The sequence below is a fragment of the Notamacropus eugenii genome, chromosome 5, assembly GCF_028372415.1.
Source record: "Notamacropus eugenii isolate mMacEug1 chromosome 5, mMacEug1.pri_v2, whole genome shotgun sequence".
In the NCBI taxonomy this organism is placed as follows: domain Eukaryota; kingdom Metazoa; phylum Chordata; class Mammalia; order Diprotodontia; family Macropodidae; genus Notamacropus; species Notamacropus eugenii.
Genome location: NC_092876.1, coordinates 28,535,609 through 28,607,697, shown reverse-complemented (window position 1 = coordinate 28,607,697; position 72,089 = coordinate 28,535,609). Strand labels below are relative to the sequence as shown.

Genomic DNA, 72,089 nt, shown 5'->3' with positions numbered 1-72,089 from the left:
TCCATACCTTCCTTGGTCTACAAGCCATGTCTTTGGCTCATCTTTGGCCAAAAGGAGGAAATGATTATCATTTAATATCATCTGAACCCCAATAAAGGTCAAGACCTACATTAATCAACCAGAAAAAAACACCCTGACATAACAGACATGCTTTGCTCAGCTCTCTGAGTGAACCCAGAATGCCTCTTCCTGTGTTGACAGCTACAAGGCCAGATCAAGTGACTGGACGCATTCTTCTGTTTATGACCACTAAGGACCAGATGCATGGGACCAGACACTGTCTTGAAGAGTGGAACTTTTCTTATCTTGGTATATACTATGAACATATGCTATGTAGGGGAAACACAGATATCCTGGGATTGTAATTTCAGTTGGCACTTTGTCACTTCTCTCAGTGTATGTATAACCAATTCAACTAAGAAACTTCCTTTCTCATGCTATTGTTAAAACATATGGCGGCTATAATTTCTGAATGACACAGATATCCTAAGTCGGGATTGTGCTAACAATATTAAAGGTCTTCCACAACTTGCTTCTCTCAGTCAGAATTATTTTCTGGCTCCATGTACATGTACATTCTACTAGCTTAAGGGAGTAAACAATATGAAAATATGTGTGTGTATATATGTATGTGTATATATGTATATATATATGTGTGTGTGTATATATGTGTATATATATATATATACACACACACATATATCCTAACTTGTTTGCCTTTTTAAACCAACTTTAAGGTAGACAATGTCTATAAATGACTATAATTATAGATATCTAAGTATATATTGTAAGTGTATGTATGTATGTATGTATGTATATGTATTTGTAAGTGTATGTATGTATGTATATACATTTGCATGTATCAGTGTATATATGTGCATGTTTATGTATATATATGTATATATACAAATATATCCAAGTTTAATTGTAGCCTTCTTGGGGGTGGAGAGGAGGAGAGAGGAAGGGGAAAAAATAACAAAGTAAAAAGTACACAACAAAGAACAAAAGAAACCTTAAAAGGAAGCAAAAAAAAGGTGGACAGGTCAGAACACAATGTGTAGTATTTATTATAGAAGCTTTCTTGAATTGGAAAATTATAAAATCTGAATTTCCTCAAGTTCTGCTGTGCACATGGCAATGCTTTTTTTCTTTTCTTCTTTTCCATTTCATTTTATATTGTTTTTTCTTTTCTTATTGTGTATCTAAGTTTTTAAAAATTAATAATATAAAATACTATTAAAAAGGACCTCAGTGTCTGGCATCTCATCTTGCCAGATGATCTTCAGAATCTTCCCAAGATAATTCAAATGGAAATAATTCAGTGTCCTGGCCTGATGTTGGTATACTGTACTGGTTTCACAGGTATACAACAATGAGGTCAGTACAATGGCTCTGCATAACTTCAGTTTGGTAGTCAGTCTCATATCTTATCTCTCCCACATTTTCCTTTGGAGACACCCAAAAATTGAATTAGCTCTTGCAATGCATGTGTCAGCCTCATTATTAATGTGTACATCCCTGGAAAGTATACGGCCAAGAGAAAGCTACAATAAAAAAAAAAGAATCTTGACATAATACCATGATAAATAATGAAAGAAAATTGTCCTGAAGTATAGAGCAAGAGGGGAAAGTGGAAATAGGAAAAATCCACTGATCACCACATGAAAGAGATTCTACAAGGCAAACCTACAGGAATACTGTAGCTAGATTCTGGAAACCCCAACTCAAGGAGAAGATATTATGAGAAACAAGAAAGAAAACAATTCAAATATGGTGAAGCCACAAGTAGAATCATACAAGACTTAGCAGTGGCTACCCTAAAAGACTGCAGACCTTGTAACAACATATGTCAAAGAGCAAGAGAATTGGAGTTATGGCCAAAAATATTATATTCAGCAAAGTTAAGCACGATCCTGAATGAAAAAAATGGATATTCAAGGAATTGCCAGACTTTCAGGCTTTATTGCAAAAAAGACTTGAACTTAATAGAAAATTTGACATACGAGATCCAAGAGAAACATAAGGTAAACATCAGGGACTAATTATATGGGACAGATTGTTTTTTATGGAAGGAGATGTAAAGTGCATGTTTAAAATTGTTATTAGTAATTGAGTAGTTTGAAAGGAAGATTGAGGTAGAGTCAAATATGATGTGATACTAAAAAGCAAACTATCTATGAAAATATAAAAGGAGTGACTACTTTATACATATGAGGTGTGAGAGGAAGAACAGACACAGAGGAATTAGAAGGAAGAAGAGGACTGGAAGTTCTAGAACCTTACTCTCATTTAGAATGGGTTAAAGAAGGAACAATGCATATATCTATAAGGGTATAAAAGTCTTCTAAATTCAGAAAGAAATAAAAGGCTTAGGGGATGGGGGGAGAGGATAAGTGAAGAATTTTAGGATAGGAGGGAGAGGATAAAAGAGGGATCTTTGGTGGGGGGTAGGTAAAATAATAGGAAGGCAAGGTGGTAGACAGAAGTAAAGTAGAGGAGTCAGGAGGGATAGGAAATAAGAGCTACACACAAACATAAAATAGAAATCAGGAGTAGAAATTTTTAGGGGAAAATGCAGGATTAGTAATCATGATCTCAGACAAAGTTAAAGCTAAAATAGATTTAATAAGAAGAAAAAATAGGGAAATTTCACTGTGTCAGTCATATTAATCAGTATTGTTCTAGACAATTTAAAACCACTAGAGAGTATAAGATGGGAATATTACTGTGGTATAGGAAACGATGAGTTGGTGGACTTAAAAAATATTGAAGGGCTTGGACCTATACATACACACACACACATACACACAAATATATATATATCTGAACTTAATTGTAGCCTTCTTGGGAAAAGGGAGGAGGGAGGAGGAAGGAGGGGGGAAAGAATAAAGTAAAAAGTGCACAACAAAGAACAAAAAAACAACTTACAAGAAAGCAAAGAAAAGATACACAGCTCAGAACACAATGTGTAATATTTATCATATAGGCTTTCTTGAAATGGAAATTTATTGTTATATAATCTGAATCCTTTCTTATGTTCTGCTGTGCACATGGCAATACTTTTCTCTTTTTCTGCTTAAATTTAGTGTTTAAGTTTAAAATAAATTAATTAAAAATACTCTTGGAAAAAAAGAGAGAGAGAAGAAAGATCTCAATGTCTGTTATCTTATTCTGCCAGGATCTTCCAAACACAATTGAAATGAAAATGATTGAGTTTCCTGGCTTAGTGCTAGTATACTGTCCAGGTTTCACAGATATACAACAATAAGGGCTGCACAAGACTCTGTAGACCTTCAGTTTGGTGGTCAGTCTAATACCTCTTTTCTTTCATGCTTTCCTTCAGAGCCTCCCAAACATTGAGCTATGCATGTGTCAACCTTATCATCCATGTATATACATCCCTGGAAAGTATACTGCCAAGGTAAGTGAATGTATCCACCACATTCAAAACTTCTACATTTGCTGTAACCAATTGTTTCACATTTGGATGGTGTGGTGCTGGTTGACAGAACACCTGAGTTTTCTTGGTGTTAACTGTTAGGCCAAAATTGGCACAAACAGCAGAGAAACAATCCATACTTTGCTGCATCTCAACTTCAGAGGATGCATTGAGTGGATGACCATCTGCAAAAAGAAAATCATCAAATCATGAAAGAAAATTATTTTTGGTCTCACTCTCTTCCAGAGTCATCCCATTCCAGTGGCAGAACAGAGTCAAAACGCAGTGATGACACCAGATGCAATGGATGACCTTGGGATCTTTGGAGTCTAACCAAGTTCTAAGTGCTCCACAGCTCCTGCTTCAGCTGTGTATGGGATGGCAAGACCCCCCCTACTCAAATTGACTACTCAGAGGCGTCTCAAAGTGTTAACAGAAAGTTCCTTTATTCGATTCTCGGGAGAAGTGGGGCAACCCCTCCACCAGGTAGTCTGGAGCAGGGAAGCTGCTGCACAAAGGCAGAATAGTGGTTTATATAGACCCTAATGCAGAAGCCCCCTCCCACCACTGACCATTGTTCTCATTGGCTGAGAAACGTGGTCTTACATTCTGGGCGCGAAATCTAACCAATCCCATCTTAAGTTTGGTTCGAATTTCCCGCTCCCTGTCTGTTACAAAGCCCGCGAAAATACACGGCAGTATATGCAAATAAAGCATTGAGAGTATATGCAAATGAAGTATGTGCAAATGAATCATTGAAAGTGTATGCAAATGAGGCAGACCTGTGTGAGGACTGCCAGCTGCTCATGCACGTGCAAATTAGGTATTGAAGAGTTAGTGCGTTTTATCGGATCACTGATCCTAATACACTACATAGCTTATATCCTTCTATGGGAATCACCTGACTGAAGGCATTGTAACTTGAGTCTTTTGGTCTCCTTTACCCCTGGGAGAAGAATCCACATTCCTGAGAAGTCTTCATTGAATCTGTTACCATTCAGCTGCCTTCAAGGCCAATTGGAATCAATTGTTCTCATCTGCCCATTCCACCAGGGGAAGTCTTCACAGGCTTGAGGTAGACATACTCCTAACTTACTGACAGGTTTGACACACCTCAGTTACCTGATTTAGCCCATCTGCTGATATGTTTTCCTGGGGCGTGGCCTCTGTACATTCTACAGTTTCTTGGAGCCACAGGTGGCAGTTAAGTGGATCAGGTGGACACCAAAGGTGGAAAGAAGCCCAGGAAAGGACTTCCCAGCTCTCATACCAAAGGTGTTAGTCCTCCCAGAACACACCTTACACCCCAGTGTGAGAAGTAGTCCAGGGTGGAGTGAACTTTCAGTATGGAGAGATTTCTTTGGCGTGGTATGAAAGTTCTACAGAGAATCAGGAATGGAGGCTGAAGAGTGTGTGTGTGTGTGTGTGTGTGTGTGTGTGTGTGTGTGTGTGTGTGTACTTCTCTTAAAATTCCTCAGTGGTCTTTTGTTAATCATTAATTCTAAGTCTTAAGGGGCCTTCCCTGTCCACCAAAGTTATGACTCCAAAGATAGGTTGGCCCCTCTAAAAGATCCTCCCTGCTTTCTTGGGTTATTAGGTATATAAGAATATCTTCTCAAAGTCCTAGGGACAATTTCAATGAAAATAATGAGTATGAATGTAGCCTGAGTCCCCCACTGTACCTCTCACACAAGTGTGGAGCATTGCTGGTATTGAAAGTGGAGAGAACTAACAATAAGAGCTTAGCCCATATGAAGAGGCAAGTCCTAGTCTGGATATAAAGAAGGACCAGAAGCTTCCAACCTTAGGTTGCCTCTTTCCTCCTTTTGCTGACTTGATACTGTGTGGGATGGCTCAGGTCCCTACATAAATCAATTACTCAGAGGCCTCTCAAAGTGATGACAGAAAAGAGATTTATTCGATTCTCGAGAATCTGGACAATCCTACAGCAGTTCACCTGGAGTAGGAAAGCCGAAGACAAAGAAAAGGCAGTGATTTATATAGACTCTAACACAAGTCCCTCCCCCGCCACTGACCATTATTCTCATTAGCTGAGAATATGATCTTACATTCTAGACATGAAATCTAACCAATCCCTTTTGAAATGAAGACATTGAAGAATTAGGTAAACTTTATCCAATCACTGAGACCCTAATGTACTACACAGTTTTATATCCTTATATGGAATTATTCTGTTCTAAAAATATAGTAACCTTGAGCCTCTCAGTCTTACCTCACCCTTGGGAGAAGAATTACAATCTGAGAAGTCTTCACTAAACCTGTCCCACTCAATCCCTCCTCTTATTTATTAACCTGAAGACTTCTCACGGATATTTTAACCACAGTTCTGTAACATGATCTCACACTGTCTATTAATCTCCTCATCCCAATCAGGATCATTCCTGTCTTTTGCCTCCACAGGTGCCCATCCTTCCTTCTTTAGTATCATCAACCAAATGGCTCCTTCAGTCCTCTCTTCTACTCTAGCAAGTTTTAGTAGAGAATTTCTAACTATTTTAGTAATAAGTGAAATCAAACAAGGTAAACAGATAGGAAGTAATATGATACCACTAATTGCTACGATGCCAAACCACAGTAATCTCTTCCACCAGCTCCCTTCAAACCAGGACCACCAAGACGTATTGAAAAGGGAGTTCCAAGTTTGTTCAGGAACATGAGCAACCTTCCTAATATTTTTGGTGATCTCTTTCACTATTCTTCTATTATCATCAAGTTTTCAAGCAAGATGTGGATAAATTGACCTTTTCACAAACTCCCCCTTCTTCTGCAAGTAAATAATCTAAGATCAACCTATGTTGCAGTACTGCTTCCCTAGTTTGTGTGGCTTGATCGGCCAATAAGTCCAAATCTTCTGCTGTTTGATTGGTAATAATTTCAACTATTGCTTGGAGTCTGATTAGTCTATTTAATAGATATATAGGGGTTCTATAGCCCCAACTCCCATCTTGAGCCCAAGTTGCAGGCCCATACTCTCTAATTATCCTCTTAGGTGGCCAAGTGTCACCCCACCCATTTGCATTCCCAGTCTGAGTAAAGGAGGTGTTGATGTTCCTCTTCCTTTTGGCTAGATCATCATATAGAGGAACCCCCAGATGCCGTTTCCCTGATTCAGGCAAGAAAAAGAATTTAGGTCTCACCAATCCAATATAACAAACACCCCTCCAGTTTAACGGAAGGTGAGTATAAGCTGTCTGTCCACATATCCAATAATGTCCTCTCAAAGCAGGATGTTCCTCTAGAAACAGCCTTACCCTATAATCCACAGCCAGAAAGTACTTCACATCTTCCGGGCCTAATGGTCCTCCTTTCATGATCTCTGACTTACACCTCCATAGTTGTTGTTTCCTCTTCCATATACAATGTTGATAATTCTTGCCAGTTCTATTGATTACACTCCAGAAAGTATCAAACATCATCCTATGTGTCCCATTCTCCCACTTCCGTACCCATTCTTTATATTCTGTGTTATTCTTAGTACTATTCATATATATATGCAACTCTACAAATAGTCATAGTCATGACCCCTTCACATTCTTTCCCTTATGAATCTTTCCCTTCATACAGAGATTCAAAGGGAAAGGTAAATTAATGAATTGTCCATTTAGAGGTTCCATCTCATACAGCAGTCTGGGGAGAAGTATCATCTTATGCAGTTTTCTGATCTGGATGCTCCTTCAAACAGTCTTCAGCACAGCATCTCAGCATCTTCTTCTCTTCATCTTCTTGTAGAAATCCAGATGTCCACTCTCCTGCAAAACTGAACTTAATACCATCTTAGATTACCATTCCTATCACTCTTACAAAAATCAAAATTGAAAATTTGACAAATTGTCATTTTTTTTTAAAAGAAAAGAAAATTCACATTAAAATGCAGCTTCTACATTTCACAGTAAGTCATTATTCATTCCCTCATTAGGAAGATGAGATTTCACTAAGGAGTCAACACCAGGCTCCAGTACTTACATAAATACAATAAATAATCATTTTTAACACAGTGCATATCACATCATAAAACAATCCCAACTTCTGATCATGTGATGCTTCTTTTAAAGCATTTACAATATAGACCACAAACCATTTTTCATTTAGCATTAACCAACTAGGACAAAATAATAACTATGCATGCTAGCCTCACAAGCCCTTGACCTAATCATCTCCACACTATTACTAAGAATTAGAGGACCCTAACTTATTGTTGTTGGTCTAAAGTCCTAAACCTGTTAGCTCAATGTTAGACTTAACCTCAGATGTTCCCCTACCAACAATCTATTATTCAACAGATCTGGTATTATTACTTACAAAACTTCTGATTTTAGGAATTTGCCACTAAGAGTAGGGACATTGCAGGGAAACAACATCTCCCTTACTTCATGTCAGTTCCAGGCAGGAGTAGATTATCAACTGGCATTCAGCCAGGCTTAAAGTCTACCAGGTGTCAGTGGGGAAATTGAGTCAGGAGAATCCTACCTCAGCCCAGGCTGAACAGCCGCTCTCCTGACCTTCCCATGAGATCACCTTTTTGCAGTTCATACCAGCATCTCACAGGCTTACTGGCATCATGGATCAGTGGCTCAGACCACCTCTCTTGCTATCCATACCTGGAGTTAGACTCAGAAGAACAGTCAGTTAATAGTCCCACAAAAATCTTAAAATAGCAAGCTCCAATAATCAGTTTCAAACATGACTAATTTCACATAGGCCAAGGAACATCTTTTGAAGCAAGTCTTAAGTAGCTTACATGCCTTTCTATACATGTTCTAATTCCTGATTGAATAACAATCATAAGTCATTGCTCTAGTAGATTTATATCTGTTTCCCAAACTACTTTATCCCTTTCTAACCCTGCTCAATCTAAAAGAATGAGCTACACATGTGATAAGCTCAAACACTAACTTGAATTTTTATGTTCATGTAATGAATTCAAATCAAAACAATCATTTAACTTTCAATGCCAAATATTACCAGAGGCTACCTACCTCTAAGAAAATTAGACTGAAATTCTTTTCCCCAAACTGAGGATATCTCTGATTTAGTTTCAGTAGTTAATTTAGTTAATTGTTTTAATACTAATTGCTTTTACATCATTTTGTAACATGTAAAGATCTCATTCCAAGTTGGGACCTTTGTCCATTACCTCAAAAGAGTTTTAGTCCCATTTGTCTAAAAGCCCTGGAAAACCTAACCTTGAAAACTCCTTGATTTTTGTTTTTTTTTTTTTTCACATGAACCTGCTCTCCTAAGGTCCACTCTATCACTATGTCCAAGTCTATTCTACTTCCCACTCTTAATTCTATCAGCCCAAATCTCCAGTTTACTGGCCACTCCCATCAAGACCATTCCTGGAGCTCCCAGACCACCTGGGGCCACCCCATCTTTTTTTTTTTTTAAAGTGATTCCTTTCCCTGAATTCCCCTGTAAATAAAATACAATTACAATACAAACACAAATTACAATAAATTAAAATACAGTTAACTTTAAATCCCAGTCTTGTTCTATGTAACAATGATACAATATCTACTTATTCCCATTAGATTTAGAAAGAATGTCCCCAGGGATTTTACTTACTCCTTAGATCTTAAATTTGCCTAAAGAGCCAATCACTGAAGATCATTTCTTGTACATTTTCAAATTCTCACCAAAGCAAGTTCTATATACAATCTCCTCAGCTGCTGGGGCTGCACTTGTTACTAGCCTGAGGACTGCTTCTTTTCCCCACATATTCACACAGTGTACCAGCTTTAGGTTTTAGCATTAGAATTACAAATGGCAAACATAATTTTCGTAAGTGATAACAAATCGTTTTAGCTATGAACCCGAACAATAAATTTCAGATGACATCAATTACATTTTCATATCCTGTTAGAGAAACTAAATTCTTCCCACTTTTGTAACTTACAAATACAAATTGGATAGGTAGGCCTTCCAAAAAAAAAACATACAAAAGATTTTACAAAGTATTTCTTAATACAACAAATATTTCCTCGCTTATGAACAGTTTGCAATTTATCACAATCCCCTTGAAACTAATTGACAGAAATCACAAGAAAAGACCTAAACCCAAAGCCTTTTCACATTTGCCCATAAACTTTCTTTTACAAAAATAACTTTAGAGTAAATGCTTGATTCATGGCAAAAACAATTTTAGCTAAAATTTCCTTTTCAACAACAGAAATAAACTTTTAACATAATACATGCTCAGATGAAACAGGCTTGAAAATCACACCTATATATATATATATATATACATGTACATTTTTAAAGCGTTCTCATTTTCTTAATAGGAATGCTACAACAAGGAAACTTATAAAAAAATTCATAACAGCTCTTTTTAACCAATTCATTGATTAACTTAACAATGCAATTTCTAATACAATATTTAGATGGATTACCTAAAAATTTAAACTTATTTAAGTTTACTTAAAACTTAAAAGAAGCCATTAACCTATTCAGCTCTTTTTTTATAACCAAATGTAAGTTTCAAATTATCAAATTTCTATCACATCTTTTTAAAACCCCAATCTATATGTAATAAATTACAAAATTTAAAATCGTGTAACAGTTACATTAGATTAATGTTGCATCTAACAAATACCTATCCTTTTGTTACTGGATCTAACATTTTTGGCAGAAATGCTCCTGCGTGTCTCTGCCCTCCTCTTATTTGTGCCAGGATTCCCAAGGCCACCCCTTTCTGGCCCTCCCACTCTCCAAAGAAAAAGAAAAACCTAAACTTATTATCTTTTTACTTTAAATACATTGTCTGGCATCCAATATATATTGATCTAATTAAACCTAAATCCAAAACTCTCAGCTCTAAGTTGCTTCCTTGAGATTTTTTTACTTTCTAATCTTCTGCTTACTTCCACCAAACTTTAATAAATTCTAACCTATCTGAAACATTAAATTAAGAATGACACATTTCACCTATTCACAATTCCAAATACAACCAGAATGAATTCAATTAACTTTCTGTTATTTCCCATTACACTAAAATTTCTTCTTTTGGGTGAGGCAGGAAATGGTTAAATGGTTGCTAGCATGCCTCTTTGATCTGAGGGAAAAAGATAAATTCCCTCCCTCCCTTTTGTACTTCTTCCAAGCCTTCTGATTACACAGTACCCCCGCTCATCATCTCTACCTGCTTAAATTCTCCTGCCTTTCCCTCAAGCCACTTTGAAACTGCGCATAACTTATTTCTTTCTACTTCTCCTACATTCTTTTACTTGCTGTTACCAACTATATAAACTGAACAGTAAAATAATTTTTCTCTCCCTTTCTCTCCCTCCTTGATCCTCCACCCCTCTGAAACTAACATGGAAGGGTTGAAGAAGGGGAGTAACAGGAATTTCAAGGACAGTTCAGCTCAGCCTTTCTGCTCCTGCTGGCTGGCTGGCTAAATTTACAACCTTATCAGATAAAAACAGAGACACACAGACTTTCATTCACACAGAAATACCAACACAACATATACAGACAAAACATTTAACAGAATAGAATAGTACATATAGGTTTAAATTTTTGGCAAACCCAATCGTTGGAGGAACCATATTTGGGCCAGATTGTGCCTCCTCCTCTGATATCTTTTCACCCCATATGAAACAACAATACTTAATCATCTTCTTCTTGTCCTTTCCTCTATAATTTGGTAATTCGTGCCAATTTTGTAATTGATTTCCCAAAGGACTATTTACCGGTATTTCCTGACTCCATTCCGAAGCTCTGTGGGGTTTGGACTGCCCCTTCCCCATTCTTTTGGTCGAGGGTTGTTACCAACACCTCCGAGTCTATGACTCAACAAATTTTGCTAGCTCCCTCGCTAGCTCTCAGTGGGGGTCGCCCACCCACCCACAGTCACCCAGCAAACGTTTTTTGGGGGGCCCTTCACCCTGGGGTCCTGCAGTCCACCAATTTGGTTGGGAGCTGTCACCTTCTCCCTGAGTCTATCTAAGACTCAATGAATTGACCCCCAGGGCCCCCCCCCCCCCCCCGCGCTTACTGCTGGGTTGTACGCGTACAAGTTGCCTGGCTGCAACTTTCAACACCAACCAGTTGGCATTTTCACACACTTCACAGCTTCGTAGTCTTTGGAGTCCCTATCTCTATTCTTTTCTGTCTTCACTGAGTTCCTGTGCTTCGGGTCGTTACCTTGCAGAGAGGGAGGCCCAGCAGCCCTTTTCAAGGACTATGGGGAAACCTCCCCACGGGTGCCCAGTCTTTGAACTGAGCTGTCAGCCATCTCTCAGAAAGGTCACAGATCCCGGATGAGCCCCCAAACTGTGTGGGATGGCTCAGGTCCCTACATAAATCAATTACTCAGAGACCTCTCAAAGTGATGACAGAAAAGAGATTTATTCGATTCTCGAGAATCTGGACAATCCTACAGCAGTTCACCTGGAGTAGGAAAGCCGAAGACAAAGAAATGGCAGTGATTTATATAGACTCTAACGCAAGTCCCTCCCCCCACACTGACCATTATTCTCATTAGCTGAGAATATGATCTTACATTCTAGACACGAAATCTAACCAATCCCTTTTGAAATGAAGACATTGAAGAATTAGGTAAACTTTATCCAATCACTGAGACCCTAATGTACTACACAGTTTTATATCCTTATATGGAATTATTCTGTTCTAAAAATATAGTAACCTTGAGCCTCTCAGTCTTACCTCACTCCTGGGAGAAGAATTACAATCTGAGAAGTCTTCACTAAACCTATCCCATTCAATACTCACGAGGTACATGACCTTGGGCAAGTCACTTAACCCCAATTGCCTCATCCTGAGTCATCTCCAGTCCTCCTGATGAATAATATCTGGTCACTGGATTCAGATGGCTCTGGAGAAGTGAGACTGATGACTGCACAGCCCTCCCTCACTCAAAGCAAAGTCAAAGGCAAGTCATGTCATTATTTCTCTGATGGCATGATCTTCTTTGGCAACAAAGGACAAACACACACAGCCATCATAGGATAGAAATCTAGTCCACAAATCCCAAGATGTCACGAGAGTTTTCAGCGATCAAAAATTTACACTCCTTTGGAATGAGCCCCTGAAGGTAAGGGTATTGTACCCTATGTGGACAGAGTGTCAGGAAAGGCAAAGAAAGGCAAGGAGGAAGGAGCTGCATTGTACAACTGGAACTGATCAGTTGGTTTCCTAGTGGGGCAGCTCATACTATTCACAGGTTGTTTCTTGACCTTTGCTCTCCAAGAGGACCGTGACATCAGGATGGTGATGCCATGATTTGCCAATGAATTGGATTTAATTGAGGGAAGGCTGTGCAAAGTCCCCAGTCTCACTCCTCAGACTCTCTCCTCCAGAGTCAGTGTAGTCCAGTGGTAAGACATAGGTCAGTATGACTGGAGGTTGCCTGGATTGACCTTTTAAGGTAAGCTCTTTCCCAGGTCTCAGTCTGTGGCAACACTCACCCAGTGATTAAAGGCTTAGGTAAGAAGTGAGGCAAAAGATGGCCTTGTTTGCCTTCTCAAAACAATCGGTATCTTTCCTCTGTTGTCTCACATCTATTTTGTTTCTTTTTGTTTAGCGCAACATTGTTGCTTCCTCCTTTAAGTCATAAACTCTTGGCATAGTGCCTGGCACATGGTAGGCACTTATTTATTGACTTGACTTACTTGTTACTCTGTAACAAAGACTTCTGCTAACTCTTTCGGCTGATGACAGCCCAGTGATAGAGTTTAGAAGATAAGAAGGTTCTAGATAAAAGCCCAAACTGATCAAAAAAACCCCTCAGGGTTTCTAGCTGCAAAAGAAGCAATTGCTACGTATACTCACTCCAAGTCATCAAAACTGAAACAATGAGCAAGTGAGGTTTGGCCTGGAACCTAACATGGACCACTCAGTGAGAGCCTGAGTGATTTGGGTTTAAAGGCTTGGAGTCCAGTAGCTCCATTTGCATCCCAGTGGGCTTTATCAAAGCCTGATGTTTCAGAGCCATATTTCAAGAAATTGTAACTGAAAACTACACAAGATAAAAGAGTTAATTGTCCCAGGGTAAAAGAAATGATAAAATAAATAAGTAGGGAAGCAAAAAAAATCTAGCCTCCTAACACCAAGATATCTCGCAAAATATGCCATCCCAATACCAGGGAAATCGCAGGCCCAGTACTATCCATATATATGGATCATAGTTAAAGAGGTAACATTTGTAAAGTTTGCAAAGCCCTAAATACATACACACAGACACACACAGACATATTGCAAACTACATGTATAAAATGTGTGTGTATATACATACATATGTAGAAAAATCTCCTTTAATCCTCACAGAATCTCTGGGAGGTGGGTTCTATTACTGTTCCCATTTTACAGATGAGGAAACTGAGGCAGACAGGGTCACACAACTCGTAAGTATCTGAGGCAAGATACAAGCTTAGATCTTCTGCTTCAAGGCCTTTCTTGTATGTAATAGTGCATGTAATGCATGTAATAGTCTTGTTATGAACATTACAGAGGTTTCAGACTTTCTGGTTCTCAAGGTTTCTAAGGCTGAATAGGATGGGGAGAATGGGATGGGGAGAATGGGATGGGGAGATTTACTCTTCCATCTTGTGTCTGCTTAGGATAAAAAATATCCTATAAACAAACTAGGCTGCTACAAAGACTCTGTCACTTTAGGCTGAGTTGATGATTGTCATCATTTTGGAAAAAGGGAGAGAGATCCTCCCAACAGTTTCAGGATGTAAGGCCAAATAGTGAAATCACAAAGGAGAACTGAAACCAACTCCCCAGTTCCAATTTCCTGTCTCTAACCTGCTTGACCATTGTTAAAGGGAAAGACCCTGAAGCCTGCTTCTCTAAGGAAAACCATAGGATCCTTGGCTTAGGAGAGTAGGGAATAAGACTGTGGAACTACTCTGGAGAAGAAGAAAGCCTTCTCCTTATGCAAGCTGGCACCTTCTCTACAAGTTATAGCCAACTTGCTCTGACATAAAAGTCATCTAGAATTATAAGCTTGTCCTCTTTTGACACATGGATGATGAGGGTCTTCTGGTCTTCATAAAGTTTTACTTCGATCTCATCAGGGTTCATCACAGTGGGAACATAGGCACTGATGATGGTGGCATGACGTTTTCTTGCAAGTGGCAATCACATTGTTATGAACCTGTCATTCACTCTTTTTGGCAGACATATAATGAGTGGAATAGATTTAGTGAAGACTTCTCAGATTGTAATTCTTCTCCCAGGAGTAAAGGGGACTGAGAGGCTCAGGTTATAATACTTTTAGAGTGGAATAATTCCATATAAGGATATACACTATGTATAGACTACGTATACCCTATGTACATTAGGGTTTCAATGACTGGATAAAACTTACATAACTTTTTGATGTCTTCATTTCAAAGGGGATTGGCTAGATTTCATGTTTAGAATGTAAGATCATATTCTCAGCCAATGAGAATAATGGTCAGGGGTGGGAGGAGGGATTTGCATTAGGGTCTATATATATCACTGCTTTTCCTTTGTCTTCGGCTTTTCCTGCTCCAGACCACCTGGTGGAGGAATTGCCCCGCTTCTCGAGAATCGAATAAATAAACTTTCTGTCATCACTTTGAGAGGCCTTTGAGTAATTAATTTAAGTAGGGAATCTTGTCATCCCATACATATAAGCTAGCCAAATAAATTAGTTTTGATTGCAAAACCTATACCAGTTTCATGGTGCTCCCCTTCACTGCAGCTGCTCCAGAAAATTATGTATCCAGTTCCAGCTTCAGAAAGCTGGTGTATCAGTAAGCACCCTGACATACACAGTGGGGCCTGCTATCGCGGGTTCTTAGATCTGCATTCATGAAAGGAAAGGCCAGAGTAACACAGCAAGTGTCTGAGGCTAGATTTGAATTCAGGAAGATGAGTCTTCCTGACTCCAGACCAGGAAGTGCACTCCAGCACACTATCCTCTACACCTCCTACCTGCTCCATACTGTGAGCACAATCAGCTAGGAAATACATCTTCATTTTTAATTGCCATGAATGAGGCAGGTTTCTTAGTGGTCATCCAATCTTATCACAGTTCAAACAGTTCTAAGCCTGATTCAAGCAGGCAGAACAAGGAAACAAGGAAGTGTATGGTGTCTTGTGTGAGGACTGGCCGCCCCTCTGGTGTCAGGGCTGTTTTCTTCCTTGGATTTCCACTGGATCGATCTAACTCTCACTTGTGGCTCCAAGCAGCTGTAACATGCACTCTTACAAGGTCACACAGCATGCATGAGAGGCCAGGGCGTATGTGTCAGAGGTCAGATATGAACCCAGAGTAGTTACAGTGGATAGAGTGCCTGGCCTGGAGTCAGAAAGACTTTTCTTCTTGAATACAAATCTGGCTTCAGACACTTGCTATGTGACCCTGGCCAAGTCATTTAATGCTGTTTGCCTCAGTTTTCTCATCCTTAAAATTGATGGGGTACAAGCCCAAGACAAGACCTTCTCCCCTTGGGTCAGGAGGGCTTTTGTCACATTGGTCTGAAGGACCCTGGAAAGTCTGGCCTTGGGTGGGGGAGCTCCTTGGATTCCCCTTCCATTTCTCCCAGGTCAGATTCTCCCTATCTTCTCTTTAGCATTCTTTTAATATTCCTCCCTTTGATCCTATTACCAGCCACTCCCATCAGGATTCTCCCTGGGTTTGATCTATCAAGACCATCCCTGGGACCCAGACTACTTGATTGACACTTGGATTCTTCCCTCAGTCTTTTTCTGTATTTAAGTTCCATCTCGCCTCCTTGAAGGCACACAGATTCAATTCAGCTTAGACTCTGTCTAGCTGAAATTCTATCTGGCCCGCTTGTGAATACAAGCGTTACAAAAGCTTAGGCTCCTTAAGAGGCAACCCAATTAGGCGAATCCTTAATAAACTTTGTTTTCTTTGGTTTTAAGAAGGCTTGAGTCGAATTCATTCGAGCATGACCCGGACCGTCGGTATTTTGGGGTTCCCCTCACCATTAACCTCATCAATTGCCTTTTCCAGTGTATCCCCATTTTACAGATGAGAGAAAATTGAGGCAAAGAGGGGTTAAGTGACTTTCCCAAGGTCACACAGCTAGTAAGTGTCTGAGACCAGGATTTGAGCTCAGATCTTCTCAAGTCCAGGCCCAGTGTTCCATCCACCTCACCACCTAGCTGCCCCTGGACTCAGGAAGACCTGAGTTCAAATATGGTCACAGTCACTTACTAGCTGTATGACCCTGGGCAAGTCATAACTTCTGACTGCCTCAGTTTCCTCAACTGTGAAAGGTAGATAATAATAGCACCTACCTCTCAGGGTTGTTGTGAGGATTAAATGAGGATAATGGAACCTGGCACACAGTAGGACATTTTGTAAATGTTTGTTTCCTGCCATCCCAGACAGGAGCCATGTCTCCTCTGTAACCCTCTAAACCCTCTAATTGAACTCTTGCCCTTGTAACAGAGCCAAGAAATCTTAACAGTTGGAATGCTTTCCATCATATTTGCTCTCAGTGGTTCACCCCCTCCTTTTAAGCCACAGCTAGGTCCCAGCCACTGGAATTTGCACCCTGTATCTCCTTTGGGCTAGAGCAAATGACCACATTTTAAATAATCATCACTTCAAAGAGCGTGAGTTTGAATACAAACAATCACTTCAGGAAACTTGGTAATTAATCAGCCCTGGCTGTATATGAGTGTGCATTTGCTCTTCAGGATTTTTGTAACTGCAAGCACCTTCCTTCCCCTGTGAACATCACTGAACTGATGTGGTCTTTCAGTCTTGAGGTAGTATGGTCCTGGATTAGTGGGAAAGGATGCCAGCCCCAGTGTCAGAGAACTGGGGTTCAAATCCCTGTGATCTTGGAAAGATCACTTCCCTTGGCTTAGTTTCCTCACCTGTAAAATTGGGGGTTGAAATAGATGGCCTCTGAAGTCAATTCCATTTCTAAATCCATGACATTAAGATCCTTGTGAAAGTCTGTCCCAGACCAATCCAGGGCAGCATTCTTTTCTAGGGGGTGTAGTGAGATGTAGGTGGTACAGTGGATAGAGTGCCTGGCCTCAAGTCAGGAAGACTCATCTTCGTGGGTTCAAATTTGACCTCAGACACTGCCTAGCTGTGTGATCTTGGGCACATGACTTAGCCCTGTTTGCCTCAGTTTCCTCATCCATAAAATGAACTGAAGAAGTTCATGGTAAACCATGCCAGTATCTTTGCCAAGAAACCTTTAATTGGGATAGAGTCGGATATGACTAAACAACAACAAAGGGAGATGCAGCAGATTAAATTCTCAGCTCAAGCCTGGTCTCTGACTCATCCTGGCTGTGTGATCTTGGGCATGTCATTTAACTTTAGTTTTCTAGAACAGTGATATTAAATCCAAACAGAAGCAAGGTCCACTAACCACTCCCTAAACATACGGATCCTGGCAGGCCATATATTGACTGGTTTTGTTTGGTTGGTTATTTCCTGGTGTTTGACTCATTGTGACCTCATGGACTATGTTCACAGGGTTTTCTTGACAAAGATGCTGGAGTGGTTGGCCATTTCCTTCCCCAACATAATGACTTAGAAAACCATATTAAGATTACCTATATTTTATTGTATTATTAATTTATTTTATTAAATATTTCCCAATCATATTTTTGTCTGGTTTGGACAGCTCTCCAAAGTATTGGAGCCTCATGCAGTCTGCTGGTTGCATTCTGACACCTCTCTCCTAGGTCACTCCATGAAGACTGCAATTTGTTGAGCCAGTGCCAACTAGTGTGAGTAGAAGGCTTTTTCCTGCTCTGGAGTGGTTCCTTAGGCTTATTCCTTATTCCCCTAAGTCAAAGGTCTATAGTTTTCCTTAGAGAAGCAATCTTTAAGGTCTTTCCCTTGGGCAATGGTCAAGCAGGTTAGAAACAGGAAATTGGAATTGGGAAATTGTTTTCAACTTTCCTTTGTCATTTCACCACTTGGCCTCATATCCTGAAACTGTTTACCTCTCTTCCTGTTTCTAAAATGGATAATCATCAGCTCAGCCTAAAGTGACAGAGTCTTTGTAGCAGCCTAGTATGTCTAAATAGGATATTTCGTATCCTAAGCAGACACAAGATGGATGAGTGAATCTCCCTCCTCCCATCCCATCCTCCCCATCCCATTCAGCCTTAGAATCCCTGGGAACTAGAAAGCCTGACATCTCTCTAATGTACGTAACAAGACTACTATATGCATTATGGACACAAGGGGGCTTCCCCTCCCACATGTAAGGAAAGTCCAGGAAGGTTTCCATTGTTGGCTTGTAGAGTCCTGATGTCTTCTCATAATAGCTGGCTTTTATGTCATTGTAAAAAGTTTACAAAGCATCTTACATATGGTATCTCATGTAACTCTCATTTTTACAAGGCTCTTTGCAGGGACAAAAGGAAGTCACCCAGGTGTAGACCTCATATGTCCTTGTTCATCTTTCATTTTTGGAGGATCAGTGTCGTCATTGGGTGATGTCTTGCCTTGCACTTGAATTGGATTTAAGTGAGACAGAGCTGGGCAAAGTCACCAGCCTCACTGTCTCTACTGGAGTCATCAAAGTCCAGTGGCAGGACAAAAGTCAAGATGACTGGTGATGGCTGGGGTTGCAGACATCGTCGATGCGCTTGATAAATCTTACTGCTTACATCTTACGTCTTACTACTCCACAGCACCAGCTTCAGCCCCCTTTGTGGCCATTGGAACAAATTGTTCTCACCTGCCCATTCCACTGGGGAAGTTTTCCCATGCTTGGGAAAGACATCCTTCTAATTCACCAATGGGTCTGAGCCCTGCCAGTTATCCTCAACCTGGGTTAGCCTGAGTGAGAAGAGGGTTTACCAGGATGGAGCTGCTGCACAAGGGACAGCTTCCTGGAGCCACCGGGGAGAGTTGGGTGCCAAGTGCACACCAAACGTGGATGAATAGCTCTGAAAGGGGTTTGGCAAGTCCCACATCAGAGGTGCTTGTGCTCTGAACACCCCATCACCCTACACATCATATAGAAGCCCATCAAAGCTTCTCTTGTACAAGATACATTCTTTGTTTATTAGACTGGGGATCATTTTGATGCTTGTCATATGGTTCCTAGTTCCTCTTGGCTCATTATCTGCTTATCTCCAATGTCTATTACTGGGCTGTCATCAGACATGAGACAAGGACTAGAAGCTGCTGATTCTTTGTTATAGAGGGAAACAGATAAGTCAATAAGCATTTATTGAGTGCCTACTGTATGCCAGGCATTCTTCCAAGCCTTTGAGATTGCCCTAGAAGAGCTCTCCTCCCCTCTTTTCCCCTCCCCTCCGCTCTCTTCTCCTCTCCTCTTCTCTCCTCTCTTCTCCTTCCCTTATTTCTACTCTCTTTTTCTTCTTCTTCTCTTTTTCTCCATCTCTCTCTCTCTTTCTCTCTGTCTCTTTGTCTGCAGGGTCTCCATCTTCACAATTCAATTTGCTACCCCTCTCCCAAACTCAGATCTTGGCATTTGCCAAGCTGTGAACCAGGGCCCAAAGAGATAGAGAAACCAAAAAAATCTGCAGGTGAATGTGGGTGCTTGTGTTTCTATATCTGCATGTGCGCTGAGGAGCCTATACATAGGGAGGTTTGGGTTGCAATCCCAGTCTTGACGCACTGTGTGACCTTGGGCAAGTCCTGATCCCTTTCTGGACCTCAGCTTCCCCATCTGCAAAAAGGGGGCAACACTGTACTATCTCCTCCATAAGAATATTTGTAACAGGCTCCAGTGAAAGTGTAAAGGGAATGAGTGAAATGGCTTTACATAAGGTGATTATTATTATCTATTAATGAGATATAATTATTATTATATAATATAACATTGTCAATTATATTATATTATAATTATTATATATTATTATTAATATAATAAGAAGAGGGAGCCCAGCACCCAGTGGATTGTGTGTGACTGATACTGGCCTTCCCAACCTAAATAGAAATGAGACAGAAAGTGATTATCCCGGAAGACACACTTATCCCACCCCTCAAGTCTCTATACCCATGTCCAGCAAAGGCATACAAATGACTCCCTATAGGGAAATTCACAATAGAGGAGAAGAACGGTGCAGTCAAGAGTCCCTGCCCAAAAGGCTTCTCCTTCCTCTCTCTCTCCCCTCACCCCCCAAGCCCCATCCACTGAAGAAACCCCAGGCTTTGGGTCAACATCAAGTCCTTTGATCTCGAGGTCTGGGGACTGCCTTTGGAGATAGGAGAAGTCTTTTTTTCCTTCTTTTTCTACCCTAATTTTTTAACATTTTTTATTTAAATTTTTTAATTTCAGGTTCTTTCTCTTTCTCCCTCCCCTTCCCCCTTCCTGACATAGTCCACAATCAGATATAGGTTATGTGTGTGTAGTTATGGAAGACATTTTCATATTAGTCATTTTGTACTAGATGACTTGAATAAAAGGAAAACGAAAGGAAGAAAGCGACAAGTTGCCTGCTTCAGTCTGTATTTAATCAATATCCGTTCTTTCTCTGGGGGTGGGTAGTCTGCTTCATCATGAGTCCTTTGGGATTGTCTTGGGTCATTGCATCGCTGAGAATAGTTAATCATTCACAATTCTTCATTGCCCAATGTTGCTGTTACTGTATACAGTGTTTTCCTCATTCTGTTCACTTCACTCTGTATCAGTTCATGTAAGTCTTTCCAGGTTTTTTTTTTGAAATCATCCTATTTGTCAGTTCTAGCACAACAATATTCCATTACAATCTCATTATTTGATAAAAGACTCAAGGGATGAGAGATAATCCTTATCTGATGTCAGCTCTTAGTCGGAGTTCACCATTTTACAGTCACTTCTCTTATTAACCACAATGAACTCCTTCTTGAAAGAGTTGGGGCAGCAACGCTGAGAGCAGGGGTCAAACTTGAGTGTAGGACCACAGTGCAGGGGCAAGGATTGGACACTGCCATCCTCACAGCATTGATTCTCCTGGGGGTTGTAGGCCACCATACCACACAGCAGCCAGGGCTGGCACATGATCACCTGGGAGTCTGGGGTCACTGCATTCAGGTGAATGATACAGACCATTAGCTCCCCAGGCTCAGAAAGAAAGGCTCCCAGAAGTTCCCCAATGGCTGCTCCCCCATCTTTCCCTCCCCCCTCCCCCATAGCTCTTGCCCTCTCCTCTACAACCTTCCTCCCTGCTTTGCCTCCCCTTCCTTACCTGGAGCACCTGAGGAGGATGGGATAATCATGATGGAGATGGAGACAACGATTGCTGAGGAGAAATAGAGAGAGGTGAGGTGAGCTTGGGCCTTTGGGTGGTGCTGGTTTGGGCCCCAGGGTGAAGATAGGATTGGGGCTGAACTTTGCACTTCTAGCTTCTTTTGGAGGGTTAGGGTTCCCTCGGGTTAGGTCTGAGGTCAGGAGGTAGAAGGTGTAGGCAATTGTGGAGACCTGTGGCCATCAGGGTTGGTTACATCAGGAGGCTGAGAGGGGATAGTAGGGTTTAGGAGAAAGAGCCCTACACTGGGGAAATGGAGCCAAAGGTTTGGGAAGCTGACTCTTCCCTAGGAAAGTCTTTGCCTGTCTCTGAACCTCAGTTACCCCAGCTGTAAAATGACAAAAGTAAGGAAGGTTGCACTTGGTGGCACTAACGTCTTCTCATAACTATCCAAACTGGAAGGGTCCAATTCCTTCATTTTGGAGGATGATGGAGATCGGAGAAGGGACTTCCTGGAGGACACATAGCTGGTTAACTGGAAGGACCACAATCAAAACCCCAAGATTTCAACTGCAGGGCACTTTCTGTTATGCTCTCCCGCCTCCTGGGGTCTGGCAATTAGAAATGGTTGCGATCTAGGACTGGCCTGGCCTAAGTGCTGGAGAACCTGCTATGTGCTGGGTTCCTGATTCTCTCAGGGCTGGGTGTAAATGGCAGCCTTGGCTTTTTACGGTCAGGTTGGGTTTTGGACTAAGAAGATTTGGGGTTGGGATCCAGGTCAGGTTCATAGCTCACCCGGTTCACAAATGCAGGTGCTTCTCTGCGAGCTCCAGATCAGGAATTTGGGAACCTAGGTTCATATTCTAGTTCTTAGGACTTTTTTTTAACTTTGTACAAATGACTTAACTGCCCTGGTCCTCAATTTCATCCATCAAATGAGTAAGTTAGAAACAGATGACCACCCAGGTTTCTTCCAGCTCTGAATCTATGAGCCTATGAATGTGGAAGGAGCGGGAGTGGAACCCTTGGTCCCTAGAATAAGCAGGTGTAAGGTGTCCCTTCCTCATTGCTTTCTCAGAAGAATTCTATGAGGAGCTAGGGAAAGCTTTTGGGGAGCCCTGGGGTCAGAGTGAGATAAGAGTCTTAAATAGATATAGGGTTGGTAGAAAGTTTTGAATTAGGACCAGAGATAAGTTTAGGGTCCAGGTCAGCCTTTTGAAGTAAGCATCAGTGAGGATTAGGCTATAGTCAGAATGGAAAGATGGTAAGAACTAGAATGAAATTTGTGGAATTGTCATAGGGTCACAGTTAGAAAACAATATAAGGGTTATCTAGTCCAACTCTCAGATATTTACAAGTGAGGAACTGAGTCCCAGAGAGGTCACACAGATAACAAACAGGTGTAATATAGGTCAGGGTCCAGGTTTGGGTTGAATTGGGAAGGTAACAAGATACTCTTTGGGGTAGGGTTGGAATTGATATGAGTGTTAGAGGTTATAGGTCAGGGCTGAGGTTAGGGGGATGATAAGATTGGGATGCCAGCTGGGAAGTAGCAAGGGTAGAAGTAGCACTGGAATTGGCATCAAGGTGAGGACTGGGGAGCATAATGAGATTGGGTCCAGGAGGTGAAGGTGAAGGATCCCCATGAACTCTCTTACCTGTGATGTAGTTTCCCGATGCCATGAGTCCTGATTGAGTAAGGTCCGAAGGGCTTGGTGTCAGAGCCAACTGCCTGAGAGTTTGATAGTAGAGAAGCTCTTCTCCCTGGGATCCTGGGTTTTTATCAGTGTTTGCTGTAGGTGGAGTCCTTCTCTCACTAGTAGAGACTCATCAGGTCCTGTGGGAATCAAGTAGTGTAGGTGGGGAGAAGCTAGGAAAAAAGGGAAAGTAGAGAGCAGAGGAGGGGAAAGGAAGGGAGGAAAGATGAAAAGAAGAGGAGGGATGGGGAGGAGGAGAGGAAACTCATTCTTTGCTAATATCGGGTTTCCCTTACCCACCCACTTCCTTGAGCTGACTAGAAGACTCAAGAAAGGGAGAAGAGCCATGACCCTCTTCCTACCCCTCAGCAAGACCTACTTGAATTTCTTACTTCCACTTTCTTCTTGACCAGTCTAATCCTTCAAGACCTCTTAAGCCAAAATCTTTCCAAATTCTGTGATTCCAGGCTGAACTCAGCTCAGGATGATAGGAAGACCAAAGGCATGGGCTCAGGGATGACAGGGTCAGTCACTGGAAGAAGAATATGAGGACCTGGTTCTGAAGGGGAAACTGAGGATAGATACCAGTTTGGGAGATAGTGTCTTAGGACAATGGGTCCTAGCCCAGAAGTAGAATCAGAGCTAGCTGGCAAGCCCCATGAGAGAAGCCAATGGGATCAGGGAGCTCAGAGGCCAGCCTGGGGAGGGGTCCCACAGGCCATCCTGGGGAGGGAGCCCACTTGGTTGGCAGCTTCACGTTTGAGCCACTTCCTTTCTTGGGGATTCATTTTAACCAGATGTAAAATTGGGAAGTTGGGGCTAAGTAGTCTCTAATTCAACACTGATTAAGTGCCTACTATGTGCAAGACACTGTCTTAGTGACCAGGGATGTGAAGGCAAACATGTACCCCCAAGTCAGTCAGCAGGGAGCCTCTGTCCTGCTGGGGGTGGAGGGAGATGGACTGACCACATGCACAGACCAATGTCACGTAAGGCTGAGCATAGAAGGGCCAAGGGAAAGGAAGATGTTCCCAAGGCACTATGGGAAAACCCAAAGAGAGAAGAGAATGCTGGGGGAATCAGGGAAGATATTGTCAAGAAATTAGGAGACACCCTGTTTTCCAGAGTGAAGGCTCAGCAAGCAGTCTGTGCCCTGAGCTTGGCAAAGCAAGGATCCTTTGTGCTCACCCTCTGGCAAAGTCACGTCATTATTCTATTGCTTTGAGCAGCATAGGGTGTTCTCATACAAGCTCTGACAGTTAATCACCTGGGTCCTGGTGCTCAAGCCCTGCTACAAATCAAACCTGCCTCACCCTTGCTGTTTCCCCTCATTGTCAGCATTGAAGCCCATTGCCCCACCATTGGCACATTGAGATCTTCCCACTAGGAATGGACGCCAGCACATGTGTCTAATCTCACTCCTCGCTTGCTAGCTTTTCCCTCACTTTGAAATTCAACTTCTACTTGATTTCTAACTCTCCTGTCTCTGGCCTGCTCTGTTCAGCTCAGGCCACCCACAGAGTAGAGGCCAGTAACAATGTCACAGAGGAGAAATGCTCCGGATAGAGCAAGAAGACAAGGAGGAGGGCACTCATGCCCAACCAGTTCTGGGAAATGCCCTTGATGGAGGCTGGTCAACCCATGTGGCTGGAACTCAGAGGACACATGGGACAGTCATTGGAAATAAGTCTAGGAATGAAGACTGAGCCAGTATGGGACGGTCCCAAAATGGCAGAATAAAGAATTTGTATTCACTCTAGAAGCAATATGGAACCTCTGAAGATTTTTGAGAATAAAATGATTTGGTCTCAGGGTCCTCCTAGCTTTAACATTCCCTGTTCTAAGGGCCCTCCCAGCTCGCACATTTTGTGTTCTAAAGCCTCTTGCAGTGCTAACATTCTGCATATCTTGAGGCACAGGCCCAGGTAAGTACATTTTGGTAAAATTTAATATCTGATTCAGCTGTTTTAATTGTTGACTCTTCTTGACCCCTTTTGGGGTTTTCTTGGCAAAGATACTGGAGAGGTTTGCCATTTCCTTCTCTGACATTTAACAGGAAACTGAGGCAAACAGGGTGAAGTGGCTTGCCCAGGGTCACACAACTAGGAAGTGTGTAAGGCTGGATTTAAATCCAGGTCTTCCTGACTCCAGGGCAGGCATTCTGTGCACTCTCCTCTAAGTTACATTATATATAACAAAATACATAAAATATAAAAGCATTATATATAATATATCCTATTTATTTGTATATAAAAATAAAATATATAATAGAAGAAATAGAAAATATAATAAAACAAATTATATCTAATAAAATATTTATAATAAAGTTACATAAAATAATAAATTATATTGTGTATAATAAAATAACAATAAAATAAATTATATAATAAAAATATAAAATAGATAATAAAATAAAAATATGCAGTAAAAATTATATAGATATAAAACTATACATAATAAATAAATGAATGAATGAATGAATGAATGAATGATTCGGCATGTTCATTTCAAAACTATCCTGGTAGTGTACGTCTCCTTTCTGTCCTCTAATGTTCGTTTTTTCTTTTTCTTCTACTCTGACCCTCTTTTGTGGGATGCATCATTTTTTTGACCTGTGAAGTAAGATCTATCAACCAATGGGATTCTGTACTTTGTATCACCTCTTTAGAATGCTCAGTTATCAAATAGGGCAGTAAACCTTCTAAAAATAAAGCCCTGGAAAAAGGGGCATCTCAGATTGTGAGGAAGATCTAAGGTTCCCTTCATTAGAGGGGACCATAGACTCAAGTCAATGGGTTCAGAGCTGTGCCTCAATCTCTTTTATTGTAGGTTGGACAATTTTAATCCCCACAATTCCTACTTTTCAGTTTAAAAAGCCATAGCAACCATCCTCACATTGACAGCATCCAAATAGGTCTGCCTCAATCTGTCTCTTGAGACTCTCCCTTCTTTGTCAGAAGGTAGATGATGCTTCCTCCCCAGGCCTCTGGAATCTTGGTGAGTCACTTCATTGGCCAGAGTTTTGAAGTCTTTCAAAATTATCTTTCTTGATCATGTTGTCATCCCTGGATAAATTGCTCACTTGCTTCTGTTCCCTTCAGATAAGTCCATATAATTCTACCCCAACTTTCTCTTACTTGGCACTTTAAACAAAACACAGCTTGTGGAAAATCTGGACCTGAGGTATTGACAGTGGGAGATGCCACCACCTCGATCTGGCTCCACCATGGAACAGGGGGCTCAAGACAGTTTCTTGGTTGCCTGGTGAAGTGGAAGATGTCCTGTACTGGGGGTTAGGAGGTTGAAGTACTAGGTCTTTCCTAGGTCTTTCCAACTCCCTCTGTGACCTTGGGAAAGTTATTCCTACATGGAAAGTGAGTCAAGTAACACTTCACCTTCAAGCCTGGGTAATGAGAGGCTTAGGAGGCTATTAGTAGAAACAGGAAGATAGGAGATGGAGAAGTGAGCTGGAAGAGAGGATAAAACCATTGCTTGGGGATCCTTGGGACTGGAAGAGTTGATGGTAGATCCAGGGCGTGTTCATTTAAGTCCAGGGATCCCCTCAGGCAGAGCACCTTCTGTAGGCTACTACCATGATAATTCCTACTAATGATGCTCATTCCTGCTTGTAGTACTCGGAGATTCACTGTTTTCCTTACATCAGACTTGTGAGCTGGAGTCTCCATTTCTCAACACTCACATTTTTCAAGTGAAAAGGAATGAGTGTACTCTAAAAGATGTATCTCAGAATGCTGTAATCACAGGGGAGTTTTCCCTCATAATGAGTAGAAATGGACCTTACCAACTTATACTCACTGATCCTAGTCCTCCCTCCTTCCCTTCCTTCTTTCCCTTTCTTTGTTTTTTCCTTCCTTTTCCTTGTGTGTGTATACATATATAGAGAGGGATAAACAGATAGTGTGTGTATGTAAATATGTATATAATAGACACACACACACACACATACACACACACACACACAGAGGAAAGTATGAGCATTCCCTTTACTAAAGGCAGACTTGAGATCTCACCTTTAGGTAGTTCTTAGAACATTTCCTAAGGCTTCCTAAGAAGTGCAGGCATTTATTTAAAGTGACAAAGTCATTATGAGCCAGAGGGAGGCATTGAATCCACGTTTTCCTAACTTCAAGGTCTATCCCCTGCTCTATGTATATGTGTGTGTGTCTGCATGTGTCTGCATGTATCTCTGTGTGTGTGCGTCTCTGTGTGGTATCTGTGTGTGTGTATTCTTTTCCCTTTTAGCCTGCAGCTAAGAGGCTGTTGGGTACTTGTTAGCTCATTACCACCTGGAATGTTATCCTCACCAAGTAACTATGCATCAGCTTGGAACTCCCAGCACCATCGAAGGCGGGCAGAGATGCCAAAAGGAGAAGAGGAAGACTGTTATCAGCTTCTGGCTCAGTTGCTCCTTTTCTCTCAGTTTCCTTTTGGGGGAGAATGGGGCCTACTGTGTGCCAGATAATATGCTAAGCACTTGACAGATATGGTCTCATATGAACCTCATAACAATCCAGAGGTAGGCGCTGTTATTATCCCCATTTTACAGTTGAGGAAACTGTGGCAGATAGAGGTTAAATGACTTGCCCTGGGTCATATGCCTAGAAAATATTTGAGGCAGGATTTGGACTTAGGTCTTTTGGACTCCAGGCCCAATACATTATTATCCTCTCTATCACCCCTATTCTTGCTGTACTGTTCAGCAAAAAGATTCATGTTCATTGGTCCCTTGTTAGTTGGTTGTCGTCCTTCCTTCTTTTAAAAATATAAGTAAAAATTTTGAATTTTTAAAAAAATTTGATTGATTTATTTGTTTTCAGTTTTCAGCCATCACTCCTATAAGTCTTAAATTTTCTCCCCCTTCCTCCCCTGTCCCTCCCTAGATGGCATGCCATCTTATATGGGCTCTACACATACATTCTTATTAAACACATTTTCATATTAGTCATGCTACATAGAAGAATTAAAACAAATGGGAGAAACCATGAGAAAACAAAACAAAACATAACACAAGAGAAAAGAGTCTGCTTCATTCTGCATTCCAATTCCACAGTTCTTTCTCTGGATGTGGATGGCATTTTGTCTCATGAGTCCTTTGGGACTCTTTTAAGTATCCTTCCTTCTTGAAGAGGACCAGAATGATATCACTATGTTAGAATCAACTTACACTGTGAAGGACTGTGACTGATCAGACCCATATGAGCTTAGAATGCTCTACCATAGCTCAGGGCCAAATAGTCCATGTGAACATTTGGGGTGGATTCTCTAAATTTGTGTATCTCAAGCTTCTTTTGATCTACTTCCATTCTATTTTACTCATAGAGCACTGCACCTTCTCTGATACCAGCATACTATGCTGGGTGGTCCTGTGCTAATATCTCCCCTGTCACAGAATCCCAAGGTTCTTAAGAGAGACCTTGAGATGTCCCTGTATCACTTCTTTTGACCACCATGTGAACACTTGTCCTGTGTGAGTTCTCCATAAAATAGTCTTTTTGGCAAGCATATGTTTAGCCTTCAAACAGCATGGCCAGCCCATCAGAGTTGTGCTCTCTGCAGTAGAGTTTGAATGCTTGGCAGTTTAGTTTGAGAAAGGACCAGGAGAGGATTCTGGGAAGATGGTGGAGTAGGTCAGAAAATTTTAAGCTCTCCAGATTTCCCCCACAAACAAGACAAAACAACACCTCAGAGCAAACACACAGCAGTTAAAAACAAACAAGATTTGGGACAGAACCATGGTCTTCCTCTGACAATTGGAAGAAAAATCCCAGGACCAAGGTTACTCCCTGTGAAGAGTAACCAGGAGTCTAGTTTTGCTGAAACAGCAAGCAGGGAGTCCTGAGGTTAGCTGGGTTGGGAGATAATCTCAGCCCCAGACACAGGAGAAGGTCCCTCTGGGACTTGGACGTCAGAGTGTGGAAAGACCAAGGGAGCCTCTGCTGACAGGAGACATCAGACCCAGCTGTGCTGCCAGAACACCGCCCTGGGTGAGAAGGAACCAGCACACACCCAGTGAGTGCAGAAGCAGTGGGGTGGGGACTCCCTGGCTGTGGGCACTGACAGGAGGGTGGAGTTCTTGATTTCTGTCCCAGGTTAGAGGGGGAAACTGAAGAGGGATCTGAGGTCAGAGACAACATCCCCCATACTCCAGGACCAGAGGTGATTACAATAACAAATTCCTACAAATAAGAAAAAAAAGCACAGGCAAAGGAGAAAGAACTCAAACATAGAAAATTACTATGGGAATAGAGAAGAGTAGGGGTTTGTGTTCAGAGGAGGATAGTAAAGCAAAAAAAAATCCTCTCCTACCCCAAAGAGTAATGGCAAATGGCCACCTGCCCCAAAAGAATTAATAGAAGAACTTTAAAAAGACTTTAAAAATCAAATGAGAGAGATAGAGGAAAAATTTAAAGGAAAAATAAGAACAATCCAAGAAAAACAAGAAGATTATGAAAAGAAAGTCAACCAGCTTAAAATGTAGATCCATAATCTAAAGGTATAAAAATGACTTGTTGAAAATCAGAAGTGAGTAAGAGGAAGTCAATGAAGTTATAAGAGACCAAGAAATAACAAAACAAAATATAAAGAATGAAAAAATAGAAGAGAAAGTGAAATGTCATAAGAAAAACAACTTATCTGGAGAACAGATCAAGAAGAGGAAATACAAATATAAGAATAATTGGACTATCTGAAAGCTGCAATCAAAAAGAGAATCTTGACGCAATAATACAAGAAATAATGAAAGAAAATTGTCCTGAAGTGTTAAAACAAGAGGGGAAAGAGAAATAGAAAAAATTCACCAATTGCTACCTGAAAGAGATCCTTTGAGGAAGACCTTCAGTAATACCATAGCTAGATTCTGAAAATCCCAACTCAAGAAGAAATTGTTAGGAGCAACAACAACAAAAAACAATTGAAATATGGTAGAGCTACAGTTAGAATCTCACAAGACCTAGCAGTGGCTATACTAAACGACTTCAGGTCTTGTAACACTGTATGTTGAAGAGCAAAAGAATTAGGGTTGTGGCCAAAAGTATCATATCCAACAAAGTTAAGCATAATCCTAAATGAAAACAAAGGACATTCAATGAATTGCCAGACTTTCAGGATTTTGTTGCAAAAAGATCTGAAATCCGTAGAAAATTTGGCATAGAAGATCCAAGAGAAATATAAGGTAAACATCAAAAGACTAATTACCAAGAAGTCAGTAAGCAAGACTGTTTACTTTTTGTAGGAGGAAATGTAAACTGTATGTCTAAGATTGTTGTTAGTAATTATGTAATTTGAAAGTAAGATTAAGATAGAATTGAATATGATGTGATACTAAAAAACAAATGGAAGCACTGATACAGAGGATTTAAATGGGAGAGGAGGCTGGTAGTTCTGGAACCCTACTCTCATCGAGAATGGGTTAAAGAGGGAACAATAGATATATATCTAAATGGGCACAAAAGTCTTCCAAATTCAGAAAGAAATAAAAGGCTCAGGGGATAGGGAGAGGATGAAGGAGGGATTTTAGGGTATGAGGAGAGGATAAGAGAGGTTATCCTTGGTGGAGAGGTAGATTAAGTAAAGAGAGCATGGCAATGGGTAGAAGTAAAGTAGAGGACTCAGGAGGGATAGGAAATAGGAGATATATTCAAACATAAAATAAAGATCAGGAGTAAAAACTATTCAGGATAAAAAGCAGAGGTGGTAACCATCAAAGTTAAAAAGTTAAAGCTAAAATAGATTTAATCAGAAGAGAAAAATGGGAAACCACTATATGTAGGCCATATTAATCGATATTGTTAGTTTAGTTGTAGACTATTTAGAATTTTGGTTTAGTTGTACACTACTTAGTTTTGTTTCATTTTGCTGTACACTATTTAAAATAAATAGACAATAGTTGTACACTATTTAAAATAAATAGATAGTAGATGGCTGGAATATTGCTGTGGCATAGGAAATGATAAGTTGGTGGACTTAGAAAAATAGGGAAAAACATGGTTCTATGAAGGAAGACATCATCTACCCTCAGAGAAACAGAGGACAAATATATTAGGTATTAGGTAGATGCATCTGAATGTGTTAAGAGGATTTTACTGAGCCAGTCTCTAATCTGAGAATGAAACAGCAGGAGAAGGACAAAGTGCCAGTAATCAGGTGGTCATTTAATTAATTAGTTTCAATATGAGGAACAGATTTGCAGATCTGGAATTCTCCTGATCAGAATTCCACCTTGCTGAAGCGAAGACATGTATTATATACACAAATAACAAGTGGGAAGAGAGGGAGGGGAGGTGAATTACAACCAATAACAGTAGTTATTGTTACATATAGTTACAACCAACCAGTAGTTGGTGGTCACAGGACCAGAGTTCTGTGACAGGGACAGGTTCTATAGTCTTTGATTCACTTCACTTCAGATATGCAGGCACAAGGAGGTCAGTGATTGTGGGACTTGTCAAAGTTCGATCAATCTTACTTTTAAGCCCCATTGGGTATTCTGACTCACAATCTGGAAAACTGATAATTTGAGAATTCTGAGAGAATTGTGAATGCTTGAGAATTCTAAATTATTAGCATGTTCATTACACATATCACATAGGTTAATATAAAAATCATAATTTCACAAATGTACATATCTATATAGGAGTATGAATATAGATATCTAAGTATATGTGTATATGTGTAAGTAGATATATGCATATATGTATGTATATATGTGTGTATGTATATGAGTATATATAAAATATGTACATGCATACATACATGTATGTGTGTACACATACATACACACAAATATATCCGAGTTTAACTATAGCTTTATTGGAGGGGGGAGCAGGGAGAGAGGGGGAAAATGAACAAAGTTTAAAGTGCACAGCAGGGAACAAAAGAAAACTTACAAGAAAGCAAAGAAAAGATGGACAGCTCAGAACACAGTGTGTCGTATTTATCATATAGGCTTTCTTGAAATGGAAATTTACTTTTCTACAATTTGAATCCTCTCATGCTCTACTGCGCACATGACAATGTATTTTTTCTTTTCTTATTCTCTATTTGTCTTAGTATTTGTTTATAATATGTTTCTTTTTCTTTTCTTTTTGTGTATAGTTTTAGAACTTAGGTAAAAAATAAATTAATAAAATACTCTTTATAAAAATACTAAATATTCTAATAAAAATACCAAAAAAAAAAAAGAAAGAAAGGACCTCAGGGTCTGATATCTTATCCTGCGAGGTGATCATCAGAATCTTCCTAAGACAATTCAAATAGAAATGATTCAGTTTTTTGGCATGGCATTGGTATACTATCCAGGCTTCACGGACATACAACACTGAGGTCAGCTCAAGGTTCTGTATAGTTTGGTAGTCAGTCAAATATCTCTTCTCTCTCATATTTTCTTTCAGAGCCTCTCCAAAACAGAGCTAACTCTGGCAATGCATCAACCTCATTATCCATGTGTACATCCCTGCAAAGCACCACATGTACAAAAACATTTATAGCAGCTTTTTTTGTGGTTGGAAGGAATTGGAAATTGAGGGGATGCTCATCCTTTGGGGAATGGCTGTACAAATTGTGGTATATGAGTGTAATGGAATTCTATTGTGGTATATGAAATGATGAGCAGGTAGATTTCAGAAAAATCTGGAAAGACTTATATGAACTGATGCTGAGTGAAGTAAGCAGAACCAGGGGAATGTTGTTTGCAGTAACAGCAACACCATGCAGTGACCAACCCTGATGGACTTAGCTCTTCTCAGCAATACAATGATATTGAGTCTAAAAGACTCAAGATGGAAGATGCTATCTATATCCTGAGAAAGAACTATGCAGATCAAAGCAAACTATTTTCTACTTTTTTCTTTCTTTTGGTTTTTCCCTTTTGTTTTGATTCTCCTTTCACAACATGACTAATGTGGAATATGTTTAATATGATTGTACATGTCTAGCCTATGTCAGATTACCTGCCATCTTGGGGAGGGGAAGGGAAGAGAGGGAGGAAAAAAATACCTCAAAATCTTATCAAAGTGAATGTTGAAAACTATATATGTTATTAGAAAAAGATCTTATGAAGAAAAACAAATGTATATATCCTTGGAAAGTATACTGCCAAGATAAGTGAACTTATCGACAGTATTCAAAACTTCTCCATTTGCTGTAACTGATGGTCCCATATGCGGATGGTGTGGTGGTGGGTGATGGAACAAACACTTGTGTTTTCTTGACGTTGATTGTTAGCCACAATTAGCACAAGCAACAGAGAATCAATCCATACTTTGTTGCATCTCAGCTTCAGAAGATGCATTGAGTAACATCATCTGCAAACAGAAAATCATGATATCCGGAAAGCAAGCCATCATTGACTTCACTCTTCCTGAGTCATCCCAGTCCAGTGGGAGGATGGAGTCAAAATGACTGGCCATGGCTTCAGACACAGTGGGTGACTTTGGGATCTTCAGTGTCTAACTGAGCTCTAAGTACCCCACAGTTCTTGCTTCAGCTGCCTTCATGGTCATTGGAACAAATTGTTCTCACTTGCCCATTCCATGAGGGGAAATTTTCCCCAGAATCCCCATGGAAATGCTGACACTTGCCCAAAATTCCACCACCTACTGACATCTTGGGATGCCACTAGGATCTCCAGGGAGTGTCAGGAATTATTCCTGAAGAACGTGGGGGGTGAAGGGGCTAGCTGACAGGGTCAAGAGGGTGAGAAGCAGAGTCAGCCTTGGGGTTGGTCTCTGTCTTGATGCCATGTGGTCTTAGGATAGCAGAATACAGTGGGATGGTCATTTCCCCACTCCTATAAATTATATTCCTCTTAATGCAGCTCAGGATTGTATTACATACACATATATTTATATTCACACATATATGTGTATACATGAATGTACGCATATATGTGTATATATGTGTATATGTGTATTTGCTACATCATATTGCTAACTCATAATCAATTTGTGGTTCACCCAGAACCCCAGATCTTCTTAAGAACTAATTGAACCACTGTGGAATGCAGCCGGCTATGAGCTGATCTGCCTGGGTGCAATCAAAACTAGTTTTTAAAAAGCCTAGAGAAAAAAGAAACTGGCTATGCCTATGCTACTCCTCTGCTCCACCTGCATTTTCTCTGGCTGTCCCCTATGCCTCTTCCCTGGCTTCCTTCAAGTTCTATCTAAAATCCTACCTTCTCTCGGAAACCTTTCCCTATCTTCCTTTATATTAGTGCCTTACCTCTGTTGATTGTCTCACATCTATTTTGTGTTTTTGTATTTAGTTGTTTGCAACATAGTGGTCTCCTCCATTAGGCCATGAACTCTTTCAGGACAGGGACTGTTTTTTCCCTTTCTTTGCATCTCAAAGGCTTGGCAGAATGCCTGGCACTTGGTAGAAAATCAATAAATGTTTATTGACTTGACTTGTCTGTTTCCTTCTATAAAAAAGAAATTAGTTGCTAACCCTTGTCTCATATCCAATGGTAGTCCAGTGATAGAGGCTGAAAAACTAGATGGTTTTGAATAAAAGCCCAATTTGATACCTCCAGAACTGTTCACTCAATGCATTCTTTGAAGCTGAGATGCAACAAAGTATGGATTGATTCTCTGTTGCTTGTGCTAATTTTGGTCTAACAATTAAATCAAGAAAACACAGGTGTTCAGTCACCTACCATCCTACCATCCATATATAGAACCATCGGTTACAGCAAATGGAGAAATTTTGAATACTGCGGATAAGTTTGCTTATCTTGTGATAATATTTAATATAATTTTAGACTTTAATAAGGGCCAAAGTTTGAATTAAGAAGAGCCTGGACCTAATAGTCTCCTTTGTTTAGAGGATGCCTTTTGATGGGCAAATGGGACTTCCTTATCAGACCCTTCTTCTAGCATCCTAGTGTTAAGAGAAAAACACAAATACCTTGGGGTGTGACTTCAGCTTTGTCAAACTCTGTTAAGATAAACAACTTCAAAAGCCTGTTTAGGACAGGATGTCTGTCATCTGGGTGATGGGACTTTTTCCTTATCTTAAATCACAGAGGCATGCTATGGAAAGAAGATGGCCATAGCTTGGGATCGTAAAACCCAACTGACGCCACTTTGTTTACAATGTGTTTATCAAGAGAGCTCCTTCCTTATGGCAAAATGTACTTAAGACAGTCAATTTCTGTACTAAGTCAGCCAGTTCTGATCCTGGCTCCACAGCGCTATGTAACTGTTATCTTTATGGGAAATTGATTAATTAATTAAATCATAAAATGTATGCATTTAGCCTGTTGCCTTTTCTCTCGAACCAAGTTTTCAGGTCAACACTCGGAAGTATACTTTCCAGGGATGTACACATTTGTTTTTCTTCCAGAACCAAGCCTGAGGCAGAGAATGGAAAAAGCTACTGAGAAAGTTATATCCCCCTAAGCTAAATGTCATGGAGCTGGGCTAATGCCTGCTACTGGTTCCCTTCCACACCTCAGGAGATAAGCAAGTCATGAACCAAGAGAGACCAGGAACCAGATGAGAAAAAATGAAATGATCCCTAATCTAATAAACAAAGAAGGCATTTTTTTACGAGAGAGAGGGACTTTGATAAGGTTCTATATCAAGTGTGAGGTGTATGGGGTGTTCAGAGTACTAGTACCTCTTGTGGGAAGACGTAGTGAGTCTCTTTCAGGGCTGCTCATCTGGCAGTCAACTCTCCCTTGTGGCTCCAGGAAGCTGTACCTTGTGCAGCATCTCCAGCCTGGTAAACTCTCTTGGCACTCCAACTATCCCAGATTGAGTGTAACTGATAGGTCTCAAATCCATTGGTAAATTAGGAGGATGTTTTCCCCAAGCATGTGAAGACTTTCCTGAGTGAAATGGACAGAGGAGAGCAATTTGTTCCAATAGCCATGAGGTAGGCTAAGGTAGGAACTGTGGAGCAGTAAGAGCTTGGTCAGACATTGAAAATGCCAAGGTCATCTACGGCAACCCCAGCCATCACCAGTCATCTTGACTTTTGTCCTGCCACTGGACTTTGATGACTCCAGAAGAGACAGTGAGGCTGGTGACTTTGCCCAGCTCTGTCTCACTTAAATCCAATTCAAGTGCAAGGCAAGACATCACCCAATGACGACACTGATCCTCCAAAAATGAAAGATGAACAAGGACATATGAGGTCTACACCTGAGTGACTTCCTTTTGCCCCTGCAAAGAGCCTTGTAAAAATGAGAGTTACATGAGATACCATATGTAAGATGCTTTGTAAACTTTTTACAATGACATAAAAGCCAGCTATTATGAGAAGACATCAGGACTCTACAAGCCAACAATGGAAACCTTCCTGGACTTTCCTTACATGTGGGAGGGGAAGCCCCCTTGTGTCCATAATACATATAGTAGTCTTGTTACGTACATTAGAGAGATGTCAGGCTTTCTAGTTCCCAGAGATTCTAAGGCTGAATGGGATGGGGAGGATGGGATGGGAGGAGGGAGATTCACTCATCCATCTTGAGTCTTATTAGGATACAAAATATCTATTTAGACAAACTAGGCTGCTACAAAGACTCTGTCACTTTAGGCTGAGCTGATGATTATCCATTTTAGAAACAGGAAGAGAGGTAAACAGTTTTAGGATGTGAGGCCAAGTAGTGAAATGACAAAGGAAAGTTGAAAACAATTTCCCAATTCCAATTTCCTGTTTCTAACCTGCTTGACGAATGCCCAAGGGAAAGATATTAAAGATTGCTTCTCTAAGGAAAACTATAGACCTTTGACTTAGGGGAATAAGGAATAAGCCTAAGGAACCACTCCAGAGCAGGAAAAAGCCTTCTACTCACACTAGTTGGCACTGGCTCAACAAATTGCAGTCTTCATGGAGTGACCTAGGAGAGAGGTGTCAGAATGCAACCAGCAGACTGCATGAGGCTCCAATACTTTGGAGAGCTGTCCAAACCAGACAAAAATATGATTGGGAAATATTTAATAAAATAAATTAATAATACAATAAAATATAGGTAATCTTAATATGGTTTTCTAAGTCATTATGTTGGGGAAGGAAATGGCCAACCACTCCAGCATCTTTGTCAAGAAAACCCTGTGAACATAGTCCATGAGGTCACAATGAGTCAAACACCAGGAAATAACCAACCAAACAAACCCAGTCAATATATGGCCTGCCAGGATCCGTATGTTTAGGGAGTGGTTAGTGAACCTTGTTTCTGTTTGGATTTTATATCACTGCTCTAGAAAACTAAAGTTAAATGACATGCCCAAGGTCACACAGCCAGGACGAGTCAGAGACCAGGCTTGAGCTGAGAATTTAATCTGCTGCATCTCTCTTTGTTGTTGTTTAGTCATATCCAACTCTATCCCAATTAAAGATTTCTTGGCAAAGATACTGGCATGGTTTACCATGACCTTCTTCAGCTCATTTTATGGATGAGGAAACTGAGGCAAACAGGTGTTGACCTGAAAACTTGGTTAGAGAAAAGGAGACAGGCTAAATGCACACATTTTATGATTTAATTAATTAATTGATCAATTCCCTATTAAAGACAATGGTAACATAATGCATCATGGAGCCAGAAATGGTCTGGCTACCCAGTACAGAAATCTTCCGGCTTATATACATTTTGCCGTGAGAAAGGAACTCTCCTAGTTGAACAAATCATAAATTTAGTAAGACAAGACAATTAACAAAGTAATGTTGGTCAGGCCTTGCGATTCCAGGCTGGGTAAACATATGTCTCAGTGATAAGGAAGGAAATCCCACCACTAGTGAGTGGCAGGCTTCTGCCCTAAACAGATAAGTGACATAGGAAAGGGTAAACAATGTTCAATAGAAATTATGACCTAAGATGTCTATATTTTCTTTACCATTAATATGCCATGACATAGTATGTTTCTATAGATAACAAGATATAAGGAAAGTCCCATTATTCAAGATGTGTCTTAGGTTAAAGGTCTCCTAAGGAATGTAGAGTCAGCCTTGGCAGGCTTTTGTTGACATAGGAAGAGGCATTCTCTAAGTTTGCTTCAGAGAGAACAAAGAGATTATTCCAAAATTTTATATTAAACATTATCATTTCCTCCTTTTGGTCAAAGGCAAGCCGAAGACTTGGTCTGTAGACCAACAAAAATATGAAAAAACCTCTAAATAACCAGTAGTGTGAGAGTTTACTCTTCATGCAAGTCTGGTCCAGGCTCTTGGGAAAGTTGTCTATGTCTGATGGCATCTTCTTCAGGCCTCTTCAAAACTGGAGGGCATGATCCACTCAGGAGCAGGAGCAATGGAGGTGACAGATGGATCCAAGAGTCTATACAGAAAACTTGACAGGGTCTCCCAGAAAACATGGTTTGATAATTGAAATGAAACAATACAACATAGTTAACATGGCTAAAGGCACTTAGCAATAGTTCAGTTTCCCAGCCATGCAGGGCTAGGTTCAAACAACACAGTGAAGTTTTTTTTTTTTTACAATTCACAAATTGCATTTTTACATTGTCAGGTACAAATTAAAACTTAGATGACTCACAATAGACTAGTTTTGAAAGGGAGATTTACATGTCACCAATATAAACAAGAAAATTAAACATGAACCACACAAATCAATACAATTATTATTTCATTGTTAATTAACATTAAGTTCCTTGTATCCCAGTAATCCTTCTTAATTTTCATTTAAACAAAACTTTTTGAATTCCAGATTTCTCGTGTAGTTATCTGATATCTAGATATCTTTTCTTTGACAATAGGTTTTATTCTTGGGACAGTTCAAAAAGAGAATTCTGCTTTTCTGGTTCAGATCTAGAAGTTCCCAGATACTTCAGACAATATAAATTAGTACAATTACTTAAAATTTGTTCTCCATTTTTGAAATTTCAGAAAATTTCGGTTCACATTATTTGCTGTTTCTATCTTTATCTAAATCTTGCACCTGGAATAAGAATCTTTTAAAATGTGAGAGTTCAACTATATAATGAACTCATCTGCCTTTTAAATTATTGGACAGATATTTTAATGGAGAAGAAATAATTTCACTTACTTTTACTACTATCCTGTAAAAATTTTATGCAAAAATCCATATTTGAGGTCTTATTATCAAAAGTATGACAAATTTTAGAAGTCAATCATATGCATTTGCATATAATTCTTAGAGGAATCAGGCTGATCCTGTTATTTTTACTCAAAATTTGCTACTCTATTTAATTAGACATCTATCACATTACATCTTTGTCTTATTACCTGATCTAATCATTTTCTCGATGTTATCTCTATATTATATTTATTTATTTGGCCAGGAATATAGGTTAAAGTTGTAAGCTATTCATTCCTGCACCCCATTATAATAACTCAGAGATGTTCCAATTTCCATTTATTATTTGATAGACTTAGTATTGTACTTTCAGAACTTCTTGATTATAAAGATTTGCTATAAAAGGAAAAGAGGGACAATGTTAACAGAAGGAAAGGATCTCTTTAGTTCTGGTTGATTCCAGGAATAAGCCATTAACTGACATGTAATCATGAGGTTACCAGGTGCTGAAAGCAGGGCTTAGACGTAATCAGGTGGGGAATTTCCTTTATCAGAAAGGAAATAGCACATTTGGAAAATAAAGTTAGGAAGATCCTACCTAGGCCGTGTCCAAGGTCGTCTTCAAAACCTTTCCAAGCATCCACCATTAGCCTGCAGCACATGTCAGTTGGCTTTATGATAACTTAGACAAGTATTCCTGTAATCAGAACTTCAAACAATAGTAAATTGCAGTCCCAGTCTTCTATAGCAAATATTGGCTGGTATCCCTCAGATAAAATACTTCCTCATACTTTAAACCATCTGAAATTGACACAGAAGTATACAGAACAACTATCTAGGAGCAAGAGGGGTTTAGAAAACCCATATTTATTCCCAAATCTTATCTACTTTTCATAGTTTCAAACAGAACTTAATTTGTCTTTCCAAATCTCTCAATCCTATTCTTCTACTTGCTTTTACATTTTAACCATAAGACAAGATAGCTCATAAGTTATTACTTTTTACTAGCATAACTGTACTGGAATCTCATTCCAGCTTAAACAAAACAAAGAGGTTAATGACTAAATTTATAGTTTGATGGAATTCTGTCTTTGTTTCACAAGTTGTTATTCTTCCCTAATTATACTCACTCTGGAAGAATGAGATACTTCAGGAATTAAATCTTTTACATAATAAATTCAAACGCAAACCTTAACTCTAATTTAGGCCATAGAATGACTACATATTCAGATCAAAACAGCTTAATTTAACAGTATATTATTTTGAAACTTTAGTAGGCCTTCTAAGAATCACACATGATTTTTCAAAACATTTCTTCTAAAAGTATTTCCCTTCCTTAAAAACAGTTTAAAATTTACTCTGATGTTCCCTAAACTCTTACGAAGAAAACTAGTTGGAAACTTTCAAAATGCTTAAAACTGGAATTAAAGCTGAGTTGTTACAAAAATGTTCTTAAGTAATATGAATTTCCAAAGTATTATAACAAACTGAATTCTTAATTATTACAGTATTCTTAGATATGAGAGACTGACTCACAGAAAAACACTGTTGCTTTTAAAATCCTTTTTAAACAATGAGAACATCTTAAGATAAGTCTTAAGTAGTTTATATAAACTTCTGCCCATGTCCTAATTTCAGATAAAATAATATTAGATTTTCCAGTAATATTACACAAAAGGCTCACATGTTTTGCTGGTCACTTCTTATTGACCACAGAAATTTTCTATAGAAGGAAAAAGCAGGGACATATGACATACAAAATATGACAGGATAATACATCTTTTACTCTGTTTGAATTCAGATAGGAGTGAAATTCTCCAATCATGCAGTATCTGTTTCATAGCCAAACTCAGGAATAGTCAGGTGAGAAACATTGCTTTTTAAATGAACACAATAGGGAAACTGAGCCAGGGGGATCCCATCCTAGATTGAGTTTAGAATTGTCCCCTCGGTGTTTAGTCAGATGAGAAATATTCCTTTGTGGCATGTGTCTCAGATACTGATTTAATGCAAACAATTATACCTAAATTCAAACTCAAAACAAAAATAGTTATGGTCCCAAATGCCTTTTACCTTAAATAGCAAGTCTCACTAATCACAACTTAGAGTCAGATAACAGTTATTTCTGCTCTCTTGGAGTTACAGTAAAGATTTACCAGGACATACACACATAAGGGATTCTATTTAACATTTTTCCTTCTCAAATTTAAGACTTGCCCTAATGTAAAAGCCAATTATTAAAAATTCTCTCTATCTATTACAACTTCTGTGCAAGTAATATTCATTGTTTAGAATTTGCATTAACCAACCAAATTTCTTTACTAAGACTGATGATCTTACCCACAGGAATGGGAGGACTGTTCTGAATGAACAGAAGGAATTTAAATAACGTTTTCACTCCACTGTGGGACTGTTCTGAATGGGCAGAGGGAGTCTAAATAAAGTTTTCACTCCATTCCTTCCTTTCATACACAGGAATCATTTAACAATTTTAGGTTTCGGCATTAAAACGGTAATCCCAAATAACTTAGTTAACAATCCTACAACTTCATAGAAGATAGCCAAATTGTTAAGCTTTAACTTTTTTTCTTTTCTTTTTTTTAAAACAAAGGAGAAAATACCTGATTTTCTAAATGGTAATTACAAAACATTATAAGACAAAGTTAGCAGGACTGATAAAGTAACATAACTGGTGTTACACAATTTTCCCAACATCTTTTAGCTTCAACAAAATTCAAATTAAAAATTGCTTTCTCTTTAAAGTCTAAGAGAAATTCAGAAATAGAATCCTAGAGATACAGTGTTAACACAACAATAACTGCAGATGGCATAATTTGCATTTCCAGAAATTATTGATCTCATTACTTTTAGCAATTAAAACCACTTCAAAGGTAACAATTACATTTGAGAGATAATAATGTTGTATGTCACATATACCAGTCATTACATTAAGCATTTTACAATCATTTTATCATTTTGATCCCATAACAACAGGTATAATTATTTTTACAAATCAGAAAATGGGTCAAACAGAGATAAAATACTTTTTGCAACTGAACAGAGAAGTGAAGCTTACCAAGAGCAGAGAAACTGATGTCCCAGTGGTGACTTTCGCAGGCAGAGTTTAGAGAATGCTCTATACAGGCCTGATTCTTCCACGTTTTCCAATCCCCTCCACAGCAGCAGAATTTACTGACCCCAAGGCAGTATGCAGCTGCTGGGACAGGGTGGGCAGAATGTCTAGGACCTAGGTGACATTTCCAAGCTTTACCTAGAAAGGTGGGCTACTCACAATCTTAGGAGTAATTTCAAATCATCAGTTCCCGAAATATTTCTGATTAATTTCACAACATACAAATCTGCTAAAATGATTTTACCTAAGATGATCCAACTTTCCATTGTAATTCCAGGTTGGCCAGACCAGAATGACAAGGAAAAGTCTCAAAGTTTTGTTTGTTTATTTCCCTAGCTGCAGCCCTTGAAGTGCGGCTGCTTGCACTTAAATCTTACAAGATAACACACTCATTCACAGCACACATGATACAGACAGGGACATACACCAACAGACAAACTGACAACAGGATAAATACAAACATAGCTCACAAAAAAAAAACCCAGAGAGAGAAGGCAATTAGAAGCTTGCTAGAAATCCCCATCATGAATTGGCTATTATCATTCTGAGGAAAGGGGGTTGCAAGAATCCAAGGTCTGATAATAAAGGGGAATCCTACAGCCTTTGCTCAGAGCACCCCTGTGGTCTTCGGAGGTGTGGGGAGCCTTGGTGCCCCAAAGTTTCTGACTGTCTTAAAGGAACAGGCCCCATGGGAATAGGTTCAGGCCTCTAGTTCTTAGGTGGATTGTAACTGTCCTCTTCAGGACCAGAGCCCTTACGGGAAAGCGGGAGGGAGAATGGGGAGGAGGGAGGCAACAGAGACTTGAACAGAGGCTGCCTTCCTCAGGTCTAAGGTAGGGGAAGGTGAGGGGGAAAGACTGCATCTAAGTGCTATCAGTTTCCCCAGATCAGAGGCCTTCAAGGGGAAGGGGAGGGAGGAAAGGGGTGAGGAATAGGACGGAGTGAAGGGAAGGACAGACTGGAGCCCCTGAAGAAGAAAGGATTTTTGCCAGGATACGGCTAGGTGCTGAAGCAGCTCCCAGCCTTACAGGAAAGAGGCTACCTGTCTTTTGTTCTCCCTCAACCAAGTCAGCAAGCCCAAGAGAAAATATTCTCGCTGCTGGCTAGTTGTTTTGTTGGCCTTTCTTAATCTGGTTGTAAGATAAAGTAACTTTGACCGGTCCAAAAGAGCCCTGTGGTGGCCAACATAATTTAGGGCTATCTTTAGTTGATTGACACTAGTGCTAGCAATACCTGTACTAAGTTTCCTGAGATCGATCGCCAGAGGAGACCTAAGTAATACAGAGAGATTTAACGCGACTTGGTCTCTGGTCCCCAGAGTTTCCTTTAAAGGGAATTTAAAGTGAGAGTTCTTTGGAAGCTGGGAATGGAAGGACTTACCCCAACCCCGTCAAGGCCCAGGACTCTAGGAAAAATAGTTCCTATTGGCACTGGAGTCCTGGCGTTGGCAAGATGAGGCAATGTCCATTCGTTTCCTCATTTCCAATCCACGTTTGGGCGCCATAACTGTTGACCTGAAAACTTGGTTAGAGAAAAGGCGACAGGCTAAATGCACACATTTTATGATTTAATTAATTAATTGATCAATTCCCTATTAAAGACAATGGTAACATAATGCATCATGGAGCCAGAAATGGTCTGGCTACCCAGTACAGAAATCTTCCGGCTTATATACATTTTGCCGTGAGAAAGGAACTCTCCTAGTTGAACAAATCATAAATTTAGTAAGACAAGACAATTAACAAAGTAATGTTGGTCAGGCCTTGCGATTCCAGGCTGGGTAAACATATGTCTCAGTGATAAGGAAGGAAATCCCACCACTAGTGAGTGGCAGGCTTCTGCCCTAAACAGATAAGTGACATAGGAAAGGGTAAACAATGTTCAATAGAAATTATGACCTAAGATATCTATATTTTCTTTACCATTAATATGCCATGACATAGTATGTTTCTATAGATAACAAGATATAAGGAAAGTCCCATTATTCAAGATAGTGTCTTAGGTTAAAGGTCTCCTAAGGAATGTAGAGTCAGCCTTGGCAGGCTTTTGTTGACATAGGAAGAGGCATTCTCTAAGTTTGCTTCAGAGAGAACAAAGAGATTATTCCAAAATTTTATATTAAACATTATCACAGGGCTAAGTTGTTTGCCCAAGATCACACAGCTAGGCAGTGTCTGAGGTCAAATTTGAACCCACGAAGATGAATCTTCCTGACTTGAGGCCAGGCACTCTATCCACTGTACCACCTACATCTCACTACACCCCTAGAAAAGAATGCTGCTCTGGATTGGTCTGGGACAGACTTTCACAAGGATCTTAACGTCGTGGATTTGGAAAGGGAATTGACTTCAGAGGCCATCTATTTCAACCCCCAATTTTACAGGAGAGGAAACTAAGCCAAGGGAAGTGATCTTTCCAAGGTCACAGGGATTTGAACCCCAGTTCTCTGACACTGGGGCTAACATCCTTTCCCACTAATCCAGGACCATACTACCTCAAGACTGAAAGACCACGTCAGTTCAGTGATGTTCACAGGGGAAGGAAGGTGCTTGCAGTTACAAAAATCCTGAAGAGCAAATGCACACTCATACACAGCCAGGGCTGATTAATTACCAAGTTTCCTGAAGTGATTGTTTGTATTCAAACTCACGCTCTTTGAAGTGATGATTATTTAAAATGTGGTCATTTGCTCTAGCCCAAAGGAGATACAGGGTGCAAATTCCAGTGGCTGGGACCTAGCTGTGGCTTAAAAGGAGGGGGTGAACCACTGAGAGCAAATATGATGGAAAGCATTCCAACTGTTAAGATTTCTTGGCTCTGTTACAAGGGCAAGAGTTCAATTAGAGGGTTTAGAGGGTTACAGAGGAGACATGGCTCCTCTCTGGGATGGCAGGAAACAAACATTTACAAAATGTCCTACTGTGTGCCAGGTTCCATTATCCTCATTTAATCCTCACAACAACCCTGAGAGGTAGGTGCTATTATTATCTACCTTTCACAGTTGAGGAAACTGAGGCAGTCAGAAGTTATGACTTGCCCAGGGTCATAGAGCTAGTAAGTGACTGTGACCATATTTGAACTCAGGTCTTCCTGAGTCCAGGGGCAGCTAGGTGGTGAGGTGGATGGAACACTGGGCCTGGACTTGAGAAGATCTGAGCTCAAATCCTGGTCTCAGACACTTACTAGCTGTGTGACCTTGGGAAAGTCACTTAACCCCTCTTTGCCTCAATTTTCTCTCATCTGTAAAATGGGGATACATTGCAGAGGGCAATGACAAACCACTCAAGTATCTTTGCCAATAAAACCCCATCGATAAAGTGCATGGGGTCATGAGCAGTCAGATACAACTCAACAACAGCTTCCTGACTCCAGGCCTGGGGCTCTAACCACTGTGCTACCTAGCTGACTCTGGAATAAAGCTCACACCACCAGTCAGGGGCTCTGCTTTTGTGTCTGAGGATAGGAGCACAAAGAGGATCATTGTTTTTTCTTCTTCTGTGGAGGGAACCCCGCCCCTCCCTTCTAAGGCCATATGTTGATGATGCCTCCTCAGTTTCCCTGCTTCATAGAGGGTCGTGTGGCAATGACTTGGTTAAGAACTCAGACGTATGGTTGGGATATTTGTCTCTTATCTTTACTCAGAGGCCCAGTTTGGGATCTGGGAGACCTTTTCATCTTTATATTCACCAAGCTGGGACAAAGAGGGGCATAAAATGACTTCTTTCCTGCCCAGATGTCTGTCGTTGATAAGGCTATAACTCTTTTGGAGACAGAGATAAATTCTCTCAATAGCTTAGGAACACAAAGGAAAATCTTAGAGCTATGCACAGGGATCTGAAAAGTGTTCCAACCTACTATGTGCCTATTTATTCTGAGAACTTAGGAGAACATAATCATGAATCTAGAGTTGGAAGGGACCTCTGGGGTCAGCTAGGCTTTTTACAGATGGGGAAACAAAGATCTAGGCAGATTAATTGACTCTTCCAAGGTCATACAACATGTGGAAGAGGCCAGGGTGTGTGTGTCAGAGGTCAGATATGAGCCCAGATGCTTTAACTTCTAATCCAGCTTCTTCTCCCTATGTTCATTGTTTCAGTCATGTCTGACCCTTCATGACCTCATTTGGGGCTTTCTTGGCAAAAATACTGGGCTGGTTTAACATTTCTTTCTCCAGCTCGTTTTACAGATGAGGAAACTGAGGCAAACAGGGTTAAGTGACTTGCCCAGAGAGACACAGCAAGTAAGTGTCTGGGGCTGGATGTGAATTCAGGAAGATGAGTCTTTCTAACTCCAGGCCAGGCACTCTATCCACTATATCTCCTAGCTGCCCTCTACTGGAAGCACAACCAACTATGAAATACATCTTCCTTTTTAATAGCCATGCATGAGGCTGGTTTCTCAGTGGTTATGTATCACATCAGAGTTCAAAGATTTCTAGGCCTAATTCAACAGTGTTGGCTGATCTATAGCAGGTAACTCCAAGGGAACACGGAGGTATATGGTGTGTTCTGAGAGGACTAGTACCTCTGGTGGGAGGGCAGCTTTCTATGTTTGGTGCTCACCTGATCCATCTAACTCTCATCTGTGACTCCAAGAAGCTGTCCTATGCACAGCAACCACACCCCAGAAACCATGTCAGCAGACAGGCTAAGCCAGGTTGAGGGAAATCAAGGGGTCTCAAAACCATCGGTGAATTAGGGGGGTGTCTATGCCAAGCATGTGAAGACTTCCTCTGGTGAAATGGGTGGATAAGGACAATTTGCTCCAATGTCCATGAAGGCAGCAAAAGCAGGCATTTGTGGGGCACTTAGAAGTTGATTATACATTGTCATCCCTTGCATCTTGAGCCATTACCAGCCTTCTTGATTCTGTCAGGCCACTGGACTATGATGACTTTGGAGGAGAGAGTGAGGCCAATGACTTCATGCAACTCTGCCTCACTTAAATCCAATTTACACACAAATTAAAAGATGTCACCCATACTATGTTACCATTTTTACCTATATTGAAGTCCTGTGGTGACAGGCAAGAGATGAAGCAGCAGGTGAAGATACACTGGGAGCTGTAGTCACAATCCTGCCTACTGATGGCCCAGGCCAAAGGGTTGTCTTCTCACTGGAAGCAACACTGGGATTAGGCAGTCCCTTGGGTCTGAATAGCCTTTTAAGGACTGAACTATTCACCTCCTGGTGTGAGGCAAGGGCTGGAAAAGATGATCTAAAAGTTGTCTGCTCACCCAATCCTGGCCTGATTACTGTACCAGGCAGGGATCTCACCCTGTTGTTGAAAAACACAAAAAAATTTACAAAAACTTCTTCAAAGATGATTCTACTCACCATAGGTATATGGAATGTGTGCACATTTATAGACAACACAAAATCCAAGAGACCTGAAAGACCAACATCTCTTATTGTGACAGAACTCAGCAGGTATTACATCCAAGTAGCAGCCCAGAGTGAAACAAGACTGGCAAATGAAGGTCAGTTTACCAAAGTCAGAGATGGATACATGTTTTTTTCTGGAGTTGCCACAGTAAAGGGGAGTGATGTGCAGCTGATGTAGGTTTTGTAATCAAAGCTAATCTAGTCAAAAGCATGTATGCCTCCCAAAAGGAGTGAATGACAGGCTCATGACAATGCAATTGTCACTTGTAAAAAAATACCATGCCACCATCATCAGCACCTGTGCTCCCACCATGATGAACCCTGATGAGGTCAAAGAAAAATTTTATGAAGACCTGGAAACTCTTCTCATCAATGTGCCAAAAGGGGACAAGCTTATAATTCTGGGTGACTTTAAGGCTAAAGAAGGCCCAGGAAGTCCTTTGGAGGAATGGAGTTGGAAAAAGGAACAGCAAGTGTCACTTACTGCTGAAGACTTGTACATCACATAACCTTATCACTTACATTGTCTTCCATTTACCTAAATGCAATAAAACTTTGTTTAGGCACCCTAATGTAATGCTAATTTAAATGGGAAGATCTTTCCCATTCATTAGTAGGCCCATGTGACCTGCTTAAATATAGAAGCCTAAGTCACATGTAGTGGGAGGAGCTTGCTGAACTGATGGAACAGAAAAGATGGAGCAGAACTGAGAGGAAGTGAGTGAGAGCAGTTAGGGCAGAAAGAGAAAGGACACATGCAAGCAGAAAGCTAGACTTGTGAACGTTTGTCTGTAGAAAGGCCCCAGCAGGGGGAAGGGGGAGACTTGGGAATGGCTTTGTTCCCTGTAGTGCTAATGTGTATTGTCTTCTTGGCTACTATGATGGATTTGGCTTTCTGGTTTGGGGATTTAACTTTCTGATGTCTGAATAAATGTTTTTCTTCTATATGGAGAGTGCTATAGTTTGGGATTGAGGACTACATTGGCACTTATAGTCACCACCAGTGCTGTGAACATTGCTTTGGCTATACATTTGGCATCCCAAACAGAATTGCAGGGTATAAAATCTCTATTTGGAGACAGAAAAATATTTGGAGGAAGAAATGGATATCCCATGAGGGGAATATGTACTGTAATCCTCCCTAGACTAGCAAGGGAATAGACTAAAAGCACTGGACCTTGGGAAAACTTGGAAGCAAGGTTACAGAAGGGGGAACCTAGATACTTGGAAAGATGTTTGCAAGGAAACCAGTAAGACCAGGGAAAGAGCTGGCAGAGTTATGTAGGAGAGGCTGTACTTTATTAACAGGTGTGAAAGCAGAGATGAGCTACTGAAGGAAAACATTCAGATGGAAAGAGAGTTAGCTAGTTTGCATGGGAATTCTCAGCATTTGAGCTCTCCCTTAAAAGAGCAGGCTGGGGGTGTCTCAGGAGGAAGAAAGGGCTCATCATTTAGCTAAAAAGAAGTGGAAGGCTGGCAAAAAATGTGTATACTACTTTTGTACAGACCCAGCCTAGTTGCCATGATGATGACTGCCAGGACAATACCTGGGTGGAAAATATAAGTAAGTCAGAGTTGGAAAATGAAACAATATTGTAGGAGGAGACTTCTAAGGCCAAAGCTTGCCTCATCCTAAGGCAAAAACAAGAGAATCAAGCAGGGAACACAGTGTTTAGGGAGATAATTGAGGATTTTATTCAGCAGGAGGTCACAGATATTTTGAGTTGGTTCACCCAAAGGATGGGAAAATCGTTAGTATCTTAGATGGTGAGAGTCAGCGATGAAGGAGCTGGAGGAGTATAGATAGCTGATGTGGATTGCTTGAAATCTTTAGATATCAGCCAGAATCCTTTTGTACAGCAAACCTACAGAGATTACAATATGTAAGGAGACAATAATACGAATAATCTGTTAGTTTTAGCTGCTAAAGGTGGATACTGCAGTAAGCATTATCCTACTGATTCTATGTGGCCTAGTAAAGATAGATTCTGGTATTCATTTAAGAACTGCATAAAAAAGTTAAAGGAGGAGGTTATGAAGACTGTCATAATGATTGGAAATGCAGACACATACTATGATACCCCCTTAGCAGTTTCCCATAGGAATATAATAATGAAGATGACAAACTCCTAGTTTTGACTCTAATAATTGGGGAAATAGGGAACTCTCTTTCAGAGATGTTGGACAAGATTTTACAGTTAAGTGACTTAGAGGACTGGGGAAAAGATAAATTTCCTCAAGAGAGAAGAGTAAATAACCAGCAGATTTAAAGTCTGAATAGACTGACAAGAAAAGAATTGCTTACTGCTCTATTGAGAGCAGGGGTAGATTTTGGAAGCAGAGATGGTATTCCAACTAATGAACTACATAGAATGTATCAAGAAAAGGGGCTTGATACTAGACAGAATAGAAAGTAAACAATGTTCCCTGCAGATCCTCCTGAAACATTGTATCCCAGTTCATCACACCTTCAGGGAGAATTGGAAATTGACTGAGCCCCAGCTCAGATTAATGAAATATACAAATGGATTCCAGATCTCATATCAATCTGACCATATATTGGAAAAGTGAATCAAATGCTGTAACTAGGGCATTAATAGACAATAGGGCGGCGGTGTCTCTTATATATAGAAACCCTGATAGGTTTAAACATGTAACTCCTATCACCATCATGGGACTGGGAGGGGCTGGAATATCAGCCAGACAAGTCAAACTAATGATGAAAATTGGACAATTACCTAAGAAAGAATATACTGTTTTGATTGTACCCATTCCTGAATACATTGTTGGAACAGATATATTGAGAGGTATGACTCTAAATTTACCTGAGGGAAAATACTAATTTTCAGTAAGGAAGATATGAATTAATACAGTTTTAATGGGTAAAATAAAAATGGACGCAATAACTTTACCTGAACTTCCTAAAGTAGTTACTTTAAAGCAGTATTGTGTGCCAGGTAGGCAAGATGCAATTACCGATACTATAAAGAATATGTTGAGGCAGAAATGTTAGTCTCTACAACCACTCAATGGAATAATCCCTGTCTAACCAGTACAAGAGTCAGAGGGAACATGGAAGATGACAGTGGATTACAGACAATTTAGTAAGGTAATTCCTCCCTTGTATGCTGCTGTTCCAGATAACATTACCTTAATAGAAAAGATCCCAAAATGTAATGGGACTTGGTACGCAATTATTGATTTAGCCAATGCTTTCTTTACTATCCTAAAAGATTCAAAAAAATGGGACCAGTTTGCATTCACTTGGCGGGTCAACAATGTACTTTTACATGCTTGCCACAAGGATATCTGCATAGCCCCACTATTTGTCATAGGATTGTGGGTGAATATTTGGATGAATTAGAGCTACCTGGTATACAGCATACCCACTACATAGGTGATATTATGATACAGGGAAAAAGTGCAAAACAAGTGGAGAAGAGTTTGACATTTTTAACTGAGCATATGAAAAGGGTGAGAAATTAACCCTGCAAAGATTCAAGGGCCAGATTAAACCATAAGTGGAACAAGTAGCTGTGAGAGATTCTCCTGCAAGCCTGACAAAAGTTTCAGGATTATCCTATCCCCACCAATAAGAGGCACAAAAGTTTATAGGATTATGTGGATATTGGCGATATCACATACTGCATCTAGGACAAAGTTTGAAATCCTTATATAAAATTACTAGGAAAAAATATGAATTTGACTGGGGACTTGAGCAGACTAAAGCTTTTGAAGAAGCAAAGATCATTATACAACTGGCCCTAGATTTATGGCCTATGTAAAGTGGTTTGGTGGCATTACAAGTGCCTTTACAAGATGAATATGCAAACTGGAGTTTATGGCAAAAACAACAAAGCTGAAATATACCCTTAGAATTTTGGTCTAGGAAACTCCCTTCATCTGGATTTCAATATACCTTTTGAAAAGCAGTTGTTAGCTGCATATTGGGTTTTGGTAGAGACTGAACAATGACTTTGGGCCATGAGGCAATATTAAAGCTTGGAATCCAGATTATGACCTGAGTAATTAGTACCCCAGTTTCTCACAGAATTGGATATGCTCAAGAGGCTAGCATAATTAAATGGAAATTGTATATTTATAATAGATCTAAAGCAGGCATAAATGGAGTTTCTGCTTTACATGAATCTATAGCAAACTGTGGGGGAAACTGAGGAAATCCTCCCTAGCCCCTTTAATGACTGCCACATGACCTGATATAAGGAATGTAACTTAAAGTTGATATACGTAACCAGGAATGCCAAAGGAAGCAGCAAGCAAATATTGGAGGAACTAATGAACCATGCAGCCGGGACAAAAAGACCCTTATCTTAAGAGTCACAAACTCCTTAATGGAGGAGGTGTATGTGCTCAAGGATCTGGCCAGTCCTTGAACACACACATCAAAATAGACATCTGGAACTTTGGCTGATTTCCTTCTTTTTCTATGGTCATTTTTTCCTTAGAGCTACATGTATAAAGGGACTGAGTGGGAGAAGGACCTTTGGAGGTTTTTGCTTCAGAAATGAGGAAGCCTGCTTCTGTTGATTCTCCTAGCCAGGACCCTTGCTGACTGTGCACCTCCCCCTACGCCCCCCCCCCCCCCCAGTCTCCCCAGTCATATTAGGTGATGAAGCTCTGCCTGGTTGGTGATGTATTTCTTCTTTTTCTATTCAGTCTTAACTATTGTTTATTAGATTATATGTATACACTTGCAAACTTTCACTATCTGTAGTGAATAAAACTTAGTTGCCTCTTAAGCTTGTTTGAATGTGCGCCATTGTATCTTAGGATCCTAACCTAAAGTGAAAGGACTGTGCAGTTCATAATCCCTTTCGATTACACAAACATAGATATTGAGGGAAATGATATACCCCCTGAACCAAAGCAACAATTGGTAAAATGGAATGAAGGATATGATAGATTAACTGAAGAATAACAGTGATATGCATGGTTTCCTGATGAGACAACAAATTATTCAGGTCACAAAAGACATTGGAAAGCAATAGCCTATGTCCCATGTGCTAAGCAGACTTTGAAAAGTATTAGGATAGGTGGAAGTAGTTAATATGCCGAACTTATGGCAGTACATAAAGCTATCAAAACAGAACAAGCAGGATAGTGCCATATATTCACTGATTCATGGGCAGTAGCTAATGTGTTAGCTACATGGATGCTCATGTGGAAAAATCAAAATTAGGAAATTCATGACAAACAAGTCTGGGGCAGAGAATTATGGGAAGATATACGGGACATGTCTTTGATTACTAATTTGTCAGTTTTTCATGTAGATGCAAGTGCTAGACCAAACATAGATTTATTCTCTCAGCTAAATATTTGCCTTCAACAAAAGCCTTGGCCCAAGGCAAAATGACTACCAGAAGAATTAATGTCAACCGATTACAACATTTCTCTGAGCATGAACAGTTTGTTGCTGACTTGGAAGAAAAATTGAGCCAACACACAGTTAGCAATAGTGGAGCAGAAAAGGAGTGGGAAGCTCTCAGAGATCTAGTGTACAGAACTTCATTTGCTCATCTGGGTCAGAACACTAGCAAACATCAAGAGTGGTTTGATGAAAATGATGGTGAAATTCAGAAGCTGCTAAATGAAAAACAAGAACTCCACAGGGTTTACTGGCAGGATAATTCATCCATCTCTAAGAAGACAGTATTTAATTCCATCAAAAGTAAAGTACAAGTGAAGCTTAGAGAGATGCAGGATTCTTGGCTCAGTAAGAAGGAAGATGAAATTCATTTTTATGCTGATAGTAACAATGCAAAGTACTTTTATGATGCCCGGAAGGCTATTTAAGGACATGATAAGGACATGATCCTAGAGAGATGGGCTGAACACTTCCATAATATTCTCAACAAACCATTATCAATCAATGCTGAAACCAATGACTGTTTGCCTTTTGTTGAAGTCAATCCCTCCCAAGCTGAAGTTCCAACCAAAAAAGAGATTTTGAGTACCTACCATTAGGTTCCTTTTGTGTGACAGCACCTGGTGCTGATTCTATTCCAACTGAGATTGACAAGGTGTGTATGTGACCGGGTGGTTGATTGCTCATACAAAAGCTGATTAAAAGTTTCTGGGTTATGTGGTAGAAGGAGGTTATCCTTCAGGATTTCAAGGATACCTCCATTGTCCTTCTCTATAAAGGTAAAGGAAATAGGTTGCTTTGTGACAATAATAGTAGGGTCTCTCTTTTAGTGATTGCTGGCAAGATTCTTGCCAGAGTCTTCCCCAATAGGCTGATCCTTCACCTGGAAGATGGTCATCCACCTGAGAGCCAGTGTGACTTCAGAAAGGTCAACATTGTGCTTGCTTCTCCAGAAGAAATGCCGGGAACAGAACAGAGGTCTGCACACATATGTCTGTACAAGTAGAAGGGCTTATGGAAAATTATATCAAAATTTGGTTGCCTAGAGAAGTTCATCACTATCATACATCAATTTCATGATGGCATGCTTGCCGGATTCTGGATTATGGACAATGCTCTCTTGCTTTTCACCAATGGTGTGAAGCTGTGTGCTTACTCCTGTGATTTATAGCATAATGTTTTCAGCCATGTTGTGAAACACTTTCAATGAGATCAAACATGGTATCAAAGTTAGCTACCACACTGATGGTATTCCCCTATTTTTGTCCCCTTCCCGTGACAGCTCCATCTGAGAACCCAAACCCCTGCAGCCTTATAAACTTGATTTACCTGAATAATTCATATGGACTTGAAGAGTCTTGTATCTTATTTCTGCTTGTTCTCTACTTGCTACAAATTAGCATTAAATCTCTTAATGATCTCCTGTGGTTGCGTCTCATCCTTGTAGCAGAGGCAAAATATCTTAATAGCTTAAATACTTTTCATAATATCTGGTCTCTGTGGTTCAGCATCTCCTTTTAACCCCTAGCTGTGTCCCAAATACTCAAATTAGTTCCAGTGGGCTGGAACAAAAGACCATACTTTACATAATTATAACTTCAAATAATGAGTTTTTTAAACCTGGGACAGTTAACTCTTTTGTCTCATGTAGTTTTCATTTATGTTTCTTGAAATATTGCTGTGAAAAACCAGGCTTTGAAATAGCCCATTGGGATCAGAGCTACGTGACTAAGCCTTTAAACCCAAATCGCTCTTGCTCTCCCTGACTGCTCAATGAAAGCCTCACTTGCTCATTGTTTGGGTTTTGATGGCTCAAAGTGAGTAGATATAGTATTTCTTTCTGTTCTGGCTAGAAACCCTGAGGGCCTTCCTCTCCCAGACTGATTCTTTTGAAAAGGCAAACTAGACCTCAGTTCTTACCTAAGCCTTTAACCACTGAATGGATGTTGCCTCAGACAAACGGAGACCTGGGAAAGACCTTAGCTTAAAAAGGCCAAGGTCTCCTGCCACATCTAGGGCCACCTCCAATCATACTCACTTATGTCTTGCCGCTGGACTCTAGTGACTCTGGAGGAGAGAATGAGTGAGACTGGGACTTTGCACACTCCTCCTTCTCTTAAATCCATTTCATTTGCAAGTCAGGCATCACCCTCCTGTCATGGTCTTCCTGGAGAACAGAGGACAAGCAACAACCTGCAAGTAGAATGAACTGCCCACTGGGGAACCAACTGACCAGTTCCAGTTGGACAATGTAGCCCCTTCCTGCTTCCCTTTGTTGACCTGAAAACTTGGTTAAAGGAAAGGCGACAGGCTAAATGCATACATTTTATGATTTAATTAATTAATTAATCAATTCCCTATTAAAGACAATGGTAACATAATGCATTATGGAGCCAGAAATGTCCTGGCTGGCCAGTGCAGAAATTTTCTGGCTTATATACATTTTGCTGTGAGAAAGGAACTCTCCCAGTTGAACAAATCATAAATTTAGTAAGACAAGACAATTAACAAAGTAATGTTGGTCAGGCCTTGCAATTCCAGGCTGAGTAAACATATGTCTTGGCGACAAGGAAGGAAATCCCACCACTAGTGAGTGGCAGGCTTCCTGCCCTAAACAGATAACTGACATAGGAAAGGGTAAACAAAGTTCAATAGAAATTACAACCTAAGATGTCTATATTTTCTTTACCATTAATATGCCATGACATAGTATGTTTCTATAGATAACAAGATATAAGGAAAGTCCCATTATTCAAGATAGTGTCTTAGGTTAAAGGTCTCCTAAGGAATGTAGAGTCAGCCTTGGCAGGCTTTTGTTGACATAGGAAGAGGCATTCTCTAAGTTTGCTTCAGAGAGAACAAAGAGATTATTCCAAAATTTTATATTAAAAATTATCACCTTCCCTTCCCTTCCCTCCCCTCTTTTTCCCTCCCCTTCCCTTTCCTCCCCTCCTCCTCCCCTTCTCCTCCCCTTCCTCTCCCTCTCCCTTTGTCCATATAGGGTATAATACCCTTACCGGGAGTGGGAGAACTCAGTCAAAAGGAAAGTAAATTTTAATCACTGAAACCTCTCATGATTTTTTGAGATTTATCAGCTAGATTTCTTTCTTATGAAGGTAAACACCAGCAAAAGGAGAAAAGAGACAACGTAACGCTAGAGGCTTCTGGCCCTTTATACAGAATAGGATTTGCCTCTTCACATGGGTTAGGGTGTTCTTATCCGTTCTCTCCACTTTCAATATCACGTGGATATCAGGGGTTCAGAGTCTGAAGTCCATTCTTCATCGATGGAGAGCAATGCTCCACACTTGCGTGAGAGGTAGGCTGGGGGACTCAGGTTACATTCGTACTCATTATTTTCTGAGGAATTGTCCCTAGGACTTTGAGAATATGTTCTTATACATCTACTGGCCCAAGACAGTAGGGAAGATTCCTTAGAGGGACCAGCCTGTCTTTGGGGCTATAACTTTTGTGGACAGGGAAGGTCTCTTGAAGACTTAGAATTAATGATTAACAAAAGACCATTGAGAGATTTTAAGAGAAGTATTCTCTCTCTCTCTCTCTCTCTCTCTCTCTCTCTCTCTCGCTCTCTCTCTTTCGCTCTCTCTCCCCCCCTCTCCCCCCTCCCTCCCTTCCTCCCTCTCTCTCTGTCTCTGTCTCTCTCTGCCTCTCTGTCTCTGTGTCTCTCTCTCGTCTTTCCACTCTGGAAGTTCACTCTGTCCCTCGACTACTTCTCACACTGGGGAGTAGGGTGTGTTCTGGGAGGACTAGTTCCTCTGGTGTCAGGGCTGCTTTCTACCTTGGTGTCTACCTGATCCACCTAACTCTCACCTGTATCTCCAAGAAGCTATAGAACGCACTATGGCCATACCCTGGTAAAACATTTCAGCAGATGGACTAAACCAGACTGAGGGTAACCAAGGGAGTCTTAAACCTGTCAGTGAATCAGGAGGAGGTGTCTACCCCAAGTGAGTGAAGACCTACCCTGGTGGAATGGGCAGATGAGAACAATTTGTTCCAATGGCCATGAAGGCAGCTGAAGCAGGTGTTGTGAAGCACTTAGACCTTAGACTAAAGATGCCAAGGTCAACCACTACCTCTCACCTTGACTTGATTCTGTTCTGCTACTGGACTATGATGACTCTAAAGGAGACAGTGAAGCCTATGATGATTTTCTTTCATGATTTTCTGTTTGCAGATGTTTGTGCACTCACTGCAGCCTCGAAACTGAGATGCTACAAAGTATGGATTGATTCTATGTTGCTTGTGTCCAACGATTAACACTAAGAAAACACAGTACTCAATCAGCCAGCGCCATGTCATCCATATGTGGAACCATGGATTACAGCAGGATTACACAACATACTACTCACAGACCACTTGTGATCCCCAAAGGATTTCAGGCAACCAGCAAAAAATGTAGAGGACATAAAAGAAAGTAAAGATATAACAAGTGCTTAACCCACCTTCCACAAGTCACTTGGTAGATGGATTGTCATTGCGCACTTTCTCCTGTTTGTCATGTGACCAGTAGCAACCAACCATTGTCAGTCTGTCTCTAGTCTGAGAGGAGAGAATTGTAGCTTTTCAATGTGTTTTTGGTCCTTACTGGTGTTGAACAGAGACGCGCCAACACAGCTGACTACTGCTATGCAATGAGCAGCAGCAGCACAAGGGCTTCTTCTGAGTGTCTGGCTCTCTCTCCAAGGTCACACACTCAGTTCATTATTTCTTTGCATGTGAACAGTTGCTGCGGAAATTTTGTGATTCTAACATTAACGTTTTTGGGGTGACTTTGTAAAGGGGGTGATAAAAAGCAAGGGAAGATCAAATCAGAACATAGAGTGTTTAATCCAGAGTGGACAAATAGATACTTGTTTACTTATATGTGAGAAAAAATATTGTGCCTTGTTTGCTGAGAAGTAATAGGTGCTCTGAAAGAATACAATCTTCATCTCCATTTCAAATCAAAATATCCTGACTTAAGCAAATTGGACACCAATGGAAAACAAATTAAAGCATCCAAATTGTTGAAAAATCTCAATGGGAACAGTGGGGTTTTTCAAGAAAGAAAATTCAGAAAATGGGACAGTTACTAAGGTTAGTTTTCAGATTTCTAAAGAAGTTGCTGCTGCTGGGAAGTCTTTTACTGAAGGTTACTTCATAAGAAGTGTTTGCTGATTGCGGTTTCTGGGTTATATCCTGACAGAAAAAGTGTTTTTGAGAATATAAATTTGTCCCATATGGCCATGCAGTGAAGAGTAGTTTATGAAAAACTGATTACAAGAAGGAAAACACATCCCATTAACTAAATGTAAAAAGTGAGAAAACCTGAAAAATGTATTAAAACTTGTACCACTTAAAAAAGTAATTTTTTTTAACATCAATGTGATTTCATGATAAATAAAAATCTTAAGTAGCAAGTATAATTAATCGACATTAATTGAATTTCCCCCTTTTTAATAAGGTTTATTTGCAAAATAGTTTAATCATTAATTATAACTTTGCTTGGAAAGTGAGCCACTAAAACCCTACCTGCTCCCCAAAGAAGTTTAGCCTGTTTTAATTTTGGTGCCTACCTACTGCTAAGTTGTGCAGGTCTGGATTACAGCAAATGGAGAAGTTCTGAGTGCTGTGCATAAGTTCCCTTATCTTGGCAGTCTGTTTTCCAGAGTTGTACACATGGATAATGAAGTTGATGTACACATTGCCATAGCTCAATGTTTGGGAGGCTCCAAAGGAAAGTGTGGGAGAGAAGCAGTATTAGACTGACTACCAAACTGAAGGTCTACAGAGATTTGTGCTGGCCTCATTGCTGCATGCTTATGAAGCCTGGACAGTCTACCACTGCTGTACCAGGAAACTGAATTGCTTCCATTTGAACTGTCTTAGGAAGATTCTGAAGATCCCCTGGCAGGATAATATACTAGACACTGAGGTCCTTTTTTTTTTTTTTTAAAGAGTATTTTTACTGATTTATTTTTAATTAAATACTAAACCTGAAACATACAATAAGAAAAGAAAAAGAGATATTAAAAACTTGAAATAGAAAATAAAGGGAAAAAAAGCATTGCCATGTGCACAGCAGAACATAAGAGAGGATTCAATTTATACAACAAATTTCCATTTCAAGAAAGCCTATATAATAAATACTACACGTTATGTTCTGAGCTGTCCATCTTTTCTTTGTTTCCTTGTAAGCTTTCTTTTGTTCTCTGCTGCGCATTTTTTACTTTATTCTTTTCCCTCCACCCCCTTCTTGCCCCTCTCCCCATACCCCAAGAAGGCTAAAATTGCTTCTGTACTCAAGGATATGTGCTGGTTCCTTCTCACCCAGGGCGGTGTCCCAGCAGCACAGCTGGCTCTGACGTCCATTATCAGCAGAGGTTCCCTCAGTCCCCATGCTGACGTCCAAGTCCCCACACTGTCCAAAGGGGAAAGTTCCTGTGTGTGGGGCTGAGATTATCTCTCAACTCAGCTAGCCTCAGGGCTCTCTGCTTGCTGTTTCAGTAAAACTAGCCTAGTAGTTCTTTCCTTTTCGCAGGGACCAAACTTTGGTCCTGGGGTTTTTCTTCCAATTGCCCCAGCAATGTGAGTGTTATGAAATAGCTAAGTTTCCATACAGTTGAAATCATCAAACCTCAGTCTTGGGAGAAATAGAAGTTGCTTAGACAAGATAAAAGTCATCAGCCAATCCACAGCAAACTAAAGGGGCTCAGAAACCATAAACTTGGGGGCCCTAGGCAAACGGGACCAATCCAGTTTGGAGTCATGAAAGGTCAGCCATTCTCTTACTGCAACACATGCTTAATTAACCTCATGCATATAACAAGAAACTCTCAGAATAAAATCAGAGCCTCATTAGCGGAACACATGACACATGATGAGGGAGGGAGTACATGGGAAAAGGAAAACATGTGAAGTTCACATAAAGAAGATTGTAACCTGGAAGGATTAGATCCAATTCTGATCTAGAAGGGAGGAGTTAGGATGTTTAACCAGATAAAGCCTACCTTTGGTCCTGTATTTGGCCCACTTTCTGTTCTTACGGAGGTGTGCCCGCTTCTCAAGAATTGAAGGGGAACACACTTTAGTCTTTCCAATAAAGAAACTTTGAGACAACAGTTTTCAGAATTGAGTCTAGGGTCTTCTTTATAACAGGAAGACCACTGTTCTGCCCCAAATCTTGTTTGTTTTTAATTGTTCAATGTTTGCTCTGAGGCGCTGTTTTGTCTTGTTTGTGGGGGAAATCTGGAGAGCTTGGAATTTTCTGATCTACTCCATCATCTTCCCGAATCCTCTCCTGGTCTTTCCTTAAACTAAGCTGACAAGCATTCGAACTCTACTGCAGAGAGCACGACTCTGATGGGCTGGCTATATTGTTTGAATGCCAAACATACATTTGCCAAAAAGACTTTTATGGAGAACTCACATGGGGCAAGCACTCCCATGGTGGTCAGAAGAAGTGATACAAGGACACTCTCAAGGTCTTAAGAACTTTGGAATTGATTGTGTGATGTGGAAGACACTGGCACAGGACCACTCAGCATGGCGTGCCCAACATCAGAGAAGGTGATGCTCTATGAGCAAGCAGAATTGAAGTAGGTCAAAAGAAACTTGAGATGCACAGATTTAGAGAATCCACCCCAAATGTTCCTATGGCCTATTTGGCCTGAGATGTGGTAGAGCATTCTGAGCTCATACTGATCTGATCAGCCACAGTCCAACACAGTGTAAGTTGATTCTAATATAGTGATGTCATTTTGGTCCACTTCAAGAATGAATAGCAGCCACACCCACACCCACACATGCACTGGTCCATGTAGGAACACACACACACACACACACACACACACACACATCTCACACTGGAAATGTTCCATTAGAGGAAGTCTCTGCCTCTGATAATCTAGTTCCTCCCTGAACCATTTTAAGGAGAATATCTAGACCAACCACATATTCATTCAGCTTCCTTTTTCATGTGGTCTTCTCCCATTGAAAAGTACCCTCCCTGAGGCAGGGATTATCTTTCTTGCTGCCTCTACCTGTATTCCCAGTACTTAGCACATACTATGGCACATATTGCATCATGCATGTTTGATAACTTCACATCCATACACATACATACATACAAATACATGATTTTTTTTTTTGTCAGAGTAGGGAATTCCTGGCGAGGAAACCCTGTCTATCAATGCAGATTGTCAACTACCATTCATTTTATAGTCTTGGAGTTATCTGGAGCATCTAGAGGTTGTGACTTATCCACACTCATCAACCAGTATGTGTCAGAGGTGACACTGGAACTCAGGTCTTCTGAACTCTGAGGCCAACTTTCTATCCACTCCTCCACCCTATTTTTCTTATCTTAATACTTTGATAATCTTAATAATAATTTGATAATTAACGATTTGAGTTTCTAATGAGTTATAGGGATTGCAAAGCATCCAGTCCCACAGGGAGTATAGCCTCCAAGAGTTCATTAGTTTAATACTCAACAAGGAGTCTCTTTATTAATTGTTAGTGACTGTTAGCAAAATATGCCTTTAAGAAGGAATCAATGACAGTTATTTCTCTTGCATTTGACAAGACTCATATAACAGGAAAGAGGAAGAAACCTTAACAGCAAAGACAAAAAAAAACCCCTACAGGATTACAATATTTGTGAAGGTCCTGCCTGAGGTAGAGGGGTCCCCTAAGAAGGTGGTGTTGCCAAGTGAGTGTGGAGTGGTGGTGGGAGTAGTACAGGATGTGTCTTTTAAAAAGTAGCATGCAAATAGGGAGATAGGCAACATAACTATTGACTAACTAAAATTGTGTGTGTATGTGTGTGTGTGTGTGTGTGTGTATAGATATAAAGTATAGAACTAAACTGTGAAGCATTCAAACTATGTTTCAGAGAGCACAACATTGATGGGCTGGCCACATTGTTCAAATGCAAAATGTACGCTTGCCAAAAAGACTATTTTATGGAGAACTCACATGGGGCAGGTGATCACATGGTGGTCAGAAGAAGTGATGCAAGGACACTCTCAAAGTCTCTCTCAAGAACTTTGGATTTGACTGTGCAACATCGGAGACATCGGCACAGGACTACTCAGCATGGCGTGCCCACATCAGAAAAGGTGCTGTGCTCTATGAACAAAGCAGAATTGAGACAGCGCAAAGTAAACGTAGGATGTGAAGATTTGGAGTAACCATCCCAAACGTTCACATGGATTGTCTGTGCCCAATCTCTGGTAGAGCATTCCAAGCTCATATTGATCTGATCAGACACAGTCGAACACACTGAAACCTGACTTTGTCATGGTGATGTCATTTTGGTTCCCTTTGGGAAAGGACAACAACCAGATATATAGAACCAGCTTCCCTCCTCCTGAAACCATTTTAAACCCCTCCATCACCTGAGAAAGGCCTAAAAGCTAGATTGGCCAATCAGGAGAAAGACATTTTTCACCCACCCTGAATTTAATCTACCATAATGCTTTGCATGCTCTGACGTAACAGACGTGTTTTGATTTGCTTTGCTGAGTGAACCCAAGCCTTCCTTCTAGATTTTGCCAACTGAGAACATGTTTCCGCCAAGGACTTGGCCCCCAGACATTGCCTTTATCTTTTTATGACCCTCCCTTCTATCTTGGCACCCCCTACTTTATGACATCCTATGTTGACAGTTGCCAGAAACTCAGAAATCATGGGACCAAATTATCTGTTTTATGAAACAATAATCTTGGCTAACTGGTGTCCTGAGTAAGGGAGTGTGGGGAAGAGGTGTGGAGGTGGTGAGTGGATTGCTCTATGGATGTATAATCAGTGTAGCCAGAACCCAAAGTGAGTTCATTTCAAAAGACTCCCATGTGAATATCACCAGCTCTGAGAGAAATGAACATACCCATGCAACCCAATTTTGTTTGTTTTTCTTAGAATGAACTCTGTAATGTTTGACATTTATGTATGTATATATATGTGTGTATATGTAGATATGTGTGTATATGTGTATATATGTATGTATATGCATTATATACTTAGACTCCCTGCTCATTTATCAAATATATCTGCAAAAATAGCTGCCTCCCATGAGGCATGAATCACAGAAGACACGAGGAGTTGTATTTCCTCCAAGATGAGCAGAGAGGACCATTCCTGTGAACTCAGCACTTGAAGGCAGTGATCCTGATTCAGTGGAAATTTTGAAAAGATCTGGAAAGGAAAATTGGAGGAGACTAGACAGGCAGTGTAACCACAGTGATCTTCCCAGGGGATCTGGAAGACTCTGAAGTCTGAATGGAATCACTTTCCAAGCATGCAGCTCCAGCCCAATGTAAGAGCTGAGACAGCAGAGACAGCTAGAATTCCTGAAGGAGTTGTGGTGAATCTACTCCCCTTGTGTTGTTACCTGAAGTAATAAGTGACAGTAAATCACTAAAGATCTCTTTAATATTTCATCTACTGTTTGCTTTTTCTAACAAGAGCTTGATAAAGATCAGATCATTTTAGGGGAATCTAGAATTTATGTCTTGCCTTAGAAAGTGTGGGAGAGGGAAGGAAAATCCAAGGATAATTGATATTTGATTGAGGCTTTTCCCCATTAGATTATAAGCTCCTTGAGAGCAGAGGATGGTCTTTTGTCTCTTTCTGAATCCCCAGCACTTAGCTGGGTGACTAATAAACGTTTATAGACTGACCAAAACTCACTTGGCTGAGAAATCACAATCCTGGTTTGGCAATAGAGAAATTGCCTGGACCCATAAAACAAAAACTGATAGTAGATTAAAAATTTGAATTCAACAATATGTTGCTTTAAGGAAACATAAAAATCAGATACACATACAAAGATAAAATAAAGGGTACGAGTAGAGTTTACTATGTAAAAAAAATCAGAGATAGTAATTAATTGTGATCTCAAACAAAGCTGAAGTTAAAACAGATTTACTCAAAAGTGAAAAATGGAGGAGCTACAATATGTATCAGCAATATTATTTAATAGAGTTTTAGACCATTTAAAAATTTGGACAGTATAAAATACCTGAGCATATATCTGTCAAAAACAGACGCAGGAACTATATGAACATAAACATAAAATACTTTTATACTAATAAACTCAGATCTGAATAATTGAAGTAATATTTATTGTAGATAAATTGGTAGATAAAGCCAATACGATTTTTTAAATAACAATTTTACCTAACTAATCTATTTATTAAATGTCATCCCAATTAAGTTACTAAAAAATTATTTTATTACGTGTATCAGCAAGGACCCTGACATACACAGGAGGGTCTGCTATATAGGTTCTTAGATCTGCTTTTTTTAAAAGGAAAGGCAACTTTTGAGGGGTCAACAATCACTTTCATCAAGTACATATATCACTCACTTAGTTTAGGGAAAAAAGTCATCGCCCTGAACTTCAGAGAAAATACAAAGAAAATACAAAGAAATCAACAGATGACTTCCAACTGTCTGACCGTAAGCAATACATACATCACAGATCAACAGATAGATCCACCTGTCTGATCATACATACATAGTTACCAGAGAGAGAAGCACCAACAACTGAGTTTTCAAAGCCAAGTATTTCCTTAGAGGCTGCCCAGAGTCTGGTCTGGCCAAACAAACATTTCCAATGAGTAAGCCCCAAAGCAAAACCTCACCACAGAATGAGGTTTTTCAGAGCTGGAGGGCAGGACCCTTTGATCCAGTGCCTCAATAGAAATTAACAAAAGGTACTTGAGGTCTATTAATGAGTGGGGAAGATCTAATTAACATTATTGAGTGAAAAAATAATAACAAAGTTTATTTGATAAAAAAAAAAAGGTCAAGAACTTCAAAGAAACCAGGGAAAAAAGAGGAAAGGAAAGGAGATTCAGCAGTATCAGACCTTAAACTATATGGTAAGGTGAGAGTATTGTTGATGTGTGAAAAGAATAATGTGGATATACCAAATTAAAATTTTCTTGAATAAGTAAAACCTATGTAACCAAGAACAGAAGGAATATAGAAAATTCATAGATAATCTCTCAGATAGGATGTGATTGGGTCAAAGTATTGCTGTGGTGTAGGAAATGAGGAGCTGGTTGATTTAAAAAAGCAAGGAAAGACTTGGACTTAAGAAGGAAGATGTTATCCATCTTCAGAGAAATAGATGATAGGAGGAAATATGCATACCATGGTCTTACACATATGTGTATGAGTGTATATGTGTAGACATGTATGTTTATAGACATTTATTTTTAAGTATATATATATATATCCATGCTTAATTGTAGCCCTTTTTAGGGTGGTGGAGGCAGAGAGGGGAAAAAGTAGAGTAAAAAGTGCTCAGCAGTAAACAAAAGAAAACTGAGAAGGAAGCAAAGAAAAGCTGGGAAGCTTTGAAAACAATGTGTAATATTTCTTATATAGGTTTTTTTGAAATGGAAATTTATTGTTTTATATTGAATCCTTTCTTACAGTCTTCTGGGTACATGGCAATTTTTTTTCTTTTCACAATTTGTATTTAAGTTTAAAATTTAAGAAAATTCCAAAAAAATTAAAATGACAGAGAGAGAGAGAGAGAGAGAGAGAGAGAGAGAGAGAGACTCTGAGATTGCCTGGGGGCTCAAGCATTTAACGAATCATATTTGCTAGGAAAGTGAAATTTGGGCTGGGCTCTAAGCTCTTGAATCATCCTGTTTTCATCCTGCCTTTTTCTTTTCAGCCCTGCCCACACCCACTCTGTTTACTAAGTTTGAGGAAATAATTAAAGAATTAAAGCTTTAGGATCAAAGAACATATAGAATGCGTCACAAAACATAAAATGGATAATTTTGACTATGTGAAATTAAAAAATTTTTGCACAAAAAAACCAGTTATAAGAGTAGGGAAATGATCATCCCACTGAACTCTGCCATCCTAAGAACTCATGGCATTAAGACAGAGACCAACTCCAAGGATGTCCCTGACTCTCACCCTTTGACCCTGCCAGCTAGCCACTTCACCCCCACATTCTCTGTGAGTTATCTCTGACACTTCCTTACAATCCTAGTGACATCCCCTGATGTCAGTGTCTGGTAGAATTTGGGGCAAGTGTCATAATTTACATGGATACTCTGGTACAGGGTTACCTGTGAACTGGAGACAGGACTTTTTCAGTATAAAAGCGAAGCCTTGGAGGGAGTTGGCTGTACTACAATTCACCTTTCCCTCGCCCAGTAAGTCATCTTTGGTAGTCACGTACAAGTTTTGAGATGCTTCCTTCCTCCTAGGCCGAAAGTCATCAGTTAACGTAACATAGAAGGACTTGGAATTACCTGATAGCTGGTGAAAAGCCATCTTTAGGTCTACAACCTCCCCTGCAATCCCTAGTAGTTACCAATCACCCCCTTCCTCACTAACCTCTTGGAAAGATACTGCCTTTCCCCCTTTCCTTGCCCCCTTCCCTTAACAGCTTGATCTGATACCCCAAACCTTTGCGGTCTCATAAACCTGATTGACCTGAACACTATGTGGACCTGAGGAGCCTTCTCTACTTGTTACAAATTAGTAGTAAATCTCTCAGCAGAGCCAAAATATATTAACAGCTTGAATGCTTTCCATGATATCTGGTCTCCGTAGTTCAACATCTCTTTTTAACCCACTGCTGGGTCCCAATTATTCAAATTAGTTCCATGGAACAAAAGACCATATTTTACATAATCATAACCTCAAATAGTGCCAGTTTGAACAGACACAAAACTTCAGGGGATTCATATTCATAGTTGTTTTTCAGTCTTGTCCAGCTCTTTGGGACTCCATTTTGAGGTTCTCTTGGCAAAGACACCAAAGTGATTTGCCATTTCCTTCCCAAGCTCATTTTATAGTTGAGGAAACTGAGGCAAACAAGGTTAAGTGACTTGCCCGGGGTCACCCGTCTAGTCAGTGTCTGAGGCTGGATTTGAACTCAAGCAGAGGAGTCTTGCTGACTCCTGGCTTGGCACTCTATCCACTGTGCCACCTAGCTGCCCTAAAGAAACTGAGGCCCAGTTAAATAACTTGCTGCAGACCATGTAGGTAGTGAGTGAGAGAGCCCTGATTTTAACCTGGGTCCTCCTGCACAAAGGGGTCCCAGAAGGAGAGCACTCATGTAGCAGTAGAAGAGTTGTCATGTCTGGGCTACTGATGTCTGACTCTTACACAGTCCTCAGCTAACAATTCCTAGGTGCCCATTCAGGATTCCAGTTCACCTCTCTCTGATTATAGCCAGTTTTGATTGGTAATTACTTAAAGGAGAGCACCAGTTCAACCAGTGGTCCCAGGCTGAATGAATTGTCTTTTACTGGACCACTGTAGAACGAGGCTCTTACTGTTCCCCTGAGGGTTATAGCAACATCCTATTGGTCTTTTCCAACTTTGCACTTTAACAATTGATCGGTACAATTGAGGCTGTAGTGGATAGATGGGTAGGACCTGAAAGCAAGAAGATCTCAACTTGCACCTTGCCTTAGACACTTGCTAGTTGTATCACCTTTTCTGCCTCAGTTTCCTCATCTTTAAAATGGGAACAGTAATAGCACTTACCTCACAGAGTTTTTGTGAGGATCAAAAGAGGTTTTATATATATGAAGGACTTTGTGAACCTTATAAATGCTACCTCTTTACCTTTGATCCTCACAAAAAGTCTGAGGTATGTGCTATTACTAATCCTATTTTACAAATAAAGAAACTGAGGCAGATCATGAGGAAGTGACTTTTCTAAGGTCACATAGTCAGTAAGTATCAGAGACTGAATCTGAATCCAGGTCTTCCTGAAACCAGGTCTAGTAACTTATATCCAGCACAACCTAGCTGCTGCTGCTGCTGCTGCTGCTGCTGCTGCTGCTGCTGCTGCTGCTGCTGCTGCTACATTAGGTACATGATAACTATTGAGTATAGAAAAAAGCCCTTTGATTTACCTGCCTGGTGTTCTCGGATTGTAGGAAGATTTACCTACATTTTACAGGTGAGGAAACTGAGATGAAATACAAATGATTACTAACAAGGAAATAGGAGGGATTTTCTCACTTTCTGCAGCCTGTCTGTAGCTCCCAGGCAGCAAGTTACATTGGTATATTAGGAAGAGAGGAAAGTGGAGGGGCTTTTCTTCTTTTAAACACACTAGCTATCATGCCTTAATGCTTCATGCCCTCTTCATTCTAGCATTCCGGTGTCTCATCATGGCCCAGAAGTGATGCGGGCTCCAGGAGGCTCTGCCAATGAAGCACACCCACTAACAGGTTGGAGCAAGCTAGAAAGGCTTTGGGCCATGTTCAGTGCCAAACACGATGTGCCTACCTAGGGAGAACCAGCACTGCTAAAAGGAGGGAGGGGTGCCATCTGAGTGGCCACCAGGCAAATGAGGAATATCACTTTCTCAGGGGCAGTGGACTTGTGATCTGAATTCACACCTCAGAGAAATCTCATGAAATATAGAACCATGGTGTTATTTTGAAAAATTTGATCGGTTTTTAAAAGAAATATGACAGCACAATTGGACTATTTCTTTTACAAAAATAAATAATTAATTTTTAGTTGACAACCCTCATTTCCACAAGATTTTGAGTTCCAAATTTTTTCCCCTTTTCTCTCTCCCCCCCACCTCCAGATGGCATGCATTCTGATTACCCCATCCCCCAGTGATGGACTATTTATATCCAACTTGTGGTACAGCCTTCTGAGCTCTTGTGGGTCTGATCAGCCACAATCAGACACTATACCTTGAACCCAGCATAGCAGTGATGTCATTTGGGTCCTCTTCCAGACCTAAAGATGATAGCCAATAGCACAATCATTCATGATGGCTGAAATTTATATAATCCTTCAAGGTCTGCAAAGAATTTTACATTCATTTAAACCCAGGTATCATTGCCTGCATTTTACAGATGAAGAAACTGAGGCAGACAAGTTAAATAACTTGCCTAGGGTCACATAGTAAGTGTTGAAGACTGATTTAAACACAGATCTTCTTGACTCCAGGTCTGGGCTTTACCCACTGTGCCATACAGCTCCCTGAGGGTATCCAGAATTTCTGATAGATTTTTTGCATTTTGGATTCCATTCTGCTCATTCATATTTTGTTTCCTATCTGTGATTATTGTGGCTTCCAAGTTTCCTCCTGTTATTCCCTTCCTAGATAAGGATATAATCTCCTACTTCTTTCTACAGCTCTATTACAGCTTTCCCAATCCTATTCTGCCATAGCAATACTGGATACTTTTCTTTAGAAAAGTTCCCCCAATAGGCTTCACTTGGACAATGGCCACAGAATGGTTTTACATTTTCTTCTAAGTGTTGTAGAAGAATTCATTCAGCCTAAGTCACTTTCGCTGGTTCCTCTGATCAGAATTCGTGCTGCAGCATTTGTTACACTCAGGTAGTAGGAGATGGGGGTGATTGATGAGTGAGAGTGAGAGATACACATGAAAAAATCAATAAAACATGTTTAAATGCACAGAAGGAAACAAAAAAGTGCAAGGCACCTATTATGTACAGTAGAAACTCAGTTTACGAATGGTTCTGAGTTTCTGTTCATCAGGCAATTTGTTCATATTGCAAAATGAATTTTCCCATAGGAAATAATGTAAAGTTGGATGATAGGTATCACATCCCCAAAAATACTCATATTAAAATAATTATTTATAATTTTAAGTAAGTTTTTTGTCCCTAATGAGCCCGAAATACGATAGCAATGATTGGCACGCAATATAAATAGAAAATAAAATAAATTAATCTGCGCTTTACCTTCGAGAAGGATCGTGGCTAGCAACAAGGAGAGGAGAGGAAGGAGGAAGTGGAAAGGTTATTGCTTGGAAGGACAAGCAATGAGAACATCTGGGATTTCAACTTTGGGAGTGTTCTCTCTTATGCTATTTTCACCAAAAGTAAGGCTAACACTATTGCCTTAACTTATTTTTCATTTTTTTAGAATCACCTTCATGTTTTGACTCACTGGTTTTTTTTTCTTTACATGCGCTTCTGACTAGGAATCTAGGCACTTGTTTTTGACGTTTTTCGGAATGTCACGGAATGTGACATTGGATTATCCTTAAAAATACTCATGGCTCTCACTGCTACATCCTTATTTGGGTGATGTTTTTCAACAAAATTTTGATGTTCATACTGTGAATTTTTGTTTGTACTGCAAGACAAATTTTGCGAAAAAATATGCTGGTCCAGAGAAACATATATAAACCAGGTTCCTCATAAACTGAGGTTCTATTGTATTATATAATGATATAATGTTATATCATATTTTCATTTGCTATGAGATATATATTGAATTGATCAAATTTAATCATATATACAAACATATAATATATGCATGTGATATATAATTATATGCATATATATGTGTGTATATTTTGCATATATTGTCAAGATATTAGGTGACACCCTGTTTTCCACAGCCAAGACCCAACAAGCAAGCCGTGCCGTCAGCTTTGCATAACAATTCTTTGTGCTCACCCTCTGGATGACCTCTTCCTCTGGAAAAAAATCACATAGTTATCATATTGGTTTAACCAGAATCATGTGTTCTCTGAGTTTGGATGAACACTGCAATACCGCTGTTCTGGTCCTGAAGCCCTGCTTTGAATCAGACTTGTCTGTTACTTCTACTTCTCATTGGTGTAAGCACTGAGATCTCTCCACATTACCTTAGGTCCACCTAAGGGCAGGCCCCTTGGCACAAGTGTCTAATCTGCTTCCTTGCTTGCAAGTCATCTTCCTCACTTTGAAATTAAACTTTTGTTTGATTCCTGACTCTCCTGTCTCTGGACTGCTCTATTTGGCTCCACAGATTAGAGGATGATTCAGTCCAGCTGACACTTTGAATCTACCTTCACCTCATAGAATACCCTTCTTTGTTCAGGATGCATCATTCAAGTACTATCTTCTATGTGAAGAACCCTTCACTGTTAGTGCCCTCCTCTTAAATTACCTTGGATTTATTTACACTTATTCTTTTTAAAAAATAAGTTTTTGAAAAATTAGGACACTGACACATTGTTGGTAGAACTACAAACTGATCCAACCATTTTGGCGAGCAATCTGGAATTATACCCAAAGAGTTATAAAACTGTGTATTATACCCTTTAACCCAGCAGTACTGTTATTAGATCTGTTTTTCAAGGTGATCAGGGAAAAGAGGAAAGAACCTATATGTTCTAAAATATTTATAGCAACTCTCTTTGTGGTGGCAAAGAACTGGAAATTGAGGGGATGCCCATCAGTTGGGGAATGGCTAAAGAAGTCATGATAAATTATTGTGGTGGAATACTGTTGTGTTATAAGAAATAATGAACTGGTTGATTTTAGAAAAATATGGAAAGACATGAAATAATGAAGTCAAAAGAGCAAAATGAAGAGAATGTTGGCTATAGTAATAGGAATATTGTTCAAAGAATAACTTATTCTGAGTATTACAAATACTCCAATCAACTACAAAGGACCTGTAAAAGAAGATGCTATCCACTTCCAGAGAAAATGAGGTGATAGAAATATGCATAGTATGGCTTTACATCCCTCTCTCTATCTGTATCAAATGGTGGCCTTCTCTAGAAGGGGCTAAGGCAGAAGAGAGAGAAACAGTTCAGAGAAATATAACAAGAAATTAATAATATTAAATTTAAAGAATAAAAATTAAGTTTTTATTGATGCCTTTTTTATTTTTAACATTACCGTAGTTTTCCTCAGGATCGCTTCTCCCTTCCTTTTTCAAAGAGCCATCCCATATAACAAATAATAATTTTAAAGACAAAAAAGAAAGAAAAGGAGGAAAAAAGTTTATATAACTGATCGAAATATAAAAAAAATCTGAAAATAGATGCAATGTACGAAACTTACGGACTTCCTACCCCTACAAAGGGGAGGGGA

General features: G+C 40.0%; 1 protein-coding gene across 2 annotated transcripts; it reads right to left on the bottom strand.

The window, feature by feature from the left end:
- Nucleotides 1-20,757: 20,757 nt before the first annotated feature.
- Nucleotides 20,758-36,416, bottom strand: LOC140508546 (insulin growth factor-like family member 3). Of its 2 annotated transcripts, XM_072616488.1 has the most exons (4): nt 35,941-36,416; nt 23,266-23,444; nt 21,608-21,661; nt 20,758-21,443 (listed from the first exon to the last, which is right to left on the bottom strand). In XM_072616488.1, the coding sequence occupies exons 2-4, from the start codon at nt 23,288-23,290 to the stop codon at nt 21,208-21,210; spliced, it is 315 nt and encodes a 104-aa protein (XP_072472589.1). In that variant the 5' UTR covers nt 23,291-23,444; nt 35,941-36,416; the 3' UTR covers nt 20,758-21,207. The 2 variants fall into 2 exon arrangements, with proteins under 2 accessions (XP_072472589.1, XP_072472590.1); XM_072616489.1 differs by lacking the exon at nt 35,941-36,416 and having other exon boundaries at nt 23,266-23,541.
- Between the last annotated feature and the right edge of the window lie 35,673 nt (nt 36,417-72,089).

Excerpts from the sequence above, each read along its gene's own strand:
- LOC140508546 (XM_072616488.1), bottom strand. The coding sequence starts at position 23,290 with ATGGCATCGGGAAACTACATCACAG. Across the intron at positions 21,662-23,265 it reads ATCGGGAAACTACATCACAG|CAATCGTTGTCTCCATCTCC; the intron begins GTAAGAGAGTTC and ends ATTTCTCCTCAG. Across the intron at positions 21,444-21,607 it reads ATCCTCCTCAGGTGCTCCAG|TGACCCCAGACTCCCAGGTG; the intron begins GTAAGGAAGGGG and ends ACCTGAATGCAG.